Raw genomic sequence first — 63,526 nt, 5'->3', positions numbered from 1 at the left:
CCGATAAGACTGTCTCAATGGACTCGGAGCCGAGGAGGAAAATATAAAGCGTTGCAAAATGAAGTCCAGGTACTAAAAGACGAAATCAGCCGAATAAAGGCGTATCAGAATCAACAACTGCCATTAAACCTGGTGGAAGCCACCCCAGTGCCCGAAGTACGACCGCCACCGGTCAGCTCCTAGGCCAGATGATCCCAAGCACAGACCACACTCTCTCCCGACCCTGCACACGACACAATGCCCCAAGAGCGTTCCGCCCGAATCCCAGAACCCGCTCTAGACGTGGAACAATCTTATGTGTCTGCCACTTCAGCTCTAGTCCCTACCGACCTTCGCCATTGGCTAGAGAGGAGCAGACGTGGCAGGACAACTGAGATGATGGGTGCCTCCCAGGAGACAATAGCTGAGAATCAGATTCCTTTGGAAGCACAACTTAAGGAACTCTGAGACCAGTTTAAGGCATTTCAAAAGGACCAACGATCTGCATCTGTCCCTACTGCAATTCAGACGATGATGGAAGAGACCGAACCTCCTTTCACCTCAGTAATCATGGACGAGGTGATGCCGTTGAGGTTCAGGATGCCCTCTATCATCCAATTCTTCGGATCCGGAGACCTCTCAGAACACGTGGAATCATACCGTTAGGGGATGCAGATCCAGTCGGCCACGAATGTCATGATGTGCCGAACCTTTTCGATAACTCTCTTCGGGTCTGCTCGAAGTTGGTATCGACAACTTAAACCAAAATCGATCAGCTCCTTTGCGGAGCTCAGCAGATTGTTCCTTACCCAGTTCATCTCTGGTAAAAAGAGTCGGAAGTCGACTACTCATCTGTTCACCCTCAAACAGGGGAACAAAGAACCACTGAGGGACTATATTGCCCACTTAACAAGCAAGTGTTGTTAGTAGAAGATTACGACGACAAGATGGCGCTCTCAGCCATGTTCAGCGGCCTTAAAGAAGGAAAGTTCACCTTCTCAATTGGGAAAAATCCACTGACTACCCTGACCGATATCATCAGCAGGGCTCAGAAGTACACCAATGCCGAGGAATTCTCTAACTCCCTCAGGAACATCCAAGCTGCTGAAACGTCATTAAAGGAAAAAAGGCAAAGGAACAAAGAACCTTAGTCGTCCAACAAAAAGCCAGACAACCGGGCCCTTTGTGATCGTCGGCCAAGCTAGAGACCCGAGGGCAAATTCTGTTCTTACACCCCCCTCAACACCTCTGCGGAGCAGATCCTGTTAGATATTAGGGGTAAGAGACTCCCAAACTGGCTTGTCTGCATGAAGACCGATGCTAAGAATCGGGATAAGCGCAAGTACTGCTGATTCCATCGTGATCATGGCCACAACACGAGCGACGGTGTAGACCTCAAAGATGAAATTGAAACCCTTATCCACAAGGGTCACTTGCGTCGATACGCTAAGGAGGAGAAGTCAGCTCGGAAAGAAGAGCGACCGAGCAAAACTAATGAAGAACATATTGAAATCTGAACCATTTATGGCGGTTCATATGGTGGAGGCGACTCGAACAGAACTCGCAAAGCCCACTCTCGAAGTTTAGACCCCGAGCACTATGTCCATTTAACTGAAAGGCCAAGGAAAGAGCTCCGTCTCAGCCCCTATAGCTTAACTTTCACAAAAGATGATGCATGCAGAATCCAGCATCCGCACGATGATGCTCTTGTAGTAGCTATGACCATAGCTAACCGCAAGGTCTTTCGCACCCTGGTTGACATGGGAAGCTTAGTCAATGTTATTTACTCCTAAGCCTTCGAGAGAATGGGAATCGACAGGTCACAACTCCAACCTGTGAAAACCCCCCTACACGGCTTTGCCGGAGATAAGGTGATCTTCGAGGGAGCCATTACTCTTCCCGTAACAGCTGGCGAATGACAGCACCAAGCCACACTTCTTGTGGACTTTCTTGTCGTTAATGTGCCGTCGATGTACAACATCATTCTCGGCCGACCTTCCCTTAATGCAATGAGGGTGGTCATGTCCACATACCACCTGATGATGAAGTTCTCCGTCGAAGGAAGGGTCGAATACCTCCGAGGGGATCAGCGTGAAGCCCGGAGATTCTATGTGATAGCTGTGAGAAAAGGGTCGGTAAAGCAGGCCCTCACCATCAACACCCTTGACCTTACAGAGGATCCCCCCGAGGACTTGGAGACCGTCCCACTTGAGGAAGCCGACCCGAGCAAAACTATTCAGCTCGGATCTTCACTGAATTCTGAGCAGAGGTATCAAATGATAACTTTCTTACAGCAGCACAAGGACATCTTCACTTGGTCGTACGGGGATATGTGTAACGCCCCGTGTTTTCAGGACCCGAGTACACAACTCGTTTCCCAAAAACTCGAGTGTTAACCTTAAAGGATGGTCAAATTCACGTATTTTTTTTCTCCTTATCAGAGTGAGCAGATGAGCGTAGAATGGACAAGTAAGCTAAAAGAGAAGTTTCAATTTTCATTTAGAATATACAAGTGGTTGCCCATAATGACTTATACAAACCAATGTCCCCATTCTTACAAATACAAAATTGACATAATATTACATGGGAAACAAGGTAAACTGCAACAATCTTGAACTGTAAAATCATGTAGCAACCCTTAGCAAATAGAATCATGCACCCTTGTCAACCATAGCCTGCTCCTCACCAATATACGGGGCCACCTGCACTACCTGTACGGTTGTATATTTGATGGATGAGTGGCCAGCTCAGTGTGAATTCCCCTCAAGATTACACACCGCCGCATTAGGTAACCATAGTTATAAAACAATAAGGCAATCACAACAATACATGATGCAATCTTTTTAAATGCATGGATGCATGAATGCACATCGGCCTGGGGATGCACATCCAGCCGGACTTGGGCTCGTCACCCATGCAAATCATCGACTTGGGAAAATCATCCAGTCGGACAGGGGTCGATAGTCGGTGGTATGGGAGCTAGTGAAACAATACCCCGAAGATCTTAAGGGCACGTGCTACAACATCCAGATTAGCCACCCGTCATCGCCAACATGCTATGGATGCATGATTAGCCAAACCGTTATTAGTCCAGTTACAATCAGCCAATTTAGGTAAGCTCAAGGTCACTACGGGGAGCTCAGAGCCCAGCGTAGGTTGACAGCTCGGGCATAGTGTCCCATTACCACCATCCCCGGCTCATGAGGCTACCACCTTAGGATGTTTAATGGAAAACCGTCGACTAGTGGTCAATCATATTATAACAAATGGGGCTTGCCATCGCATGGTTGCACAGTATAAAAACATCGAGCCCATATAGGGAAAATACCAGGACAAGGACACATACGGCGATATCAAAACAAGACAAATATCAAAATAAACCACATAGGGCGAGTATCAAAATCATGCGATAAAAGACCATCCTTGAAAACCGTTGGACACAACAACCCTGGATGGTAGGCCCACATCACTGGTTAATTTAAACCACCATTTAATAACCACTGAGCCGAAGGTCCATTACTATCACAACCAGTCGGGTTACATCCCAAGTATGGGTGTACACATATAGGTAGGGGTTTCCCACTGGTATACCAATTCAAGTTCCATAAGCAATCCACAAATAATCCATGAACAATCATATAAGATGAACATTAAGCAGGCAATATAGCAATTCAATTTCCACCAGCTAACACATGTGATTGTAAGAGAGAGATATCAAATATAAATTTAAATAAAAACTATAACTTGAGCTAATGAGAAGATGGAAAGCTCAAGAGGAAGAATCATCACCTTACACTTTGAATCGCCTTCTAGTGTCACTAAGTAATTGCACCCTTAGAATCGTATCCTATCAAAAATCATGAACTTGTACAATTAGATCCAAGTTCTACGTACTACCTAGGTTAAGATCGTGGCCTAGGGTTTTGAATTTACTTATCTTAGGGTTTTGACGTAAAATTAGGATTTTCATTGTAGAGTTTTAGTTCTAAGCTCATATTTCTGGGATTTGAATGCTAATTAATGTAAAATTTATTTACCATGCTAACCTAGTAACTATAAGCTAATTATTAATATTAATAACAGTATTAATATTAGCTAACATGCTACTAAAAATCATTACGATGATAATTATCATTATAATCCACTATTTATAATAATATTTAAGAGTGACAAAACAAGACACTAGTATTTAGCAATGATATTATATTATTTTATTTTATTCTTGACTACCATAACTAATATTAGTATAGATCATTTTCTAATGGCTAATCTTTACTAATATTAACAATCCTAATAGTAATAATGGCAATAATACAAAAATAATAGCCTAGTGTGGGTCTGAAGGGCTCATTAATATGGGAAATTGGGCCACTAGTTTGGCCTTGCCTAAGGCCCGAACTGGACTTAATCTTGGGCCTGATTTTAGGCCTAGACTGGGGCTGATTTCAACCCAAATCTAGGACTGTTCTCAGCCCAAAATGTGGCTCATGATAGGGGCTGCCCATGGCCCACATTACAGCCCCAACTAAGGTTGATCTCAGTCCACAGATCTGGACCAGAGTTCGGCCCACTGTATATATGGTGGGGCCCATGTGCATTTTGATCTTAGGTGCGGCCCGCTGCATTGTATAGTGAGGCCCATTGGAATTTGAAGTCAGCTGCGGCCCAACTTGAGATGGAGCAAGGCTGAAGTCAGGCCCAGATTGCAGCCCAAACTTTACTGACCACAGCCCAGTCCCTTTTGACTGGAATTGGGTCTAATCTCAGCCCAGTTTTGAGGCTAGTCTAGGCCCAGAACGTGGCCTAGTTTCAGCCCACCTCACGCACCAGCTGAAGGTTGGTATCATGGCCCAGCTGAGGCCTGTTTTCAGCTCAGTTTTGGGCTGGCATTCAGCCCAGATAATAGCCCAACTGGAGAGCCATTTTCAGTCTGTTGTAGGGTCCAGAAAGGCCTGATTTTGGCTCCTCTCAAAGCCTGTTTTCAGCTTGATACAAGGGTCAATTTCAGCTTGATACAAGACCTGATGAAGTCCTTGTTTAGCTTAGTTTGGAGTCTCAAGAGGAGATGGAGAGAAGGTTTACCTGACTCAGTTTGGCCTGGAGTTGGAACGTGCACACTCACACTCCCTTCTTTCTCTTTCTATTTTTTTTTCCTCTCCCTTTCCTTCCTTCTTTCTTCCATTTCCTTTTTCTCTTCTCTTTTCTGCTGTTTCAGAGGCCTGACAGAGCCCATGGCTCGACCTGATTTCGCCCCAACTCGGGACGACTCGGTGCGGGTTCGACGAGGAAGAAGGGCTGGTGTTAATGGCGGATTGACGTCGGGTGGGTCTTTCTTCGAAACGAAGGCTCCATGTGGTGCGGACAAGCCTCCGAAAGTTTGCAGGAGCAAGGGAGTGGAGCTCCATTGCTGTTTTCATGGTGGGTTCATATGGTGAAGAAGACGGTCGGTTTTCGAGCTGCGGTAAGGGTGTGGGAGAGAGAGACCCATCTCAGCCCCATATTTTGAGCTTAAATCAAGCCCCGAACTTCCTCAGGACCGTCGGATCGCCAATGAACATCCCAGATTTGATCTGGTAGAAACTGCCTTCAAATACCATGGGTAGGAGCTGAAACCGGCCCCTGGTTTTCTCTGAAAACCACGGTCTGTGTGGCAACAATGGAGGGTCGAGATGTGCTGGAATAGACGGCTGGGATTGAGAGGTTTTCCTCCACGCGGATCGCCTGTCAGGCAAACAAAAGTGGAAACGGATCCTTTTCCATTTTTGGAGGTGCCGCAAGCAGCCCTGTTCGGGCCCTATTTGTGCGCATGCACGGATGCCTCATCGTACGGGATGAGTTGGGTTCTGGGTAGCTCTACTTTCTTAATCAAATGGACGGTTTGGATTATTGAGATACCCCTCATGGTGGGCCATATCTCGATCAGATAGGGAGGGGAAAACACAACGAGCCGTGTTTTAAATGATAGCGCAGCGGGAGAATTTCCATTTTCGGGAAATGGAGGGTCAGAGTCTGGTCTGACCACGCATGCCATTCGGTGTGCTGCTAGTACACACGTGCTGTGTGCACATTCTAAATCTAGAGGTAGGGTCCACCAACTCCTTGCCTAATCTACTTCATCCATTGAGTTCTAGAAGCTCCACTAAGGGACCTTGGCCGTTGATCAGACTGATCTAAGGTCTAGGTGGGCCATACAGGTCGATTCCTAGCTTTAACGGTGGATTCTCGTTGATCTAATGGTCAGATTGTTCTGAAATTGAACGTCAATGGCTAAAATAGTCCCTGGAATTTACCAGATGATTGGGTCCATATGTTGTAGGGACATGGTGGTGGAAACTACCGTCACTTCCAGTTTCTGAATGTTTCTTTTCAAAATAGGTGGGGTCCACCTGTGATGATCTTTCGGAAGATCTACTCCATTCACCGTCTTTGGCACGCCGTGATAACCCGTGGTCTGAAATTTGAAGTAGATCCAAACTTTAGGTGGGCCGCACGATCTGATAATGCATTAAATGGCATTTACCGTGAAATCCCATGCACGTAGAAATTTGAATGAATTGAGATATTTTTCGAGAAGTCCACTTTACTACTTGTAGTTGTACGATCCGCTCTGTTCATTATGTTTAACATGCCCTGCTAGGATTAAGGTCCAAAAATGGGGCAGATTTGTTGATTGGGTGGGCCGCACGGTATGCTTTAGCTTCAACGTAATGAAATTCATGAATATTTACGATCTTGCCATTCATTTCTCAACCAACGTCCGACGTCCATTACGTCGAAGTGTGCCGCCCAAATTTCTTGAATTTTGACGGGCATTCTTCATTTTTCGTACTCTTTTTCTTGGTCCAATTTGGGCCCCGATCTCCCTAGGATGTCCAAGATGCTTCTTTAGTAGCCTACACACTCCATAATTCAAAATAACATTTATATACCTCCGATTGACAAGTTACCAGGTGGTTGGGACCTAAACCCTGAGATCGTCATGATGATCAATTTATCCTCATATTTGGATGACCCCTTTGGCAGATCCAATTAGGATGGGTGGTCAAATGACTTGTTAAAAATATGGAAACTTGATAGTATGCACTCCAGGCATGTATGTGGGTTGATGTACGGTTAGTTTCGTAAACGGATAGACATAAAATAGGTTTCTAGAGTGATTAGGGGTAGGGCTTATATTACGTTAGATTCGAGTGACTTTCTTACACGTGAAAGTTTCTCAGATTCTGATTCTAATGGTGGGCTAAACATATTCATATGGTGTGAATAAGATGAACAAATCAGAATCTTGGTCTGATAAGTGCACGGACGGATGTAGGGATCAAGTAGCTAAATTAATGTGATCTAAGGGCTGAAATTTGATGTGTACGGTTAATTTATAATAATTAGGCCTAGTATAAAGTTTCACACGAAACGGATCATGAGAACCTTGTGAGTTGGAATTCAGGATATAGGTTGATGGCATTTTCGTAATTATTGCTGATCTAAGAGTTTTGTAAAGTCTAATGGCTCCACATAGTTCTAAGTACGTTACTAAAAAATTCTTACAAAAGAACGTATATCTAAATTGTTATGGATAGGGAGTTATTTGTCAATTCCTTTAAGGGAAGACACATACGTTAGATCTCATGACAGAGAGTCTTACCTTGAAGTTTACAGTCAGATGGCTTGATCTATGAAAGAAGATCATTCCCAATGGTTCAATTTTTGTTGGGGAATGGATGTAGGTATAGGATAGCTAAGTTGGTGTCGTACACATGCATGTATCAAGTTAAACTTCATGGTAACACTCGAGGACTTTCAATACTCGGGTATTGAAAAGATCGGGTTGTTACAATATGCCAGGCATTTCTCCCGATGTCATGGTCCATAGGTTGAACGTGGGCACGGATCATAAACTAGTGAAGAAGAAGAGAAGAGCGTTTGACGCCGAAAGATACACAACCATAGTCGATGAAGTTTCCAACCTCAGTGTCAGCTTCATCGAGGAAATACATTATCCGGACTGGATCGCCAATGTGGTCCTGGTGAAGAAAGTAAGCGGGTCTCTGTCGACTACTCAGATCTGAACAAAGCCTGCCCTAAAGATAGTTTCCCCTTACTTCAAATCGATCAACCGGTCGACAGTACGGCTGGTCACGAACGCCTTTCCTTCTTGGATGCCTATTCCGGGTATAATCAGATCTCGATGCATCTCCCAGACAGGCAGAAGACTACCTTTGTCATAAACAAATGTCTCTACTGTTACCGGGTCATGCCTTTTGGCCTGAAGAATGCTGGGGCAACATACAAGATATTGGTAAATCAGATGTTTGCCAAACAAATCGGATAAACAATGGAAGTTTATGTCGATGACATGCTCGTCAAGATTTTCAGAGCATCCGACCACCTTGCCGACCTTGTAGTGACATTTTCAATCCTCCGAAAGTATCGTATGAAGCTGAACCCAGCCAAATGTGTCATCGGCGTCGGTTCTGGAAGGTTCCTTGGATTTCAAGTCAGCCAGAGAGGTATCGAGGCGAATCCTGAGAAGATAAAAGCACTGCTCAACATGAGTTCCACGCGAACAACGAAGGAAATCCAATGCCTAACTGGCCGAGTGGTAGCGCTCAAACGGTTTATCTCCAGAGCTATCGATAGATGTCTCCCCTTCTTCCAGCAACTAAAAGGTCACAAGAAGGCTGGGTGGACCTCTGAATACAAGTAGGCATTCCAGGAGTTGAAGCAATACTTGGGTTCACCTCCTTTGCTGTCGAAACCGGAAGAGGGTGAGCCCCTACTATTATACCTGGCGATCTTGGCCTCGGCCGTCAGCTCTACACAAGTCGGGGAGGTAGGAAACAAATGGTATCCCGTTTACTACACAAGTAAAGCAATGGTACCCGTAGAGACCAGATACTCGAGTGTCGAAAATTTGGCGTTCAGCTTAGTTTTTTCAGCATGGAGGCTTCGTCCGTACTTCCAGGCACATACCATCATCGTCCTAACTGACTCCTCACTCAGGCAAATCCTTCAGAAACTAGATGTCTTTAGACGGCTTACAAAATGGGCAATAGAACTCGAAGAGTTTAACATCCAATACCATCCGAGGATTGTGATCAAGGGCCAAGTTGTGGCTGACTTCATAGCCGAATTCACTACTATTAAGAGTCAAATATTGCATATTAAACCCCAGTTATTGCCTAAATTTACGAATATGATACTGTTTAACGGCTCAATTTAATTGTGTTTGTGATGCAAGGTGTATTTACAAGCTTGGACTGAAAAGGGTGCTAAAAGTATAGAATTAACACTCAGAATTCACCAAGGCAAAGAATGGACTCCATGGGACAAAGATCGAGGAATTTACACGTTAGAGATCCGAGGAAATCAAGTTATTCACATTAAAGAGGGCCTAAAAGTCGTCCACAATGCAAGATCATGGGGTTTCTACCACCCGTTTGGTTTGAAACTTTATATCTAGCTTGAGGATCATAAATTAACCGTCCATGTCAAAATTCAACTTTTGGATCCCTATAGAAGTGGCCCAATGGACAGTTTAGCCCATGAATCTCCGATTCGCGTCCCACATGAGATCTGGATATGCTTCAAAATTGGTTTCAACCCCTTATATGAGGTGACACAACAATTGGATGGAGCGGATTTCTCCGAAACATCAAGGTGGGACCCACTTCATGTGAGTGGGAGTGCACACTAGCTGTGCACTCGCATTACACCAAACGAATTTAAATCGGTCAAACTGCCTTGACCGATGAAAATGGAAACAGCTCTGTTTCCATTTTCAGCGTCCACACAGCGCGCTGCTGGGAGGATGCATGGCCCACCTTCATCATCCGGAAGGCTGATCCAAGCCATCCAATGCACTCAAGAGGAGGAATAGACCGTACCCTAGGAGAGCTTGGCCCAAGACACGTCAGAATCAGATCTCTTGCTCGCTGAAGGGTCGAATCATCACCAAACGATAGATCAGGTGGGCCACATCAAAAGACGTCCAAACATCATCCGTACTACCGAAATTTCTCCATTAAGCTGATGGACGGAGTAGATGTCTCACGAAACTCTGATAATGGGTCCCATCGTCATCACAACGCAAGAAGCGGTGGCCCTGTTCGTGCGTCCGGAGAGCCCGGAACGATCTAGGTCGTTCTATGGACATGGAAAGGATTGGTCCGACGATCCTGACCGTCCAAATTCACTCCATAGGGTGGCCGACCAGAGACAAGATGACCGAATGGCTCAGATCTGGCATGCAAGATCTCCATGGGCTGAAAACGTTGGAAAATCGAAAACGGTTGCTGCTGTTGCCGCGTAAGGCTTTACGCACGAGGCTGATGCATTCCACCGACAATTTTCTGCGTAAGAGTGGAGTCGGTTCTCCAAACCGACTTCCCCACCAACCTGCTAGCCACACGTCTATAAAGATAATCCCTGGGACTGTGGAGAGGCGGCAGCCGTGGAGGTAAAGTGGCCAGCCAAGATCTTCTTCCTTCTTCCCTTTTAGTTTTTCTTCTTCTTTTAATGCTTTTATGAGACTTTAGTCTGATCATGATTATGATAGGATAAACCTCTTAGCTAGGGCTAAGAGGTGAAGCTTGTAGCGTGATTAGGATGGTTGCTTTGTTTTAATTCATGTTTTGTTCAACTCTTATGGATTCTAGTTATTTATGAAGATATATTCTTAGTTTTTAATGGTTTGTCGTGACTCAAATTACAATAGATCCGCGATAGCTTGATATGTCTTCTTTTTCTAAATTGAGATTGTGAAATTAGTAAGATCTGTTGTTCACCATCGTCCCATGGGCATGGTAGGGTGACGAAATCCTTTCTAACCTTCACAATTCTCTTAGGGTTGGCTGTGGGATTGGTAAATTGCTGTTGTTTGCCATTGTCTCATGGGCACGGTTAGGTGACGGGATCACTTCCAAATCTTCACCACTCTTATCTATTGATGATTGGATCCATGAGAAGTTTAGAGATCTAACAAATCACTTTTTACCAATTGGATAGGATAGGACTCTAATTCCAGTTGTGTTCTTGAATCATTGCAAGGTAGCTTCCCAATTGCTACAAGTGGATCCTTGACACCCTAGTTCCCACCTTTATTTTTATTAGTTTTTAATTAATTTATTCACAATTATTCCCTTCCTTTTACCTGATTTAGATTTCATCTTATCCTAGTTCTAGTTCTACTTAGTTTCAGATTACGTACAGGTTTCAGTCCTTTGGGATTCGACCTCGGTCTCACCGAGTTTATTACTACATCACAACCCTATACTTGGGGAGTGAACAAGTTTTTGGCGCCGTTGCCGGGGACTAAATAGAATAGAAATAGAAATCTAAAACAAAAACTTGTTCACTCCCCAAGTATAGGGTTGTGATGTAGTAATAAACTCGGTGAGACCGAGGTCGAATCCCAAAGGACTGAAACCTGTACGTAATCTAAAACTAAGTAGAACTAGAACTAGGACAAGATGAAATCTAACTTAGGTAAAAGGAAGAGAATAATTGTGAATAAATTAATTAAAAACTAATAAAAATAAAGATGGGAACTAGGGTGCCAAGGATCCACTTGTAGTAATTGGGAAGTTACGTTGCAATGATTGAAGAACACAACTGGAATCAGAGTCCTATCTTATCCAATTGGTAAGAAGAGATTTGTCAGATCTCTGAACTTCTCATGGATCCAATCATCAATAGATAAGAGTGGTGAAGATTTGGAAGTGATCCCGTCACCTAACCATGCTCAGGAGAAGATGGCAAACAACAGCAATTTACCAATCCCACAGCCAACCCTAAGTGAATTGTGAAGGTTAGAAAGGATTCCGTCACCCTGCCATGCCCATGGGACGACGGTGAACAACAGATCTTATTAATTTCACAATCTCAATTCAGAAAAAGAAGACATATCAAGCTATCGTAGATCTATTGTAATTTGAGTCACAACAAACCATTAAAAACTAAGAATATATCTTCATAAATAACTAGAATCCATAAGAGTTGAACAAAACATGAATTAAAACAAAGCAACCATCCTAATCACGCTACAAGCTTCACCTCTTAGCCCTAGCTAAGAGGTTTAGCCTATCATAATCATGATCAGACTAAAGTCTCATAAAAGCATTAAAAGAAGAAGAAAAACTAAAAGGGAAGAAGGAAGAAGATCTTGGCTGGCCACTTTGCCTCCACGGCTGCCCCCTCTCCACAGTCCCAGGGATTATCTTTATAAACGTGTGGCCAGCAGGTCGGTGGGGAAGTCGGTTTGGAGAACCGACTCCACTCTTACGCAGAAAACTGTCGGTGTAATGCATCAGCCTCGTGCGTAAAGCCTAACGTAGCAACAGCGGCAACCATTTCTGATTTTCCAATGTTTTCGGCCCATGGAGATCTTACATACGAGATCTGAGCCATTCGGTCATCTTGTCTCTGGTCGGCCACCCTATGGAGTGAATTTGGACGGTCAGGATCGTCGGACCGATCCTTTCCATGGCCATAGAATGACTTAGATCGTTCCGGGCTCTCCGGATGCGCGAACAGAGCCAGCGCTTCTTGCGCTGTGATGACGGTGGGACCCATTATCAGAGTTTCATGAGACATCTACTCCATCCATCAGCTTAATGGAGAAATTTCGGTAGTACGGATGATGTTTTGACGTCTTTTGATGTGGCCCACCTGATCTATCGTTTGATGATGATTCGACCCTTCAGCGAGCAAGAGATCTGATTCTGACGTGTCTTGAGCCAAGCTCTCCTAGGGTACGGTCTATTCCTCCTCTTGAGTGCATTGGATGGTTTGGATCAGCCTTCCGGATGATGAAGGTGGGCCATGCATCCTCCCAGCAGCGCGTTGTGCGGACGCTGAAAATGGAAACAGAGCTATTTCCATTTTCATCGGTCAAGGCAGTTTGACCGATTTAAATTCGTTTGGTGTAATGCGAGTGCATAGCTAGTGTGCACTCCCACTCACATGAAGTGGGTCCCACCTTGATGTTTCGGAGAAATCCGCTCCATCCAATTGTTGTGTCACCTCATATAAGGGGTTGAAACCAATTTTGAAGCATATCCAGATCTCATGTGGGACGCGAATCGGAGATTCATGGGCTGAACTGTCCATTGGGCCACTTCTACAGGGATCCAAAAGCTGAATTTTGACATGTACGGTTAATTTATGATCCTCAAGCTAGATATAAAGTTTCAAACCAAACGGGTGGTAGAAACCCCATGATCTTGCATTATGGACGACTTTCAGGCCCTCTTTAATGTGAATGACTTGATTTCCTCGGATCTCTAACGTGTAAATTCCTCGATCTTTGTCCCCTGGAGTCCATTCTTTGCCTTGGTGAATTCTGAGTGTTAATTCTATACTTTTAGCACCCTTTTCAGTCCAAGCTTGTAAATACACCTTGCATCACAAACACGATTAAATTGAGCCATTAAATAGTATCATATTCATAAATCCAGGCAATAACTGGGGTCTAATATGCAATATTTGACTCTCAACACAACCCCCAACTAGCATCTTGCTAGTCTCGAGCAAAGTATGCGAAAAACACGTTGAGAATTAAAGGTCAATTTCGATAAACTCGAGTGAATTTTTAGAAACAATCCAGATCCTAGAATTCTAAGATTCATGAATGTTGGTCATTTTTTCTCCTGGCCTCAAGCGCATGGTAAACTTCATAGTCAACTTCAAAGTATTAATCCATCAATCAGAAAAATTATAAACATTGAGTTCCATGGGTGTATAGTGTAATCTCAGTTTATCATCATTAAAATTCACTTCTCTATTTTAGGATATCATTGGTACTCAACAAAAGCATTCAGGACAACCAAAACCTAAACTAAACTTGCCCCATTCTTCCAGCTTTTGATGATTTTCACACTATATCAACTTTTTACCAGTAACGCCAAGGAGGGGAATTGAATCTGCACTTATAGGGAGCAAACCTATGGTGAAGACCGTGCACTCAACCTTTTCCAAATATCAACCCTGGGGAATCAAATGCGCACCTATAGGGAGCAAACCTATGGTGAAAACCATTTGCCCAATCCTTTCAATTTCTCAAGTTGGTTCCTTTCAAGCTTAGTAATCACCAAGTTAATCCTTTAATATTGAACTGAAACCTCAATGTGTAAGCGAGATGTGGCATGTGAAATCATGGCTCAATCAATGTTTAAAACTTCTAATCATGGATTAATATTTTGAACTTAACTGTGAAATCTACCATATGATTGGATCCAAGAGTCCTAAAGTACCAACATTACGTATCTTATAGTTCTAAATCAAAGATGGTCGCCAACATCACTTCGACTTCATAAGAATTTTCAGAAAAATTTAAAAATTTTCACAATTTTTACTCAAGACCAAGAAAACACTGATTAGGTAACCTAATCTCCCACCCTCAACTTAAAATCTACATTGTCCTCAATGTAAAAGATAGATGAGCATGCAATGCATATGAGATAACGAAATTAAGGGAGAAGTGATGGAAAGATAGTACCTGGACGAATGATTCAAGAAGCTTTTTCCAAAGAGAATGCAACATGAGAACGGCTAAACACAAGAGTAAAGACATGAAAGCAAACTAACCTAATGACATAAAACCGTCTATCCTAGAACAACATAAAGCAAACTACCCTAGTCCTATGAAAGCAAGGAAAAACTAATCGAGCATGCCGCAAGGTTCCTCTTCCGGCCAATATCTGGATAAATTTCTCAATAGGTTTCTCAACAAGATCATCCAAAAGCCCTTTTTGCAATAGGCTTGGATGCCCTGGAGCATGAATGTCTAGAAAAACTTATGTACCTCAGCAAAAATTTGTCGTTAATTCGCCTGAGGTATCTAAAGTATATATGATTCACCTGTGACAAAAAGTTTCAATGTTAGTATCACATGGTGAATCAGAGACTACAGGTAAATAAAACTCAGAAAACTTTTCAGAAAGTGATGTATTCGTGACACATTCCGAAATTTCAGACTTCAGTTCAATTTTCAGCTTCTCCTCCCTTAATGGTAAACAGTTAGGATCTGGGGAATAAGGGGCTTCAGAGTAAGGGTTCTCTCGGTCAGTGATGACTATCGAGATGTTGTCTTGCGAGGCATCCATTATTTCTTGTATCATGGGGTCGTTAGAATCTATAAAGTGTGCTAAGCAATTATCAAAAGAGACATGAATTTCAGCTGAGAGTGACTCGTTTTCCTCATTGAAGTCTGTAATGAGATGCTCAAGGACTCTGTCGCCCTTAAAAGGAGATGGAGGTATGCTCTCTTGCTCCAGCCCTGCACAGACAATTTGAGGGTCAGGAGACGAAGTATCGATGTGAGGACTCTGTTCATTGATACTACTCAAAAGAGGCATGGACTCGTCAAAAGTGTATAACTCAGATGGTGGCCTCAACTGGGTGGTTTCAACTTCCAGAGTCATATCAGGTGGCTCGTTCATCTCCCAAATCATATCATCATCCAATTCAGGGGAGTGATCTAAACATGTCTCACAAAGGTTGGAAGGTTTAGGTGAAAGTGGTTCATCCTCCACATTTAAATTATCCATGTCAGATAGGTGGAGTAGAACTTCCTGTGCTTTGTGATCACCTTCCTGGACCATAATTGAAGTTGATTCCAGTGAAATTTGGGCTGTGCTCTCATGAATCTCATCCCAATACTTATCAGCTTCCAATTCAGTGCTGTTCACACTTGGGATGGGATTGCTTTCCCCACATTCTATTCCTAGATTGGGTTGAGGTTCGAATAAACTAACCTCTACCTTATCATTGAAATCCTGTGTGTCATATGAGGGAGGTGTGTCATCATCACTGTATTTAAAAGATACCCACGTCTCTTGACCATTCCTTTGGACCATCATTGAGATCGACTCATCAGGGAATTGAATCATATGCTCATTAACACAATCCAACTCTTCATTTCAAATTCCAGAATTCTTCAAAGGCGAGTTAGGATCACTTTCCTCGCATTGTATTTCTGGAATGAATTGTGGCTGGAATGACCAAGCCTCCTCTATCTTTTCAAGGCGCGAAATAAGCGCTTCAAACGATTTTCTAATTTCCACAAGACATGCCATGTTATGCTGAAATAAATCATCTTGGATCGTTTCTGGTTGGATCTCAAAGGTAGGGGATCCAAGAGAATAATTATTATAACATGTTGTTGGTTCATTTCTCCAATTTTGATGTTTCCACTGATTACAGTCATACAAATCATAGGTGGGAGAATTTGATGGTTGGTAATACATATTATCACTCATAATATAATCACGCATTATTTTCTTTTTATTGGATGGGTGATAGTAATTCTCACTCCCATAGTTATGATAACCCCAACACTCATGTACTGTTTTGTTAATCCGTAGGGAGTAATTGTTCTCTTGCATATGATCACGTAAGGACTTCTTAACCGGTGGATTTTTACATTCTGATCGGTTCTCAATGATAGTTTCAGAAAAGTTTTGAGACATTGGTTGATTTTTATCATCATCATCCCAATATATGTTATTCTTCTCAGCATATTGACATTCCCACTCATGCATATACATGGTGAAACCCGAACTTTGAATCTAATCCTATGAAAAACAAAAGAAAAGATCCTACAACAATATGGAAATTAAGAGGAGGAGAAGTTAGAAAGAAGGTATCAAATGAGAAGTTCCTATGTTAAAATCCTACAAAAGAAAATAAAAGAGATTAGTTTCTAAAATAGAAAGTCTAAAGTTAGAAAGTTCCTACAATTGAAATAGAAAGTTAGTTTCTAGCAATCAGAAAAACCTAAACCTAAAGTTAGAAAAATTCTAATCTTAAACTAATCCTAAAACTAGTTAATTTCAGAAAACGTAACCGTCAATCCCCGGCAACGGCGCCAAAAACTTGTTCACTCCCTAAGTATAGGGTTGTGATGTAGTAATAAACTCGGTAAGACCGAGGTCGAATCCCAAGGGACTGAACCTTGTACATAATCTGAAAATAACTAGAACTAGAACTAGAAAAGGATGAAATCTAAATCAGGTGAATTTGAGGAATAATGATGAAATAGTAAACTAAAATATGTAGATTCAAAGGTAGGAAACTAGGGATTCAGAGGATCCACTTGTAGAGATTAGGGAGATCTTATGCTTGTTTCAAGAAGTCAACTAGACTTAGAGTCCCATCTTCATCCAGTTGAAGGGTGTAACCATGGAAATCAAGACTGAATTTCCTTTGATATAGTTTTCAAGAGATGAAAGGTATATGAATTAGAATGGATTCCATCACCAAACCATGCCCAGGAGACAAAGTAAACAACAGAATTAAACTAATTAAAAGCCAATCAACGTGATCTGAAGGTTAGGAAGGGTACCATCATCCGACCATGCCCAAGAGACGATGGCAAACAATAGGGCTTCCTCTCATCATAAACATAAAAAGGAAAGGAACACGCTCAAAGCCATTGCAGACCCATTGTAATTTCAGTCACAACAGACCATTAACGACTAAAAACATTCCCTTAATAATCAAATTCAGTTCATAAATTTAAGTTAAATTAAAAGCATAAAATAGAGTCTCCCATCTCGCTATAAGCTTCACCTCTTAGCCCTAGCTAAGAGGTTTAGCCCAGCAACATGATTAGGCTAAACATCTTGAAAGAAATGGTAGAAATAAAACAAATACAAATTAAATATTACTCTCTCTCTCTCTGTCTGCTCCACGGCTACCTCCAACTGCCCAGGTCTCGATCCAAATTGAATCCCCCCTTCTTTCTTCTCTCTTCTCTTTATATAAAAAATTGTAGTCGGTCCACTGGAGTCATGGAACCGACTCAATTTACGTAGCTCCATGCATAGAAGATCTGGACGCCTACCCTGTTTTTGCGTATCAAGAGAACGCTAAAAAATCCTGCATTTATCCTGAGTTTGGGAGGCTAACCGTGTAGATTCATCAAAACTGACTTCTTGGCTGTGCTTATGGATACCTGTTTCAGCCTGTGAACGGTCCAGATCATGGATTCGAACGTCCCCTTGATCACAGAACGGCCCCAAAGCGCCGGTTTTCACGGACGCGCGTAAGCTTACGCACGAGGGCTGCGCTGAGCTCTCGGTGGGCCCTAAGATGATGTTTTCGATGAAATCCACCCCGTCCATTGAATTTCTGGTGAAAAATAGGTCAGGAATGTATGGTTTTGGATTGTTGTTGACGCGGTCCACTGATGTTTTTCTTCTGCCGTCCATCGTGCTTTTGAACGGTGATCTGCCTTTATTTACGTGAATGAACCAAAAGGAAACCTAGACGTGGGTTAGACCCGCCCTATGAATGCAATGGACGGTCTGGATCGTTCGTTTGAATGATTAATGGGGCCCACTAAGCAAAACCGACGGACGTTGGTCGTCCGCTGTTTCCTTTCGCAGGAAGGAGACGGGTTAGCCCGTCTTTGACCGGGCTGACCGTCCGGTGCGCCTCCAGTGTACATATGCACTGTGCACACTCAAGTGCAGGTGCAGTCCATTGTGATGTTCACGAGAAATCCGTACCGTCCATCCTTTTTCCCATCCAATTTAAGATGTCGAGTCCAAAATTTAAGCGTATCCAAAGATCAGGTGGGCCCCAAATCACTAATTTATGGGATGATCTGTCCGTTAGGATGCTTCCACAAGGATCCAATAGATGAATTTCGACGTGTACGGTTAATATATGGTCTTCAGACCCTGTATGAAGTTTCGATCCGAACGGATGGTTAAAACCTCGTGATCTTGCATTCTGGACCAATTTCGGGCCACTTGAGCTTCAGTTTCTCGATTATCTTGGATCTCTAGCGTGTAAATCTGTCGATCTTGGTCCCCTGGGGTCCATCCCTTGCCTTAGTTATTCTAGAGCATCAAATTCATGCGTTTAGCACCCCTTTTCAGTCCAAGCTCCTAAATTCACCTTGCAGCACAAACACGATTAAAATAGAGCGTTAAACGGTATCATGTTCATAAAATCAGGTAATAAATGAGGTCTGATATGCAATATTTGACCCTCAACAACTACCCCAAATGGTGATACCAAAGCAGAAGCAGCCTCGGCGACCCCACTAGTTCCATCGCCTGCCAAAAATCTGGAATCGGAACGGAGGTGGATCCTTTATGTCGATGGGTCTTCGAACGCCAAGCGAGCTGGAGCAGGAATCATCTTGCTCACGCCTGACGCTACTACCATCCAGTATGCTATCAGGCTCGGCTTCAAAGCCTCCCATAACAAAGTAGAATACGAAGCTCTGTTGGAAGGACTCAGGCTGGCTGCGAGTCTGGGGGTTTAGTCCCTTGAAGTGCGATATGATTCCCAACTTGTGGTGAACCATATCTCCACCGAGTACGAAGCCAAAAGACCAAAATGATGGCTTATTTAGCCGAAGCCTGAAAATTGACCGAGAGGTTCCAGAGTTGTGCCATCAAACCAAATTCGGAGGGCAGAGAACTCTTAGGCCAATGCCTTAGTAAGGTTAGCCTCAACCACAGAGGAAAAGATTCATCGGATCATCCCCATAGAATTCATGGAGAGCCAGAGCATCGACCGAATGGAACGAGAAGTGGTTAACCCAGTCAAGATTGCACCAAGTTGGATGGATCCGATCTCCGACTACCTTGTATCTGGTAAGGTCCCCCAGGACAAGTTAGAGGCTCGACGCTTGAAGATCAGAGTAGCCCGATATACTATCCTGGATGGGGTCTTATACAAGAAGGGGTATTCACAGCCCTACCTCAGATGCCTTAGACCCGAAGAATCAGATTACATGATACGAGAAATCCACGAGGGCATCTGCGGTAATCACTCTGATGGCCGAGCCTTAGCTCTGAAAATACTTCGCCAGGGGTACTTCTCGCCAACCATCCGAGAGGACTCGAAAGATTATGTCCAAAGGTGCGACAAGTGTCAGAGGTTTGCAGCAATACTGAGGTAGCCTGTGGAAGAAATGACCCCAATGAGTGGGCCATGGCCGTTCGCTCAGTGGGGGATTGACATTATTGGACCTCTGCCCATAGGGAAATGACAGGTGAAGTTTGCTATTGTCGTAGTCGATTACTTCACTAAATGGGCCGAGGCCGAACCCGAACCCGTGGCTAAGATAACCGAACAGAAAATGGTCAACTTTGTCTGGAAGAATATTATTTGTCGATTTGGAATCCCATGCACTATCATCTCTGACAACGGCAAGCAGTTCGACAATAATAAGTTTAGGGGCATGTGCAGGGGGCTTGGCATCTCGAACGCTTATTCCTCGCCTCAGCACCCACAATCCAATTGGCAGGTGGAAGATGTAAACAAGGTTATCAAGCACCACCTGAAAACGAAGTTAGAAAAAGCGAAGGGCAACTGGGCTGAGGAGCTTCCATTCGTCCTGTGGGCATATTGGACCATGGCCCAGTCATCTACTGGGGAGACCCCTTTTTCGCTATCCTACAGCTCGGAGGCGATCATCCCAGTCGAGATCGGTATCCCGACAGCTTAGGTCAGAAACTACCAGGAAGATCAGAATGAGGAGTATATCATAGTAAGCCTCGACTTGCTCAAAGAAGTAAGAGATATCGCTCGACTCCGAGTCGTTAGTAGACATCATCAAGTGGCACGATTCTATAACTCAAGAGTCAAGACAAGACGTTTCCGGCCAGAGGACTTGGTCCTCCGTCGCGTCTTTCAAAATATGGCAGAACCGGAGGCTGGGACACTTGGGTCCAACTGGGAAGGGCCCTATTGCGTGATCAGATCAACCCAGCCAGGCTCCTATCACTTGGAAGATCTCGAGGGACACCCACTCCCCCATCCCTGGAACGCTGAGCACTTGAAGATATACTATTAGTGAGAATCTACCAGCCATTGAAGGCCCTCAATGAATGTACTATTCAGAACTACTAGCCTTTTGAGGCCTTTAATAAAAGTATCTCCTTTCCTACATGTGCAATCTACAAACAGAAGAAGTTACCTCTCACAAGCAGAGGTTAACTTAACGGGCCGATCCCTTCAAGAAGGGGTTAGGACATTAAACCCGTGAAAATCTACATGGGGATCCCCTCACACACAGCAAAAAAGCCCAAAGACGACCCTATTCCCTGAAAAAGGGGTGGGCTCGTCACACAACGACTAATCTACAAAAGCAACTGAGCGTGCCATTCGTGGGGGGGAACAATAACATCTAATAATTATCACGACAATCAACACACGCAAACAAGCCACCTACCAGTAATCATCATTGAAAAAAATCCATCTACATTGCAAAAAAAATACCATTCCCTTCGAGTAGAGGGACCAGTTACTGAGTTGGGGGGCTGAGCATCGGCGGTGGCTTTGGCGACAGGAGCATCTGGGGTGATTTCCATAGCAGGAGGAGCATTCTCGAGCTGGTCTACCACAATAGGCTCGGCGTCATCGGCAGTGTCTACCGGGAGGGCATCGAGGTTGAGAGTCGGATAAAGCCTTCTAACATCGACCAGGCAAGCATCAAAGCCATTGTCATAGCCAAAGTAATACAATTTATCCATCTCCTTGACCCTTTCAGCCGAATCCTTGTATTTAGCCACTGCCACGGCTGCATGTGAGACTGCTTGAGCCTCAAGCTCTGCCCGTAAAGAAGCCTTGTCTACAGACGCAGCAGACTCAAGGACCCTCCATTGCTGAACCAACTGGTTCGACGCCATCTGTTGCTCTGCCTCGAACTTCTCTCTCGCCACCTCGAGCCCCGTCTCGGCTTCTATGGCCTTAAACTCCAGGTCTTCGTTAGCCTGGCATAAATGCCTGACTTCGGGTTCAACCACATTTAAGCGAGCTTAGAGTTGGTTGACCTCGCCCTGAAGTGCGAATTCTTTCACTCGCCCCTCAGCAACTGCCTTCTTCAGCTCCTCTTGTTCCATAACTGAAGCTTCCAGCTGCTTCTCGAGCTCGACCCGCAGTGCGTCTTGCTTTGCCTTCTTGACGACATACTTGGCCCGCTCTACTTCAAGCCGCTCCATCTCCTTCAACCTTTCCTTCACCTCCACCATCATTGGCAGAGACTGGTAACATACAACCGCATAATTATTCACAAAGCTGACGTGGCGGCGGGAGAGGATATCGGCTATCTGCATCTCTGGTACATGCTTAGCCGCCCAAGAGTTCAGCTGAGCCATGTGAAAACCAGGAGGTAAGGCCCTTGGAGAGGGTGCGGAAGCTCCTCCAACCCCACTGGCCGTAGAAGCTTGGGCAACCACTTTGGGTGTGTTCGCATACCCAACAAGGACGTCACCTTGACCGACCAAGGGCTCGGCCATGGCAGCAGCAGGGGGGACTACAGAACATGCAGAGACAGCCATACCAGGAGTCTCCCCTACTACTTTCCTCACCCCAGAAGGACCCACGACTGCCAAAGGGAAAGCTTCGGGGACTTACTCCTCCTCGGAGGATGTCGAGATAGTGATAGGCTCGATTCTGACAGGAGCCTCAGTAGCTGGAACCTCGGGAGGGGGGTTGGAACAATGGCTGGAACAGCCTCAGAGGGGGCTGGGGTAGGGCCAGCTCTAACTAGTCTTGCAGCCGAGGTAGCCTCTGCCTCGGCTTCAGAAGCCTTCCTCTTCCTCGGAGTCACCTTCGTCTTTGGTTCGGAGGAGAGGACGACGTCCATCGGAGGACACGGAGGCCTTCTCCTCTTTGAACCGCCTGTTCACTCCCCAAGTATAGGGTTGTGATGTAGTAATAAACTCGGTAAGACCGAGGTCGAATCCCAAGGGACTGATACTTGTATGTTATCTGAAACCAAGTAGAACTAGGACTAAATTAAGATGTGATCTAAACCAAATAAAATTTAAGGAATGATTATGGAATAATTATCTAAAACTTAAGGAATTCAGAGGAGGAAAACTAGGGATTCAGAGGATCCACTTGTGGAGATTAGGGAGATCTTATGCCTGCATCAAGAATTATGGAAATTAAACTGAACTTACTTGATCTAGTTTTCATGAGATCAGACGGGTGTAAATTAGAGCGAATTCCATCACAAAACCATGCCCATGAGACAAAGCAAACAACAAAATCAAACCAACTCACAACCAATCTGAGTGATGTATGAATGTCAAGAAGAGTACCATCATCCTACCATGCCCAGGAGACGATGGTGAACAACAGGGCTTCCTGACGTCATAACATCAAAAGGGGAAAGAAATACTCAAAGCCATCACAGATCTATTGTAATTCAGTCACAACAAACCATTAACAACTGAAAGCAGTCCACGAAATCAAACTATTATCAAATTCAATTTAATAAAAAACACCAGCTAAAAGTCCCCCATCACGCTACAAGCTTCACCTCTTAGCCCTAGCTAAGAGATTTAGCCAAGCATGATTAGGCTAAATCCTTAGAAGACATAAGGGAAAGAAAGAAAAGAAAAACAATAGTCAAAGAAATAAGAAAAAAAAACTTTCCTTTTTTTTCCCTGTCTCCACGTTCCCACCTTTGCTTACGCTCAGCCTCACGTCCCAGCTTCCTTCTTTTTCTTGCCAAAAGTCCCCTCTCTTCTCTCTCTCTCTCTCTCTCTTGCTTATATCGTGGTGAAATCGGCTGCAAGTGCATAAGGGTTACTGGAGTCCTGGTGAAAATCGGACATCGTGCGAAGCCTTTACGCAAGCAGGCCGCGCACACAACACCTTTCGCAGCAAAACCGCGAGACCGGTTTGTGTTTAGATATGGTCACGCCCAGGCATTCTGTCAACGTCGGTAGGGTCTAAATTTCCCTCCCAACCGTTTGGACGGTGAAGATCGGCCATCCGAACACTGACAAGATCACGTAGTGGGCCGAAAAGAACCGAGCGGCGTCCGGAACTTACGGACGCTGGCTTTGCGCACGGTAGCTGCGCTAGTTCTTGGTGGGGTTCACTTCATTTATCCTTTACAAAATCCATGCCGTCCACCGGGTTCTTCTCGAAAAACCGTTTGGGAAGGGACAGATTTGGATTCAAAACGCAGTGGCCCATGAGATCTTTGCTTCCACCATTCATTTTGTGTTTGATCACATCCTTCTTGTGTGTGTATGCATGGTCATAGATGATCACCATGGATACAGTAAAACTTCTGCTCTGGATGCAATGGACGGTCAGGATCAAGCGTTTGGAGCACAATGGTGGCCCACCGAATTTCGTCCGCAGTCTCTGTTTCATACCAGAAACAGAGTTTCTGTTTTGAAGAGGAGACGGTCCAGAGGACAATCTCTGTGTTGCCATGCACGCCTTAGTGCAATTGTGTACTATGTACACTTTGCTCAGGTGGGGTCCACTATGATGATTATGAGAAATCCACACCATCCACCTTGTTCCCCATTTCATTTGAGCCGTGGGGGCTAAAGTTAAAGAGTATCCGGACAGCGGGTGGGCCCCAAATCAGGGTTTTATGGACTGATCTGTTAGTTCAGCCACTTTCACGAGGATCCAATGGCTGAAATTTGACGTGTACGGTTAGTTTTTGGTCCTTAGGCCATGTATGAAGTTTTGAGCCAATCGGATGGCGAGAACCCTGTGATCTTGCATTTTGGACGTCTTTTGGGCCACTTAAGCTCCAATTTCTTGATCTTCTCGGATCTCTGGCGTGTATATCCATCAAACTCGGTCCCCTGGAGTCCCTTCTTTGCTCTGGTGACTTCGGAGCGTTAAATCCATGCTTTTAATACATTTTCCCAGTCCAGGCTCGTAATTACGCCCTACAACACAAACATGATTTAAATCGGGCCGTTAAACAGTATCATGTTTGAAAATCCAGGCAACAACAGAGTCTGATATGCAATATTTGACCCTCAAAACAACCCCCAACCAGCATCTTGCTAGTCCCGAGCAAGGTATGCGAAAAAATAAATTGAGAATTACAGGACAATTTCTACAAACTCAAGAGATTTATGAGAAATAATTCAGATACTCGAATTCTAAGATTCATGAACATTGGCATTATTTTCTCCTGAAATCAAGCTCACGGTAAACTTCATAATCAAGCTCAAATATTAATCCATTAATTAGAACGATTCTAAATATTGAGTTTCATGGGTGTATCATGTAATCTCAGCTTATCATTAAGGTTCACTTCTTAATTTCATGATATTATCGGTAAACACTAAAATAATTCATAATAACTAAAACTTTTCCTCACGGATCATCTTTTCCTTAATCGACCTTTGATATATTTTTTCATTAAAATACCGCCAAGGGGAGGAATCAAATCTTCACCTATAGGGAGCAAACCTATGATGAAGACCATTGCCCACCCCTTTCCGCCGGCTACTTTGGGAAATTGAACCTTCACCTATAGGGAGCAAACCTATGGTGAAGATTACTCACCCAATCCTTTCAATTTTTTCAGGCCAGTTCCTTTCATGCTTAGTGAGTACCAAGTAAATCTTTCAATATCAAACTGAAACCTTAATGTGAAAGCGAGATGTGTCCTGTGAAATCATGACTCAATCAATGTTTGAAACTTCTAATTATGGAGTAACAATTCGAACTTAATTGTGAACTCTAATAGATAATTGAATCCCAGAGTCATAAATTACCAACATCACGCCTCATGAAATTCTAAGTCACAGCTGGATGACAAAATCACTTCGAATTCACAAAAAATTCTAGAAAAATTTAAAAATTTTCACAAATTTTTGTTCAAGACTAAAAAAATACTGATTAGGTCACCTGATCTCCCACCCCCAACGTAAAATCTACATTGTCCTCAATGTAAATGATATGAGCATGCAATGCATTTGGGACAACGAAAAGTAAATATGAAGTGATGGGAAGATAGTACCTGGATGATGAATCGAGAGACACTTTCCAAAAGATTGCAGCATGGGCGTCGGTCAGTACGAGAGAGAAGGCAATACAAAAATAACAAAAAAAATCCTACCTATACCACTTTCGTAAGTGTTCTCGATTGCATTTAGCGTATGCAACAGGCCTTTAAACCCCTAGGTTGCCCCTAGTGGACGAGTTATAGTCTCGTGAGGGTTTGCATTAATGTTACCCACAAACATTGAACTAATTAATGATAGAAATGAAATGAAGAGCTGGGTTGCCTCCCAAGAGCGCTAAGTTTACCGTCTTCAGCCAGATAAATAAAGCAACTACCCTAGTCCTATGAAAGCGATAAACCTATCTATACCTCTATCAGACTAGGAGATCAATCCTGGTAAATAGGAGCAGTCAGGGTCATGGACATGTCCTCTGAATCAAATTTCTCGACAAATGGCTTCAATCGATGTCCATTGACTTTAAACTCCTTGCCATTGTCGGGATCTCTTATCTCAATGGCCCCATGAGGAAAAACAGTAATAACAATGTAAGGGCCGGTCCAACGAGATCGAAGCTTACCCGGAAAGAGATGTAATCGAGAATTGTACAAAAGGACCTTCTGACCAGGCGTGAACGATTTTCACAAAATGTGTTGGTCATGAAATGCTTTCATCTTGTCCTTGTAAATTCTTGAATTGTCGTACGCATCATTCCGGATTTCCTCAAGTTCATTCAATTGAAGTTTGCGTAGCGAGCCAGCGTTGTCCAGATTGAAATTAAGATTTTTGATCACCCAGTACGCTTTATGTTCCAGCTCCACAGGCAAGTGACAAGCTTTCCCATAGACAAGTCTAAAGGGAGACATTCCAATAGGGGTTTTAAAGGCAGTACGGTATGCCCATAAGGCATCGGTCAATCGGATTGACCAATCCTTACGATCAGGGTTAACCGTTTTCTCCAAAATGTGTTTAATTTCCCTATTAGAAATCTCAGCTTGCCCACTTGTTTGTAGGTGATATGGGGTGCTTACCCTATGAGAGATACCGTATTTCTTCATTAAGCTCTCAAATGGTTTATTATAAAAGTGTGAGCCCCCATCACTAATGATGGCTCGAGGCGTTCCAAATCGAGAAAGAATGTTTTCTTTTAGAAATTTAATGACCGTGCGATGATCATTAGTTCGACACGGAATCGCTTCGACCCATTTAGTGACATAATCCACGGCGAGCAAAATATACAGATTTGCAAATGATTGGGGGAATGGTCCCATGAAATCGATGCCCTAACAATCAAATGCTTCAATGATAAGGATGTGATTTAAAGGCATCATATTTCGACGGGACAATGCTCCCAATTTCTGACAACGCTCACAAGCTTTGCAAAACTCATGAGTGTCCCTGAATATAGTGGGCCAATGAAAGCCACAGTGTAAAATCTTAGTTGTGGTCTTTTTAGCAGAAAAGTGACCACCACAAGCCTAAGAGTGACGAAGGAGATGACACTTTGATATTCATTGTTTGGCACACATCTCCTTAAGATTTGGTCTGGGCAATATTTAAACAAATATGGATAATCCCAGAAAAACTTAAGAACATCGACGAAGAATTTTTCTTATCTAGTGCAGTCCAATGTGTCGGCATAAAACCTGTGGTAAGATAATTGGCAATATCAGCAAACCAAGGTGAGTGGGAGACTTTGAACAATTACTGGTCAGGGAACATGTCATTTATATGTGTCGTCTCTAGGGAGTCAGAGAGATCAAGGCAGAAAGGTGATCGGCCACAACATTTTCTACTCCCTTTTTATCTTTAATTTTCAAATCGAATTCTTGGAGTAGAAGGATCCATCGTATCAAACGGGGCTTAGAATCATTCTTAGAAAGAAGATACTTAAGTGTCGCATGATCTGTGTAGATAATAATCTTGGATCCGATCAAGTAGGACCTAAATTTGTCCAAAGCGAACACTACAGCTAGGAGTTCCTTTTCCGTAGTCGAGTAGTTTACTTGGGCAGAATTTAAAGTTCTACTTGCATAATGAATGACGTAGGGCCTCTTATCTTTTCTCTAGCCTAGAACCGCTCCAAGATCATAATCAGAAGCGTCGCACATAAGCTCAAAAGGAAGGCTCCAGTCGGGTGGCTGCATGATAGGTGCAGTGGTTAACGTGCTTTAAGCTTGGTGAAAGCTTTCTGGCATTGCTCAGTCCACTCGTACGGAGCATCCTTTTGAAGAAGATTACATAAAGGACGAGAGAGGAAACTAAAGTCCTTTATGAATCACCTGTAAAATCCTGCGTGTCCTAAGAAGGATTGCACGTCTCTGATGTTCTTGAGTGGAGGTAGGTTAGAGATAAGATCGATTTTTGCCTTATCTACCTCGATTCCCTTGGACGAGATGATATGCCCAAGGACAATTCCCTTCTGAACCATGAAATGACACTTCTCCCAATTAAGTACCAAGTTCTTTTCTTCACATCTTTTCAGCACACATTTAAGACTTTCCAAGCACTTGCTGAAAGATGGACCGTAAACAGAGAAATCGTCCATGAAGACTTCTAGATATTGCCCCACCATATCAGAAAAGATACTAAGCATACATCGCTGAAAGGTGGCAGGGGCATTACATAATCCGAATGGCATCCTTCGGTAGGCAAAGGTGCCGTAGGGACATGTAAATGTGGTCTTTTCCTGGTCTTCATGGGCTATCTCTATCTGGTTGTAGCCCGAATACCCATTAAGGAAACTGTAATAGGAATGACCAGCTAACCTTTCCAGGATCTGATCAATGAATGGTAAAGGAAAGTGGTCTTTCCTCGTGACGGTATTCAACTTCCTGTAGTCAATGCACATTCTCCAACCAGTAGTGACTCTAGTTGGCACGAATTCATTATTAGCATTGGCTACGATGGTGATTCCGGACTTCTTAGGGACCACTTGAGTTGGACTCACCCATTGACTATCAGATATAGGGTATATGATACCCACGTCTAATAGTTTAAGAACCTCGGCCTTAACCACTTCCTTCATGATTGGATTTAGTCTACGTTGTGGTTGCCGAGCGGTTTTGCATTATCTCGAGATATATGCGGTGAGTACAAATCGAGGGATCGATTCCCTTGAGGTCCGCTATCGTCCATCCCAGGGCTCTTTTATACTCAATGAGAGTAGATATGAGCATACTCTCCTGTTCTTTCTCCAGGTGGGCAGAGATCACCACCGGGTATGTCTCATCTTGACCTAAATAGGCATATTTCAAATCAGAGGGCAAAGGTTTTAGGTCAAGCTTCGGCAGCTTGAGATTAGACGGTAGAGGCACTACATCGGTTTGTGGCAATTCTTCAAATTGTGGCCTCCACCGGTTAACTTCAAGTACCGGTGCAGTATCAAGCAAGGCGCACGTCTCCCTAATCATGTCATCATCAAAATCATGGGAGTGGGCCATGCACGTCTCTAGATGGTCGGAGGATAAGGTTAGAGGTGTCGTATCTTCCACGAAAGAGTCAATCATGTTAATGTCGTGGAAATCGCCATCCTCCTCTAAGTTTCTACCGTTATTGAAAAAGATGTTTGACTCCAATGTCATATTCCCAAAAGACATAGTCATGACATCATTCCTGCAATTGATAATTGCATTTGAAGTGGCAAGGAATGGGCGGCCAAGAATGACGGGGATCTGAGTGCTTATGTTATTGATGGATTCGGTGTCCAGGATGATAAAATCTACAGGGTAGTAAAATCTATCAACTTGGACCAACACATCCTCAATTATCCCTCTTGGTACACGAACGAGCAATCTGCAAGTTGTAGTGTGGTTAGGGTGGGTTTTAATTCACCCAAACCTAACTGTTTGTATACCGAGTAGGGAATCAGATTGACGCTTGCTCCTAAGTTAAGAAGTGTGTGATCAATTCGATGGTTCCCGATTACACATGATATGGTTAGGCTACCGGGATCTTTGAATTTCTGTGGCACGTCTTGCTTTAGGATGACACTCACTTTCTCAGTCAAGAAAATTTTCTTTTGAATACTTTGCAGTCTTTTGGTCATGCATAAGTCTTTCAGAAATTTGGCATATGAAGGAATCTGTTTCACGACATCAAGTAGAGGAATGTGACTTTCACTTGTTTCAACATCTCTAAGATATCCTGAGAGTTAAAGAGAGGTTTTGGTGAAACCAACCGTTGGGGGAACGGAGCAACTAACTTCTCTAGAAGTTCCGGTTCTAATTTTTGTGGGGCATCACTGGATCCATCATTGTTGTCCTCTTCTGGTTCTTGAGGCTTTTCGGGCCTAACCGAAAGAGTTTTATCAATGATCTTTCCACTCCTAAGAGTGGTGATGGATTTAGCGTGCCCCATCTGATTTGAAGAGCTGGGATCATTAATCTCGTACTGCGGTTTAGGATTGGGGAGAGGTTGTGCAGGAAGCATCCCCTTTTCTATAACCGTCATACGAGAATCTATCTTTTGCATAAAATCTGTAATTCCCCGCATTGCCTGAGCCAGCTCTTGTATGGAATTTTGAACCGGTTCCTCTTGAGGTTTCACTTGATTTGGATTTTGATTGAAGAAACCTTGAGGGGTAGCCGTTTGTCCATTCCTCCAACTAAAGTTTGGATGATTTTTCCAACCAGGATTGTACGTATTGGAGTTAGGTCCAGTAAAAGGTCTTTGATAGTTGTTTACGGCATTACCTTGTTCATTCAACACTCCTCGAAAGGCAGGTATTGTAGGACAATTTTCAGTTGTATGAATGTTGCAATCACAGATGTCGCAAACAATTTCATTAACCTTATCCTTCTTTCCTTCCATGGCCTCAACTTTTCTTATGAGCGTAGTCACTTTACACTTGAGATCATCCTCTTCTTTCAAGAGATATAATCCACCTTTCTCCTTTAATTGAGTCGGCCTAGACGTGGTATTCGACTTTGGGTAATAATCCCATGATTGTGTTTTTTCAGCAAGACTATCGAGGTAATCCCATACCTCGTCAACATCTTTATTAATGAACTTTCCATTACACATTGTCTCGACCATTTGGCGCATGGAAGATGTCAGTCCATCATAGAAAAAATTTGTAATGCGCCACGTTTCAAATCCGTGTTGTGGGCATGAACTGACCAAATCTTTGAACCTTTCCCAACATTGGAAGAATGTTTCATCTTCCTTTTAGGCAAAGTTGCTTTTCTGAGGGTAATCGTTTTATGATGTGGGAAGAATTTTTTTATGAATTCTCTCTGCATGTCGTTCCATGTGCCAATGGATCTAGGACGCAGTGAATGTAACCACGTCTTAGCTTTCTCTTTTAAGGAAAAAGGAAAGAGTTTCAGCCTGATTGTATCCTCAGATACATTAGGAAAACATAATGTAGTTATAATCTCATCGAACTCTTTCAAATGTAAATATGGACTTTCTGATTCAAGTCCATGGAATTTGGGAAGGAGTTGGATAACTCCTGGCTTGATGTCCATTTGTCCTGTGTTTTCAGGAAAAATCATGCATGAGGGCGTACTCACTCCCGCCGGTTGTAGATAATCTCGTAAAGTACGAGGCGGGGGTGCCTGATGCACCTCATTCTCGTCTTGGGTATCCTCCACCCTGGGTGGAAGTAGAGGAGGTTGGTCTTCAGCCATAACTTCAATTAACTCAGGGGATTTCGAGTGGTGTCTAGTCCTGCGATGGATAGTCAATCCCTCAACCAATCCTCCTTCAGTCAAGAGACGTCGAGTGTTGTCACGGGCCCACTTGGGCATGAAACACCTAATCCTAAGAAAGGGAAAGAAAATCTAGAAAGAAAGATAGAGTTGGAAAGAAGTTACCAAATTGGAGTCCCTAAGTTAAAAATCTGCAAAATAAAATAAAATAAGTTAGATTTTAAAAAGAGAAGAATAATCCTTTAAAAGAAAGATAGCAGTAAACTGATTTCTAAAGAAGGAATTCCTAAAAGAAAGTGGAAATTTCTAAAATAAATTAGGAAAGTCCTAAACTAGAAAGTAAATTACTAAAAGAGAACTGAAAAATAGAAAGTAGGGAAGGAGCTTACCGAATTAGAAATTTCTATCTTAAAGGTCTACAAAATAGGAAGGTTAGTTTCTAAACAAAAATTCTAAAAATAAATTAGGAAACAAAATTAGATTCTAAAAGAGTTAAAATTAGAAAGTTTACTAAAAATAAAAATAGAAAGTTAATTTCTAAAAAGGGAAATAACAAACCTAGTTTCTAAAAACAAAAGAGGAAAATTTCCAAAAATAAACTATTTCCTACAAATAGGAAAATACTAGCATTAGAAGATTTCTAAAATTTTTAAACCCTAATTTTAAAAGTGGAAAAAGTAGAGAAATTAGGAAGGAATTACCAATTTAGGAACTTATGTCAGGATCCTACAAAACACGGAAACTAGTTCTAGAATTCAATAAAAAACCTAAAACTAAAGTTAGTCAAATTCTAATATTAAACTAATTCTAAACCTAATTAATTTCAGAGAATCGCAACCGTCAGTCCCCGGCAACGGTGCCAAAAACTTGTTCACTCCCCAAGTATAGGGTTGTGATGTAGTAATAAACTCGGTAAGACCGAGGTCGAATCCCAAGGGACTGATACTTGTACGTTATTTGAAACCAAGTAGAACTAGGACTAAATTAAGATGTGATCTAAACCAAATAAAATTTAAGGAATAATTGTGGAATAATTATCTAAAACTTAAGGAATTCAGAGGAGGGAAACTAGGGATTCAAAGGATCCACTTGTGGAGATTAGGGAGATCTTATGCCTGCATCAAGAATTATGGAAATTAAACTGAACTTACTTGATCTAGTTTTCATGAGATCAGACGGGTGTAAATTAGAGCGGATTCCATCACAAAACCATGCCCATGAGACAAAGCAAACAACAAAATCAAACCAATTCACAACCAATCTGAGTGATGTATGAATGTCAGGAAGAGTACCATCATCCTACCATGCCCAGGAGACGATGGTGAACAACAAGGCTTCCTGACGTCATAACATCAAAAGGGGAAAGAAATACTCAAAGCCATCGCAGATCTATTGTAATTCGGTCACAACAAACCATTAACAACTGAAAGCAGTCCATGAAATCAAACTATTATCAAATTCAATTTAATAAAAAGCACCAGCTAAAAGTCCCCCATCACGCTACAAGCTTCACCTCTTAGCCCTAGCTAAGAAATTTAGCCAAGCATGATTAGGCTAAATCCTTAGAAGACATAAGGGAAAGAAAGAAAAGAAAAACAATAGTCAAAGAAATAAGAAAAAAAAACTTTCCTTTTTTTTTCCCTGTCTCCACATTCCCACCTCTGCTTACGCTCAGCCTCACGTCCCAGCTTCCTTCTTTTTCTTGCCAAAAGTCCCCTCTTCTCTCTCTCTCTCTTGCTTATATCGTGGTGAAATCAGCTGCAAGTGCATAAGGGTTACTGGAGTCCTGGTGAAAATCGAACGTCGTACGAAGCCTTTACGCAAGCAGGCCGCGCACACAACACCTTTCGCAGCAAAACCGCGAGACCGGTTTGTGTTTAGATATGGTCACGCCCGGGCATTCTGTCAACGTCGGTAGGGTCTAAATTTCCCTCCCAACCGTTTGGACGGTGAAGATCGGCTATCCGAACATTGACAAGATCACGCAGTGGGCCGAAAAGAACCGGGTGGCGTCCGGAACTTACGGACGCTGGCTTTGCGCACGGCAGCTGCGCTGGTTCTTGGTGGGGTCCACTTCATTTATCCTTTACAAAATCCATGCCGTCCACCGGGTTCTTCTCGAAAAACCGTTTGGAAAGGGACAGATTTGGATTCAAAACGCAGTGGCCCATGAGATCTTTACTTCCACCATTCATTCTGCGTTTGATCACATCCTTCTTGTGTGTGCATGCATGGTCACAGATGATCACCATGGATACGGTAAAACTTCTGCTCTGGACGCAATGGACGGTTAGGATCAAGCGTTTGGAGCACAATGGTGGCCCACCGAATTTCGTCCGCAGTCTCTGTTTCATACCAGAAACAGAGTTTCTGTTTTGAAGAGGAGACGGTCCAGAGGACAATCTCTGTGTTGCCATGCACGCCTTAGTGCAATTGTGTACTATGTACACTTTGCTCAGGTGGGGTCCACTATGATGATTATGAGAAATCCACACCATCCACCTTGTTCCCCATTTCATTTGAGCCGTGGGGGCCAAAGTTAAAGAGTATCCGGACAGCGGGTGGGCCCCAAATCAGGGTTTTATGGACTGATCTGTTAGTTCAGCCACTTTCACGAGGATCCAATGGCTGAAATTTAACGTGTACGGTTAGTTTTTGGTCCTCAGGCCATGTATGAAGTTTCGAGCCAATCGGATGGCGAGAACCCTGTGATCTTGCATTTTGGACGTCTTTTGGGCCACTTAAGCTCCAATTTCTTGATTTTCTCGGATCTCCGGCGTGTATATCCATCGAACTCGGTCCCCTGGAGTCCCTTCTTTGCTCTGGTGACTTCGGAGCGTTAAATCCATGCTTTTAATACATTTTCCCAGTCCAGGCTCGTAAATACGCCCTGCAACACAAACATGATTTAAATCGGGCCGTTAAACAGTATCATGTTTGAAAATCCAGGCAATAACAGGGTCTGATATGCAATATTTGACCCTCAACACCGCCTACCTCCATCCCTGTAAGAGAGAGAAGAATCAGCCTCGTAAGATCCAAAGAATGAGTGAAGGTCAGCGAATTAGTCTCTAAAGGCCCTAACCGCGCTTACCCAAGGCAAAGAGGGTGGGCTGAATTCTACAAAAGCCAGAAGATACCAAGTTCTCCTGACTGATGAGATCGAACTAGGCACGCTGGCTCGCAAGGAGCACTCGGACTCGGTCGACCTGTCACTTCTGGAGGACAGAGAGGTCAGGGGCCCCCTTCGGCTGGACTGTAAATGGAAGTGGAGAACAAGTTAGGTATAGAAAGATGAATCAGGTATGCAGGGTGATTAGAAGAAACATTTGACTTGGATTGGCGAATCGGGTAGGGACTCGGATCCGCAGTCGGTCCGATTCGAAGGCGGGGGCCTCCCATTCTCCCGAGGCCCAGAACCACTTCCCCTTCCAGTCTTTGTTGGAAGAAGGGAGTTGGGTTACTAGGCCCAGGAGACACGGGGGCCTAGCCGAGAAATACCACCAGGCCTTATCCGTGTTATCATATTTGGCCATGTACAAAAATAAGAACTCATCCGGCGTCAGTCTCTGGTTCCCCGCCTAATGCCAGAGGACGAAAGTGGAGGCTAGGATCCTCCAGGAATTGGGACCCAGTTGCCCCGACGCGATTTTCAACTACACTGTCAGCTCACGCAAGAAAGGATGGATGGGGAATTGAAGCTCGCATTGGAGGGCGCAAACGAAGATAGCAATCTCCCCCTCAGCTAGGGACCCCACTTGATCTGTGGGGACAGGGACTCAGATGTGAACCGAGTCGGAGATCTGATAATCTTCACGAAGTTGGGCCATCTGGGACTTAACCATGATCAATCCCCCAGGGACTGATGGTCTTGCTCTGCCTCCCTTGGGGCCCGCCTGCAACTGCCCCGCGGGATCTCTGAGGACCTTCTTCGGCCCTTTGCCTCAACTCTTGGTCCTCAGACTTGCAGCTCCTCGGGCCGGGGCCGGAGTGTAGAGGGGTACAGCCTCGAGAGGGCCTTCAGATTCCCCAGGTCCTAAGGCTGAAGTCTTTGGTTCAAACTCTGAACCAGCTCCTTGGACCACGGCCATCTCGTCAAAGTTGCTTGACATGAAGGAAAAATGTGTTAAAGTGTTGGAGGACTCACAGCGTTGCAGGCGATTTCCTCCGGCAAAAGTTTTTCCAACTCTGACGTCTTCCGCTGGGCTGAATCTCCCCTCTGATGGTCTAGAATCCTTTATCCGACGATGAAAACGCTTTTCCGGCAGAAGGCGATTTGGAAGAGAGATGTGAATGATGGGTGAGTGAATAATGGGAGTACTTGCGTAAGAGAGAGAGAGAGTTGACTTTAAGGGGGGTGGTTGTACTTAAGGATGGGTGTGAGTGATGGGAGTGATGTGTACTTGATTGATGTGATATTTTCTAGGGATTGCAATGCATGGCGTTTATCCTCAAACTGAACGTGGGCCTACATCTCCTAGCCTGGGTATCACCTCAGTGCGTAATACATGGCATCGGAACAACGACGATGGCGCGGTCGCTAGGGTACAAGTCTCGGGTTGAGTCGATTATAGAATACGAAACACGACTCAAGGTTGCGGGCAACTGCCGATAACAGATCGCGGGTCACCGGAATTCGACTAGAAGGACTGTGAAAGCCTACGGAACAGTACGGGCTAGGATACGGGACTCACAGCTCTCCCCTCCTAATAAAAATTTCATCCTCGAAATTTACTATCACGCAGGACAAAGAAAGGGAAGAAGAAGCATCGACGTATAATAAATTATAAACAAATAGTGCTCTCTAATCTGAACCTCATGCTCTTAGGATGCCTCATCAACGCTATGATGACCCCACTAATCTTGGATCTAGGATCAGAAATGATTGAAGCTCGAATACTAAGCAGCCTCACAATCTCAACAATAGAAAGCTATGTCAGAAAATCTTTAAGTTTTTTGAACTCGGGGATCTAACCATTCTAAGTTATTAACAATCATAGAGTGTATGGTAGCTATCAGCAGATATGTGATGTTATCTTCAGGTATTCTCAAGTTTTGCTCTGATACCAACTTTTGTCATACCCCAAACTCGAAAACCGGGCTCACAAAATTCCTAATCGCCGAATCCAGTGCTAACAGCCTCCGTAGTACTTCATTCTCGGCTCCCAGCGCCTATACGTCAGATTCTGATCATGGGATCCTACAAGGAGGATTTTTTTATTTTTCATTTTTTTCCAACATACATTTATCTCGTAATAAGCATAACCGCAAGTTTACCCAAATCACAAAGGCAAAATCATCATCACATATCCACTAATATAAACATTTGAATATAGTGCTGAAAGGGAAATACATATGTCAAACTTAAAGTTCCAGAAGTCAGCTACATGCTCCAAGCTCCATGCTGCTGAAACCTAACGCTACCTGCATGCATCTATCGTGCATAAGCTTATAAAAAGCTTACTGGGTGGTGAAAGTGTGTGCACAAGGTGAATGCTAAGTAAGCAATATCAGAATAATCAGAGTAAGCGAAAATACTGACAAGCTCATAAATCATATAATATCAGAATAATGCAAAAACATACTAATCCATAAATACCATCATCTTTATCCAGGTGATGCGATGCAGAAATATAATAAAAACAATATTATATACTGATGAAGCAATGTAGATCAGCTACGCAATGTGGAGACAGCAAGCCAAATATCAGATGCCGATGATGCAATACAATATGCAAATCCTGATGAGTCCACGAATACTGTCAGCCGTATCTAGGCCATATAAATGTAGAAACGTAACAACCCAAAATGCCATATGTCGAGGATGTAATGTAATATACAATATGTGGTGCAAATGAAATGACTAAGCTACGGTGTGAAGTCGGGATGATAGTACGTACAATCTCAGGCTATGAGGTCCATTACAAGGGACTTCTATCCAAACCAGTTCCATACCTAAATTTGGATAGTCAGACTCAATGTGGTAAACTCCTAATCTCAGGTTAGTCACACGCCCTAACCGCAATCCTAGCCATTGCGAAAGTACACGTAACAAATAGTTGCGCACTACCAGCCCAAGTGGATAGTGAATGAATGAATGAATGAGTATGCAACTCTTGCTCCACAAATCAGTATGGTTCCTCTTTGGGATCATTACCGGGGTCTAGTACACTCTACACTAGCTTGCCGCCCCATCAAGCGCATAACTGGGTAAGTAGAAGAGACCCACTATCCACCTGACTATTAGTCAGTCAATATCTACCCAGCACGTCGATAGCAGACCCATTTGCGAGTTGGTCAAACTCAGCCTAGCATTACCTACTCCCTCAGGCGGGTAAGGCCACACCCCCTCCCAACCGACCACGACACAGTGAGAAACGCGGCCTATAGGTATACGGCCATGTGCTCATATATATATCCACTCGGTCTCGACAATCGGAATCAACTTCGATAATCATAATTGGCCTCGACAATTGGCCTCGACCAAACGAAATCGGCCTCGATAATCGGAATCGGCCTCGACAAACAGAATTGGCCTCGACCAAACGGAATTGGACTCGACCAAATGGAATCGGCCTTGATAATCGGAATCGGAATCGGCCTCGACGATCGAAATCGGCCTCGATAATCAGACTCGGCCTCGACAAATCGACCTAACAAAGGGCCTAAGGGAAGGTCACAGTGTGGACATTTAACTATCATTGGCCATCAATGTGGACATTCAACCAACATCACTCCCAAGCAGTGGCCCACATAGAGTCAAACATAAAGTGGGCCCACGGCCTCATATAAAGGCCTAATATACATCGCAATGGGTCTCATACAAGGGCTGCATACACATCACTATGGGCCGCATCACATGGTCCTAATACACGTCACGATGTGCCACATTACATGGGCCTAATACGCATCATGATGGGCCGCATCGCATGGACCTTGAACACATCACAATGGGCCTCATCATACAAGTCGAAAATACATCACAATGATCCTCAACGCATGGCTCAGAAATTATGTCACAATGGGCCGCTCATACGGGCCTAGTATACATCATAATGGGCCACGACCAGCCCCAAATACATCACAATGGGCTACGACCCATGGGCCTCAGCATACATCAAGTGGGCCATGCGACATGGGCCTAATACATATCACAATGGGCTGCACTATACGAGCTGAATCAAATGGACCATATCAAATGGGCCGAATCAAATGGGCCAAGTCAAATGGGCCGTCAAATGGGCCGAGTCAAATGGGCCCTATCAAATAGGCCAAGTCAAATGGGCCGAATCATATGGGCAAAGTCAAATGGGCCGAATCATATGGGCCGCATCAAATGGGCCGAATCAAATGGGTCAAATCAAATGGGCCAAATCATATGGGCCGAATCAAATGGGCCGTATCAAATGGGCCAAGTCAAATAGGCCGTAACCAACCACACCATTCATCTATTCCTAGAGGTCGTTTTAGAGCATTATCACAAAATGAATCATATCCAAGGATCATCTGGACCATACCACAAATGGTAGTGGTGATAATGATTTCCACTGTTGAATTCTAGTGGACCCCACCTTAGTATTTATTTTCCATTCGGTTTGTTGTTCATAAGGTCACAAGGACCTGAATAGGGAGGGAAAAACAAATATTATATTGATTCAAAACTCTTGTAATCCCAAAAGGGGTTTCAACGGTAGACGTTCAACTTCACTGTTCGCTATAGTGTGGTCCATCTGATAATAGGATCTGTCTTATTTTGTCTCAAACCCGAGACGGGTCGTCAAAAGGATTAACGGTGTGGATGAAATACATCCATAAGGTGGGTCCCACCCGTCCAGCATGTTGGACGCGTGGCAAAACCCATACATCACGGTGGCCCCACATAAATAGATGGACGGTAGGAATACAACACATGCATCATGGGGGGATCCATGACCGTGTCCATTGGATGGACGGTCAGGATAACATATTTGGTGCACCGTCCAGCAATTGGACGGTGCAGATATATGCATACATCATGGTGCGGTCCATGTAGTGGCCCACCAATGAATGTTATTAATATATTATATATTATATAATACTACAATGTCGCAGTAGACTGCCAATACTCACCGTCCAGATGGATCTGGACGGTATATGCATCATGATAAAGGTGGGTCGCACGAAGCAGCGGCCCACCACAGTAATATATTATATTATATAGTATATATATATTTATATGTATTACATATACATATCTATATACATGTGTGTGTGAAGCCGTGTAAGCAGCAACGTCCAGCATCCAGGGACACTGGACGGCCTGGATGAAAGGGGCCCACCTAATATATTACGCCCCAGATGAATGGACGGTTTGGATGTACAGGGAGGTGGATCCCATGGAACCTGCTGACGTGATGCAGCAGTGGAACTCACGGAGCTTGCTGACTTGCTGCAACAGCAGCTGCAGCTGCTGGTCCCAGCAAATGAACGGCTTGGATGCAACACATACATTATGGGGTCCATGTCCCAGCTGGATCAGTAGATGGACGGTGTGGATGGGATCCACACAACGGCTGGGCCCCACATGCTGCTGACATCAAATGCTGGGCCCCACATGCTGCTGACGTCAAATGCAGAGGCCGAAGGCTGGTGCGTGCTAAGCCAAGGACCATCAAAACGGTGGGTCCCACCCGTCCAGCATATTGGACGGCGTGGATGAGACCCTACATTATGGTGGGGGCCACAAAGCTTGCTGGTGTCTGGTACGCCAGCCAGTCCATTTCCAAAACATGTGGGTCCCCACGAGGGGCCCACCATATACTATATATATATATATATATATATATATATATGGAAAAGGTACTATGCACTCCACCTCGCGAGTCTGTCCAATGAGGTTGAGCTGTGTGGGCCCCACCGTGATGCGTTTCGAACATCTACCCCATCAGTCAGATGCACCATTCCATCGTGCGCCTAGGTCTCAAAAATTAAGTCAATCCGTGACTTGTGTGGGCCACACCACATACAAGTGGGGAGGAGCCGTGCACCATTAAAAATTCATAACCATTTTTTGGGCCCGCCGAGATGTGGTTTGCAAATCCAGCCCATCCATTATGTGTGTCCGACTTGGATGAGGATTTAGACCAAGTTTCAGCAGCATTCAAAACTCAGGTGGGCCCCACCAAGTGCTTTTATATGTTTTAACGGTGTCTTCACATGATTTTAGATGGTGTGGCCCACCTGAGTTCCGTATACGACTGATTTTTGGGATATCTCATAATTTAAAGGGGACCCATCAAATGCACGGTGTTGATGGTCGAAACGCATCACGGTGGGGCCCACACAACTCGACCTCACGGGAGCTTATCGCGCATATATATATATATATATATATATATATATATATATATATATATCTATATATATATTGTATTATGTGTATATATTACATATAATTATATATTTATTGTATTATGTATGGGTGCAGCATGTGGGATCTTCACCATCCCAACAGTGGATGGTGTGGACCTCCACCTGCAATAGGATGGGCCACACCGTCTGATGGACTGATATATAAATAGCACATATTTATGGGGCCCACTCCATCATGATAGATAGAGAGAGAGAGAGAGAAGAAGAAGCGGTGAGGAGGGGAGGGACCCCGCCACTATGGGCCCTCCCTATATAATACATAAATCAAGATGGGTCCCACATATGTGGTCCCTCAAATCATAAAATCAATAGATAAAAGCACCCACCTCGAGATCTCTTCTTCCTTCTTCCGCCAATGCATGATAGAGTCCCAAAGGGATAATTTCAACGGTTAAGATGGGCTTAGGATGGTGGGATCAGGTGGTAGAAAGGTGGGCCACACTAGCTCTCTCCCATGGAGCTTGGACGTGGGTTGCTCTCATGGAACTTGGGAGGAAATGAGAGAGAGGCGATAGGTGAGAGATGTGAGTGATGGGGTGAGTGAGTAATGGGAGTACTTGTGTAAGAGAGAGAGTTGACTTCAAGGGGGGTGGTTGTACTTGGGGATGTGTGTGAGTGATGGGAGTGATGTATACTTGATTGATGTGATTGATGTGATGTTTTTTAGGAATTGCAATGCGTGGCGTTTATCCTTGAACTGAACGCGGGTCTACATCTCCTGGCCTAAGTATCGTCTTGGCGCGTAATATGCAGCATTGGAACCGTGGCGACGGCACGGTCGCTAGGGTACAAGTCTCGGGTTGAGCCGACTCTGGAATACGGGACACGACTCAAGGTTGCGCGCAACTACCGATAACAGATCGCGGGTTGTCGGAATTCAACCGGGAGGACTGCGGAAGCTTACGGAACAGTACAGGCTGGGATACGGGGCTCACACTTGGCCTCGGGTCTAGAAGGTTGAGGCTAAGCCCGGGTGAGGACACTCAGTGTGCCGAGCCTGGAGACTAACCTAAATGCGGACATGAACGAAGATCTCGTCCAAAGATACATGCTCTTAAGACATGATACGCCATACAACCCAAAGATTGCGGATAATATCTTCACGATTACAGTATCCTCGTGATTGAGTAAATCGTGCTGAGGTTGACAGACGCGATTCTCTCTACCCACAGATATAAATACTAGGGGACCCCATTGCTACAGGTATAGAAGATCTAGCACCCTCTCTCTACATACGACTTTGACCCAAATTCCTTATCCTGACTTAGGCATCGGAGGGTCCCCTGGCTTAGCCAGGGTCTCCTTTGCTTGCCCTTTTGTGCAGAACCAGGGTTCGTTGGAAGTCAATTGCATTGAGTGGAGGGTGATCCGGATTTTGACCTCAACAAGTAGCATTAACCACATGGTGGCTTGAAGCATCAATGATGCAGATCTTATGTGCATGGTCATTTAGTGTATGGAGAATCCTACCAGAGCCCACACCAAATACATCCAAGTTCGAGCTGCTTGTTGCAATAACAGATTTTTATCATGGGTTATTGCAATTTGCAAGATCATCAATAGAACCACAGCAAGAGAAAAGAATGTTTCTTAATGTCATGGTTTTTGTGTCCCACATTTTGATTGTCCCACCCTTCCATCTAGTAATTAACTTATTGGAATCATAGTCAAGCAGTATAGAACCACATCTGCCTTCATGGGCATTTGACCTTGTGCTTGTATTCAGAAGGAACCGACTAACAGATGAATCCACCACAAACACTGTCATCTTCATTGCTTTTGTTGAGTCAATCAACCATGTCTTTGTACACTGCATTGGGCTGAAAGTCAATCAGAAGTACAATTATTTGCAATACAGCGGTTACCGTCTTCCAGGCACACAGGTTAGCAAACCTACTGAAATATAGAAAACCCACATTAGATGATGAAATTCCTAAGGGAATGCAAGGAAAAAAAAAATAATTCGATGATATGAGAAGACCCATCAAGAGATGCAAAGCAAAAGAGTGACTCAAGCCCCACAAAGACATATACAACAAACAAAACAGAACATGGTTTTCTTGATCTCACCTGAGAATATAAGGAAGCTCATCAACATTCAATAACATGTGCCAATGTGTCACATTGGATCAATATTGATGCTGTCGAAAAGGCTTCCGCTTTTTTATATTGTTGTCCAGGCCATTCCTTTCATCACAAGGATCATAGATTGATAAGCAGTGGATTTCAACATTGAGGTCACATGTTCGAGCAAAGCTTACCTATCCCAATTTATAATAATAATAATAATAATAATAATAATAAAAAGGAAACATGATGGATAGCTTGGATTCTTCATTTTTGTGCTACATGGAAACATGGCGGTGTGTTGATGTGCCACATTTCTTCAAATAAATTTCAAGTAGATTTCAGAAGATTGAAAAGAATACAATCCAAAAGCAATTTGCAATCAAATAAAACTATAACATGAGTAATGATCGAAAAGTAGTTTGGTTTCCAAGTAGGTGTTCAGAATGCTTCATCCATCATATGAGTAGATTCATCTCAAAAACATGAAAAAGAATTATTTGTTTAACATGATGGGGTTTTCCTCCTCAGGTCAAAGGAGATGAGGTGCGGTTCGGATGCCACAAACAGTGGAATCCCCGCGCTGCTCGACCAGTCCTGCAGCCTACTCGACCGGTCGAGTGAACAGTGCTCGACCAGTCCTAGGTCACTCGACTCAAAGTCCAGCGAGCTCTGTGAACAGTTCTCGACCAGTTGAGTGAACAATGCTCGATCAGTCTTGCAGCCTGCACAACCAGTCTTGATTACGCAGATTTGAGTCCGATTTTGTGTGGGATTCGGAATTTTGAGGCGGCTTTCGCAAGGGTGCGAAAGAGAGTTTCCTAAACTATAAATAGGAGGTCCCTAGGGTTTTCTAGGGTATTCAAGAGGTAAGGCAAGATGGTTTCCTAAAGCTTTGCAAGGGTTTGCTAAAGGGTTTAGGGTTGTCAAAGGTGTGTGAGAGAGAATGAGAGAGAGAAAGAGAGAGAGAGAGAGAGGAAGCTTGTGGAAGAGAGGCTATGCTCGTAGAGGTGATCTACCATATCTCAGTGCTTCCACGTCCTCGTAATCGGTGAGATATCTTCGTTTTCTTTGTTTCTCTTATTGTTTATCTACTCATGCGTGAGTGAAGAAAGTTGTAACATTCTACTTAATAGTGGATTGTTGATCTGGACGAGGTCCCGTGGTTTTTACCTCTTTGAGGGTTTTCTACGTAAAAATCTATTGTGTGGTGTGGTTTATCCTTTGATTTATTTCATTGCTTTATTATTCCATAATTCTGATTTGTTTCGGGAGGCTAGATCCTAAGATTTTGTGCAAGGCCCCAGGCCCCCAACATAACATGAATCCGAATGGTTGATATAAATAGAAATGCAGATTCATGTGATTAGGGATTAGTAAGATTCATGACAAAGTATGAATCTTAATAGTTAGTACAAATTGAAAATCCACACACCTTAATCAAACCATTCTGAATCCAACATCTCCCAAGGCATCCTATAATCAGTCAACATCTTTCTTCTTCTTCTTCTTTTTTGCATCTACATTTCTAGCTTTCAGTGTACCCTCCTCTACTTCTGATTTGAGTATCTGCTTCTTAGTTGTCAATCGGTCCAAAATTTGATTTCATCTTCTAAAGTCTCCTTTAGTTGGGAGCTTTCTCCCCTAAAAAAATCTTGGAATAGGTTTCAATCAATCATGCGGTTCCTTGAAAAGTCAGAAATATATCACTTGCAATGGGGCAAGTTCAAACATTTGAAATTCTCTCTCTCTCTCTCTCTCTCTCTCTCTCTCTCTCTCTCTAATTCATGAGCTTGTAATAAAATTTCACATGAATAATGCAAACAACTTGTGATCCAATGCTTCTGAAGTACCGGGCTCAACTTCCACCGCAAGCTGTTCAAATAATGTACTTAAGCTTAGATACGTTGTTCTAGTTGAAGGCTCTTCTCCGTTCTCCTTCAACTCTAAACCCTACATGGACATTTCAATCAATGCAATCGTAGCAGTATGAAATAATAAGACCGGCGGTCCATCTGTTCACCTCCTCCTTCCATCTGTTTTTGGCCATTTTTTACCCAAAAACCTCAATTTCTCCCTTTTTCTTTCCAAATTCCTTTCCTTCTTCTTCAATTTTATTTATTTATTTATTTATTTATAAATTCCCTCTCTTTTCCATCATTTTCGAGGTCATGGATGGAACTAAATTAATTCCAACTTACTACTGCAATTCACTAGAGGGAAGTGGAGAGCCTAACTAGGCTACACTAATCAATTCGGACTTGTTGCAGTGGAGAGGCTAAATAAGTTATTCTAAGATCAATGTCCATGTTGGACAAAAAGATTTGATAGATAGCATTGAGCTAAATAAGAGATTTGTTGTATCTAAATTGGCAATGGCCTAGAGTTCATTGTTCTCTGATGCTTTTATAAATTTACGTTATGTGGTGGCCTTGCATATGGTCCCTTGGCTTTCGGGATCAACGGTTTGATCAGTTAGCAGCCTTGGCTTGATATGCCTGTATTTTAAGAAGAGGCAGGTCAACCATTACATTATCGTGTGTATACTTATATTTCCAATTTTAGATAACCTTCTCTTCTTGGCACACCCCTTCGTGATCCACGGGTGTGTGTGACCAATTAAATCTTACCATGTATCTTTGGATATCATCGCCATTAGGGTTATTCTGGATTATGCATGCTTTTCAAGGTGCTTTGTGTCTATGCAACTTGTCTCTATTGGCCATGCGTCATTAGTGGAATGATCGCCTCTAGCTAGGGTTTCAGTCGTGCTTATGTCTCTGACATTATAATCCCAGCACGGCATACATGTCATTGAAAGAATGACCGCTTCTAGAGTTTCAGTTGTGTGTATGTCATTAGTGTTATAATCCTAGTGTAACACATGCCTTCAACAGAGGCATCATTCAATTCCTCGTGATCTCTCTGCACTCTATAAATATTATTTCCTAGCTTTTGTACTAGTGTTCCAACACGTAGCAACATCTTATTCACTGGAGTTGGCCATGACAGGTGGGATGCAAACATATGTCACAACGTGTGTGCCCTGACCCACCCAAATTGTGGAATATATGTTGTACGTGAAAGAATGCTGAACAAATGGTCTTGACTATTTCCATCTTAAGGTGGCACTTACAACAAGGAAAGGAAAATTTCAATGGCTAGTAATTTAAAATTTAAAAGTTAAGATCACCACATGAGCATAATTATAGGACTATTGGGTTGTTTGTTTACCACTTAATATGTCATTGAAATTTTAAAATTAGATTTCAACCACTTAATATGTTATTTTGAATTTTTGTTTTACATATTTAAAAAAGTTTTTAATGAAAATTAATCACATAATTAATTCAGGGGTGGTGTATGCCGCGAAGGCCGCGAGTAACTTTGACTGAATGCAGTAAGTGATTTTAAGTCAAAGCATTTTTTTCTAAATTATTACTATGCCTTTTCGAAGTAACTTCCAATGAAAGCTTTTATGGCAAATTGCATAGTTGTTGTGTGGACGTGACAAAGGTTTTTGGTCCCATTATAATGTATGTGTTATATATCCACCACGTCCCTTTATTTTGCCACATCATTTTAGGGTATCAGCCAAAAAATGAGAACACTCAAGTGGACCACGCCACAGAAAGTTGTGGGAACAATGGCGCCCATCGTTGAACCCCTCTCATGGCCCACCGATAAAACACAAATATCAGATTGATCCAAAACTTCTATGACCCTCTAGAAGTTTCCAATTGCAGGCGATCAATTTCTACTGGTATATGTGGCGTAGTCCACTTTAGCTTTGGGTCAACCAAATTTTTTGGCACATGACCTAAAATAATATGGCAAAAACTATGAACAGTGTGGATTTAACACATATATCATGGTGGGGCCAACAATACTTTATTACATCAATATTGTACCGATGGAGGTATCTGTGTTAGGAAATTGGCTTTTCACATGGATTTCTTTCCAAAGCCTTTGTAGGAAATTCCTGTGATGGGAAGCTAGGTGGGGCCAACATGATGTTTATAAGAAATCCATCTCATCCATCCGTTTTGCCAGATCATTTTAAGACATGAGATTTTAAAAAATGAGGCATATCCAAATCTCAAGTGGGCTGCACAACAGGAAATAGTGGGTAGGGAAATGCCCACTGTTGAAGCCTCCTTGTATCCATTTATGTGCCATTCATACCTCTAATTATAAGGTCATTCCTATTGGGATGAACTGAAAACATAAAACTATTAGCCTATCCAAAACTCTCGTCCCCTTCGATTCAATCCTAACTATTTCTTATCATGTGGCCTACTTGAGTTTTGGATTTCAATCGTCTTTTTTTGTCCCATGTCTTAAAATGATATGAAAAAGCATATGTACATGTGGATTTCTCATAAACATCAAGTTGGCCCCACCTTCTCGTGTTTGAAGGAACTTATGAGAGGCTTTTTCAGGAAATCCACATCCTTTGGAGCGGGAGCAGGAGCGGATTATGCATGTATTACCCGGCTTACACATAATGGGTGTTGCCGTGGCCATGGGACCCACTTTGATGAATATATTTTATATGCATGCCATACACCAGTTTTTCTTGCTCATTTTAGGCCATGGGCCAAAAAAGAAGCAGATCCAAATCTCAAGTGGACCACACCACGGTAAACAATGGTCATTGAATGACCAACATGAAAAACATCTTAGGGCCCACCATAATATTTATTTGCTATCCAACCAGTTTATAAGATCACATAGACGTAGATGAAGGGAATAGATATATATTAGCTTGATTCAAAACTTTCCTTGCCACAAAAAGTTTTTCAGTGCAGGAATTCAATCCCATGGTGTAGTCTCTTGAGATCAGGATCTTCTTCATTTTTGTCACCATATCCTAAAATGATCTAGAAAAATTGAATAAACTGAGTGGATATACGACACACATATAAGGGAGGGCCCCACCAACTTTACCCCAGTGATACCTAATCTACTCCAACTATAGAAAGACACTAACGCTCACCGTGATATTTGTGAGAAATCCACCTTGTCTGTCCACTTTTTCAAATCATAATAGGATATAGATCCAAATTAGCCGTAATTTGGTAACATTGTCAAATTTCAGGCATTTTTAACAAACATAAAATTTTAAATTCAGTACTAAAATTAATTCCAGTGGTTGGTAATTTTTTCAAACAGCTTCCCAAACAGGCATTTCAGTACTAATCAATTTTAGCAAACATGCATTGAGTCGAATATGGACTATTCAACTAATCAGATCATCTCACCACGTGGGTCCAGTGGATGGCGACACACTGGATTGGGAGACGTGACAAAGGCAAAACAAACTCAAGAAGAGGGGAAAAAAATGGAGAGAGACAGAGAGAATCATATATGGACTAACACAACAGAAAGTAGTGGGCCTCACCATTGAAAACTTCCTAAGGGCTACAAAAGTAGTGAATCAAGCTGATATTTATGTTTTCCCTTCATCCAGATCTCCACGTGCATAACATAGTGATGAAATATAATTGTGGGCCCTAAGAAGGTTTCAAAAGAGGGCATGCGCATGTGTTGTCCCACTGCTTCCTATAGTATCACTACAAGAAAAGGGGGATTTAGCCTCGTTTCAAAATTGAGGCTAAAAAGGTTAAAAACTGAGGCTAAAGCCTTTAGCCTCAATTTTGCCTCAGTTATCTAAACCGAGGTTGAAACCCCCGTGGCTAAAGGCTTTAGCCTCAGTTTTAGCAACCGAGGCTAAAATGACTTTTATAGCCTCGGTTCTTTAAGTGAGGCTAAAAGACTTTTTTAGCTTCAGTTTTCTCGAAATGAGGTTAAATCAAAATTTTAGCCTCCATTGTTTCCAACTGAGACTAAATTCAAATTTTAGCCTCGGTTGCCTCCAATTGAAGCTAAATCTATTTTTAACCTCGATTCTCAACAACCGAGGCTAAAGCCTTTAGCCACAGGAATTTCAGCCTTGGTTCTCAACAACCGAGGCTAAATCCAAGCCTCGGTTACAAATTGAGGCTAAAAATGTTTAATTTTTTAAAATATTTATTTAAACTACTAATCCATTCATTCAATCCACTCATGAAACAATCAATCATGAAAGCCATAATACCAACAAAATAGTTAACAACTCAATCAAACAATCAATCTCACTTGTTTACTATTTAAAGTTTTCAAAACAAACTCAATCAAACTATTACACAACATTAGGTTCCACAAATAATACAAAGTCACAACACAAGATTTGGGTATGACTTTTGCTGGGCTGATGAACAACTACAGCTTGTACGGTTGTCTGAAAGCATCTACAAAGAAGAAGAACTCACCATTAGTAATAATTTCGTGTGCGACTGTCCATGTGTCAAATGAACACAACTCCCCGTGCTATCTTCCCTATTACAACCCGAGAAAGTGACTGAACCCAAAAACAAAAACAGAAATAACTCTGCTTTTAACCTATTGGAACATCAGGTCAATGGAATCTTGGCAATGGTGCGTCTTCTTTGACTGGAGAAATCGTCACCCCAAAAACATTTTCTGTTCCAAATCTCACAATCCGGATTATGGGTCATTTATGATGTGAATCATTTTTTTACAACACAAAATTATGGTTTACAATCTTATAGTGGATTAAGTAGTAATTTACATTAAAATTAAAATGTATGATCTATTCTCTGTTTTATGTAAAATCAACCATGGAAATGCTACATTCAGAGGGATCTCCTCAATCAGGAGATTTACAGAACATGTTAGGTTGATGGAAATGCTGCACGATCACAAACATCTCACCTCATATAGGGATAGATGGATATGGAAATCTAGTAAGACTGGAGCTTATACAGTGAGATTCTTCTACCTGATGCTTCATGATCCCCAGTTGCAATCTCACAAGGATCTGATCCAGTACATTTGGAAGTTCCCAAATTCACCCTGAGTTGGTGGCTTTTGGTTGGTTTTCTGGCAAAAGCAAGATACTAATGCTTGAAAACTTGAGGAAGAGACATGATAATACCTAACAGATGCATCCTTTGCCAAAAAATGAGGAAAATGTGGTTCATCTCTTCTTACACTTCACATATTCCAGGAAAGTGTGGACAGGTTCTTTGAGCTACTGGAGGTTTGCTGGGCCATGCCTAGGAAATTTGCAGAGTTATTGGCAATGTGGCACTTCACTAGGAAGGGTAGGAAGAAAAGAAAGATATGGTGCTTGGTGCCTTTGTGCATCACTTGGTTGATTTGGTTGGATCATAATGGCAAGATTTTCAATGACAAATCCTTATGTCTAAATCAAGCATTTCATAAGGCTAAATGGTTGGTTATGGAACAGGCTAGGCCGGATGCTGCATTTAGTAGGAACCAGATAGAAGCCTTTTAGGGCAGCTGGAGGATTCCTCTTCTTTGTATTAGCCAGATAACTTCCCATGATCCCATCATCCATTTTGTTTCCCCTCTTAGTTTTCTTTTAATAAATATTCAGTTAATCGAACATGCAAGATTATAATAATAGCACCCATCATTTCATATGTAAATTACAATATCAATTTGGATATATAACCTATATGTATACTTAGTAGTAAACTAGATTATGTATGCTCGGTAGTAATCTATATCATGTATAATTAGTAGTATGTACTGGAGCAACAGAGAAACTAGATTATGTATGCTCAATAGTAATCTCCAGTCATTGCTGTATCTGCTCGAACTCTTCTTTGACAAAACAGAGAAACTAAAGATGTTACCAAAGTGACTCCTGCTGAGGGTCCATCCTTAGGTACAGCTCCTGCTGGAAAATGTATATGAATATGCTGATTCTCAAGCAAATTGATATCCCCAGCAGCTGAAAACTTAAGATCTGCTACTCTTGCCCTTACCTACCAAATTAATGAACATTTAAATAAATAAATTACATAAAATACCAAACGTATATTTTTATTGAAAGATAAATCCCAAATGTATATAACAATCATTTGAAAAAGAAGCCTGCATGACACAACTACAGGCTTTAGCTAAAGAATCTTTGAAATTTTCCATAGCTAAAGAATCTTTGATATTTTCCATACCTAAAGAATCTCCAAAAAATGATTCATTATATGCCTGATTCAATTCTTACTTCAATTTTGAACTCTTTAGACTAGTTTTTTTTCTTTTTCTTTTTATTTTTTCTTTTTTGGGTCATGAATGAATGTCAGTTGAGGAATTTCATTTTTGATGAAGTCTGTCCTAAAACAAATAAGAAACGTTAGCAATGAGGATTTCTGAAATAGCCAATAGGACGAGGTCAAAACTGAACATGAAATTGAGACCACAAGCTAAAGGTTGCTTATCATGGAAACAAGGGATGCATGCATGAGGAATGGGGTTGCCATTTAAAACCATGCTGGCATCTGTGACTCATAAGAACCGAACAATCCATGTCGGATAAGAAGAAATGAACAAAAATTACCCATGTTAGAGCTATTTGAGTAGATTCTTTGATAACATCACCAAGTTGGCTAGTGAGATGCAAATCACCCTTTCCCACCATTGATGTGGCCTCAACGAACTGGACGTCTCCACCAAAGGAGGTCCAGACGAGCCCAATTGATACTCCAGGAGTTGCCATACGTTTTGCAGTTTCTCCGTCATCAAACCTAGGAGGCTGCATACCAGTGTCAATACAGAATATATACCATCAGATTTGTTCACCATATGAATGAAAAAACATAAACTTGACACATTAGCATAAAGATAAAATTTCATAAAAGAGGTTCTTGACTAACAAGAAAAAAGATATATTACCCCCAGTATCTTTTCCAGCATAGCCTCATCTACAACCAATGCTGGGGTACTCCTAAGAGCATTTGCTATTTCATGTCCGTTAACACCCATTGGAATGACTTCCATTTCAACTTCAGCACCATCTGCAAGTCTTGTATCAAGAAGTCATTCTGCCATCGGGTATACATCCACGAGCCAGGGCAACTAAGTTTCTCTCTAGATTTCGCACACCAGCTTCTCTAGTATATCTCTGAATCACAAGCTTCACCATATCCTACAAAAATCACAGCAAACATACATAGATCAGCGAGATTATATTAGCATCATTTTTTTCCTAATTTAGTAACACGGTCATCTGCAGACCAACGAAAACTGTTCCATGAAAGAAAATTGGCAAGCAATCCCTGAAAGAGTCGCAAACTACCAGTAACATTCTACTCCTAATGCCCTTTGACCCCATAACCAAGTATCCTATGCTAGCATGTACAGAGAGAACCTCAAACAGAGTATGCATGCACGCACACACATTCTATTTAAAATGTTAGCAAGTGCAAAAGAATGGGAAGCAGGAGAGGGTGCAATGAGGCTAAATACTCTACAGATATGCATGCGCGTGCACACATTCATGGATACTGGAGACAGCTAACAGTTATCTTTCCTAAGATGTTGATGCATCTCCAACATGCCAACATGTAACATGTCAAGTCTTTGTCCGTCCTCCTAAAAACCAAGCTAGGAAAGCAAGATGTTGTGGCTGTTTCTTGCCATGTAAAAGTCCTGGCAGTCAACCAGAGTAGGTACCAGTTTTATTACAAAAAGCAGTATTAAAATTGTTCACTACTTTTCGATGTTAAAAAATATCAATGAGGCAATGGTATTAAAATAGTTAACACCCAAAATCACATAAACAGTAACATGAATAGCTTTTGAACTTCCTAAGCATTGTTAAAGAAAATGTGAAGGATGTAAACATACTCCCACAGTTCCACCATATTCATTTAGAACAATAGCCATATGAACCTTCCTATGCGGAACTCTCTCAGCAGATTCCACACGGACATTGAATCTGCGATATCATCCAAATTTCATCATTCATTTTAAAAAAAGAAAAAAGAAAAAAAGAAGAGCTTTATGGAAATTTATAATGCAAAAGTGCAGTATAGCAGTCTTTCAGCATAATACGAGGCAGGGTAACTGTCTGTTAGTTCATTCAGCGCTTCTAAGGATAAACAATTATCACTTAGCATTAGATGTTATAGATGCTCCATTCCGAATCTGTGATATAAAATAAAATTGCAAAAACAACTTTACAGATAGCATGTAGCGAGTTTCTCAACTACATAATTAAATGCAAATAAAAATTACCAGGTACAAAGTAGGTAGGCTTATGCGCAATTGCTCCCACAATAGAACTTTCTAGTTTATCAACCTTCGAAAGCAGATTGATCAAATTGTCCCATGCCATAGAAAGAGTGGTAAACACTTACACTCCTAAACATATTACAAGTAAGTCTCATGAGCACAAGTGAAATAAAAAAAATCAAAACCATAGTAGAACTGACCTTTTCAACATAATCCAGCATATCCATTGCATATGCAATACCCACTATATTGTCAACACGCTTTTCTTTAGAATGGCTCTCACAAGTGACAAACCCACCAGACTTTTCTTCGGAAATCTTTCTCATGAACTTCTTGCCATGGGAGCTAGGTAGGGCCACTATAATGTTGATGAGAAATTCACCCCGTCCATTTTCTTTGCCAAATAATTTTAGGACACGAGCTAAAAAAATGAGATAGAATCAAAACTCAAGTGAACCATACATATTATATCCAGTAAGTAGTGCAGAATGATCACCTGCCATTTAAAACTTCTTAGGAGCTATAGAAGTTTTATATCCAGCATCTAATAAAAAAGAAAACGTATTATATCTAGCATTGCAACATCTAATTTAAATGGAATTAGATACACAGCTGAACATCAGTCTAATGAAGGAAAAACCTATAAAATGCAAAATAAAGAAATCGAACAACAGAAATAGTTCAAAGATGATTTTAGCTTCATGAGTTTTAACATATCAAAGAAATTCATGAAAAGCTTTAAAGGAAGAGTTGAACAGAGATTGGAAAGGAAAGATAGATCATATTCCTTTGGAGGAAAAGAGAAAGAAACACAAGAGGTCAGATTTCTTACAAAAATTCAGTGAAAATGAGCAAGCCAAAGGTTTGGAAACTCCAGAGATCCGACCTTCCGCGCTGATTGAGCTCCGATCCGAGCAAAAAAACGGTAGATGTCTCCAAAAAGGAGATGGGAAAACTCAAATTCCGAGGATTCAGTATCACTGAAGCCAGTAACCCGAAAACCTCTCGATTCCTCTCCAGAAAACTCTGAAGTGACAAACACAAAGCACCTTGAAGATCTCCGATGGTTAGATCCACCTTTACAAACAGGAAAACGGAACAGATTTCTAGAAATTTCAGGAAAAAACTGGGATTTCAGAGACTTCTATTCTTTCTCAGCTATAAACCCTAGAAACCCCCCGTTTTCTCTCCAGAAAATCCCGGTAATGCAGATCAAGGAGCGCGTGGAAGAAACCTAGGATGGAAATTCCAGGGATTTTCAGAATGTAGGGCGTTGGAGAGAGAAAAAAGGGATAGAAAAACCGGTTAGAGTTTCTGCAACCCTAGATGCGAGAGGATTTCGTCGGTTTCCTTCTCTCCTTCTCTGTCGTTTCCCTACCTCTCTCTCTCTCTCGCTGCTTTTTTTTTCTTGCTTCCAGACGAACAACAGAGGGTATTATAGGAGAAGGGTAGAAGGATGGAAGGAGTTGAGGATGGCGCCGAATGTATGTATGTCATACATGCATACATGCAAAGGAATGGAGCATCCATGTGCGTGAGAAAATCCCAGGGAAAACCTTAGAAAGAGAATGAAGATCTCTCTCGCACGCTTTTTCCATTAGACTTTTAACCCGGTTCCTATACAACCGAAGCTAAAAAGTAGACATTTGGCTTTTGTGTGAAATCTTTCCTCCGATCATCCGATTTCATTTGAAATTTCTTAATTTTTTTCAAAATTTATCATTTGAAATTTCTCATCTTTTTTCAAGATTTTTAAATTCAAAATTCTTTTATTTCCAAAAATTTCAAATTTTTTCAAAATTCTTAATTTTTTTTTTTAAATTCTCAATTTTTTAAAAAATTCATACTTTTTCATAATTATCATTTTTTATTCTTAATTTTTCAAAAAAAAAATCTTAATTTTTTAAAAGTTCTCAAAAATTTTAAAAATTCTTAGTTCTTAAAGAATTCAAAATTCAAATCTTTTTCAAAACTCTCAACATTCTTTTTTTCAAAATTCTCAATTTTTTCCCAATTATCTCCATTTTTAAAAAAAATTCTCAATTTTTTCACAATTGTCAAAATTTTTAAAAATTATTAATTATTTCAATATTCTCAATTTTTTTCAATATTCCTAAATATAGACTTTTGGCCTCGGGAGGCTAAAAAGTAGACTTTTGGCCTTGGTTCCTATGCAACTGAGGCTAAAAAGTAAATATTTCACCTTAATTCCTATGCAAATGAGGCTAAAAAGTAGGCCTTTCACCTCGGTTCCTATAAAAATGAGGCTAAAAGGTAGACCTTTCGCCTCGGTTCCTATGCAACTGAGGCTAAAAGGTAGACCTTTCGCCTCGGTTCCTATGCAACTAAGGCTAAAAGGTAGACTTTTCGCCTCAGTTCCTATACAACTGAGGCTAAAAAGTGACTTTTCGCCTCGGTTCCTATGCAACTGAGGCTAAAAGGTAGACTTTTTGCCTCGGTTCGTATGCAAATGAGGCTAAAAACTAAACTTTCTGCCTCGGTTCATATGCAATTGAGGCTAAAAGGTAGACTTTTCGCCTCGGTTGCTATGCAATTGAGGCTAAAAGGTGACTTTTCGCCTCGGTTCCTGCAACAGAGGCAAAAAGGTAGACTTTTCACCTTAGTTCCTTCGCAACTGAGGCTAAAAGGTAGACTTTTCGCCCTGGTTCCTATACAACTGAGACGAAAGATGAACTTTTAGCCTCAGTTCCTTAACAACCGAGGCTAAAAGACACATTTAGCCTCCATTTTTTCAATTGAGGCTAAAAAATTGTGGCTAAAGGCCTATTTTCTTGTAGTGTATGGTCATCTTGAGCTTTGGATCATTTTAAATTTAATTTAGACTATGCCTTTAAATGATTTTGTCATGTAAATGGATGGTATGAATATAATACATACATCATGGTGGGGTCAAGATGTAGGGAAGGACGTGATGAGGTTGATTCAAGGATAACTACTTTGAATTTACTAGCTTCTTTAGACTACTCACATAGATTTAATTACATCCCGCTAGTTTGCTAACTCTGATAAAAAGATATTTGAAAATAGATTAATTGTTAATAAAAATAAAATTACAACCCTTTAAATAGTAATTAAAGAAGTTCAAAATCAAGCTTTAGCATAAACTCCTTAAAAACATAACTTACTATAAATAGTAAACTTTCTATTTACAGACAATTATGATTTTTACTAAACTTTATAATTTTTGGCTAAAAATAGTGAGTTTTTAATTTGGCTTAACCACGTTATTCTCCTAATATTTCTAAGCCCTTTTCATGTTGGGCACCTCCTAAAGCTAAAAGAATTAAGAGTTATGATTGAATTAAAACTTACCATAGATGGTAAAAACAAAATAAAAAATGACTTTCCACCACCAATTTGATGGAATTTCACAAATCCAGCATATCCAGGTTGTGGGGTAAAGTAGCTTCTCCGGTACAAAATCATATATGGTATGTGGAATAACTCATTTTGACATTTGAGATCCGTCTATTTTAGAGTTCTGACAATCGTGATCACTTCCACCTGCAATCGGTTCGTCTCAGTCCTTGGAGATGAAAGTTTCCCCTCTAGATAGGCATTAGAGAACTTTGCCAGGCAATACACCACATAGGTCACACATCTAATTAACATCCTGACTGCCGAATTGTCTTACACTGATGCGTAAAGCAGGAACTGGATTGGCTCGTGTACCAAACGCCAACCTACCTGCTGTGTTGACAACAAGTTATGTAAATCCCATCATGAGATATGTGTTATATCCAAATCCCTTCCATTTTTTTAGATGGTGGTACGGCTTGAGCTGAAAAACTAAGACACATCCGAAGATCAAGTAGACCACACTACAAAAAGCAATGGGGGATTTGAACGTCTACCATTGAAATCTTTTTGGGGGTTACAGAAGTTTTGAATGGTATGATATTTGTTTTTAGTATTCATCAAGGTCTGTGTGAAGTTATGAAAAAAGAAAATAAATGTTATTAACAGTGAAAATCAATGTCCTTGTGCTATTTGTGGTGTGGTCCACTTGAGCTTTTGATACCACTCTTTTTTGTGATTACGCTCTTAAACGATGTTGCCGAATGGATGAACGGTGTGGATATAATAAATACATCATTGTGGGGCCATGTAACTTTGATCTTCTCTGAACCGTTCGTACAACTCAGAGCTCTCGCGTCAGCGCCCGTCTTCCCAGGACACGTACCCGCACTAGCCATGTCGGTGTTGTGTGGTACACTCGCCAATCCGCTTCCTGTAAAGCATCTGAAACAGGGACGCGGATTGCGTCCTACCCCGCCCGGATGGTAATCCGTCCGGGCAGGGCTCTGTGGGGTCCACCGTGATGTAAGTGTTTTATCCACAACGTTAATCGTTTTCCTCGTATCATTTTAAGGTTGAACCTAAAAATGAGGCAGCTCTATAGCTCCATTGGAACACACCAAAGTAAGCTGCAGTGATAATGATACCCACCGTTGAAACATTTCTAAGAGTCACCGTGATTTTTTTTTACCATCCAACCTATTCATAAGGTCATGTGGACGTGGATGAAGTGAAAAAAAAAAATATATATCAGCTTGATTCGAAACTTCTCCAGCTCTCAAGAAGTTTTTAATGGTGTATTTTAAATCCCCACTTTGTGGTTCACTTAAGCCTTATGCTTACCTAATGTTTTTTATTATTTCTTAAAATGATCCGAGAAAAATGATTAACTGCATGAATAAAACACTTACATCACGTTGGGCCCCACATAGCCTACCTGGATGGATTACCGTCCCGGCGGGGGTAAGACGCAATCCGTGTCCTTGAAATAGTGAAGGATTGTGTCCTACCCCCGCTCGGGCAGGGCTCTATGGGGCCTATTGTGATGTAAGTATTTTATCCAAGCTGTTAATCGCTTTTCTTAAATCATTTTAAGGTACGAGACAGATACTGAGCAAGGTACAGGGCTTAAGTGGACCACAAAGTGAGGATTTAATGTCCACCATTAAAAACTCCTTAGGAGATGGAGAAGTTTCGGATCACGCTAATATTTGTTTTTTCACTTCATCCATGCCTGCATGACCTTATTAATAGGTTTAGATGATTAAAAAACATCACATGACCTTATTAATAGGTTTAGATGATTAAAAAACATCACAGTGGCCCTTAAAAAGGTTTCAACTATGGTGTCATTATCACTGCAGCTTCCTTCGGTGTGGTCCACTGGAGCTATATACCTGCTTCAATTTTATATATTTACCTTAAAGTGATACGATAAAAACAGATGAACTGCGTGGATAAAACACTTACATCACAATGGGACGGTAGTCGTCCAAGCAGGGCTCCCTGGGGCCCAAAATGATGCAAGTATTTTATCCAGTTCGTTAGTCATCGCTTTTCTCATATCATTTTAAGGTATGATGAAAAATATTAGGTAGGTACAAGTCTTAAGTGGACCACAAAGTGGGAATTGAACGTCCACCATTAAAAAGTTCTTGGGAGCTGGGGAAGTTCCGGATCAAGCTTATAATTATGTTTTCACTTCATCCACGTCTACATGACCTTATTAATAGGTTGGATGGGAAAAGAGACATCACAGTGGCCCTCATAAAGGTTTCACCGGTGGGTGTCATTATTAATGCAGCTTCCTTTGGTGTGGTCTATTGGAGCCGTGGACCTGCCTCGTTTTTTAGGTCATGACTTAAAATGGTCTAATAAAAGCGATTAACGGCTTGGATAAAATACTTACATCACTTAGGAAATCCGTCAGGTGGGGGTAGGACGCAATCCCCGTCTGAAATTGACTGCTAAAATTCAATCAGTAGAGGAACAAACGTCTGCTAGCTGCCATCATTAGGATAATACAGGTATTTACCTATGCATTTGATAAAACAAACATGACGAATGGGGACGCAGATTAGCTAACTTACAGGTTGAGTACCGAGACTCAGTATGAAGTGACATCAACAAGTTCTATGGGTCCTATCAAGATGTATGTGTTGGTTGTATCCATACTGTTCATCCCTTTGAAGAGTTCATTTTTGGGTATGATCTAAAGAATGACGCAGATACAAAGCAATAATGGACCCCACCAAAAAAGAAGAAGAAGAAGAAGATAGGAGTGGAGAGAGTGACGCCCACTGTTGAAATAAGGTTAACACAGACAATTAAAAAGGTAAAACACAAATATCACCTTCATCGATAGCTTCTGTGGCCGTTGGACGTTTTTAATGGTGGATGTCACTCCGCTCGAGCTTTAGATTTGAATCATTCTCTGGATCATGTCCTAAAATGGTCTCTCAAAAATGGATGGGCTGTGTGGATACATAGCATACATCATGGTGGGATCGGTGATGTCACTTCAGTAGCGAGTGTGGCGACTCAACCAGTCAGTAGCGAATCCGCGCCCTAAGAACGGGCCGTGTTTGTTACTTAATGAGGAGGTAAGTTTGAAAATTGGAGTCTAAGTTGGAAAAACGGAGTCAGTTAACCATAAACGTTGGGTGTTTGGATTGAGAATGAAATTTCTTCTATTGACTTGAGTTGCCAATGTTGGTGGATTAAATGGCATCAAGACTGAGAAATGGAGACGGACAGCTTTTCGTGCTCCTCCTGCATACAGCATCACAAATTCACGGTCGAGATCTTCTGTAGTTATATGCATTGCATCAATGCAGGAATCAAACCCATTTCTTCAAGCGGATAAGGGGATGCATGGATCCAAAATGATCGGCACTCGTAGCACTCCTTTTGATATGCGTGTCTACAGATTTAACATTTCCTATGGACTACCATAATTCGAAGGCAGCGTTTGTCTCTCTCCGAAATGTCGTTGGAAAAACCCATACAGTGTAAAACACGGTATTTGACTGTCGTTTTCATCCCTGGAGCCAAGAGGCAAAAGAGGTTGTCATCCACAATCATTTTTAAATCAAAATCACCAAAATTAATTTTCTCCGCTCGGGAAATATCATCCATAAATCCAATTAAGACTTCCTCTTCTTCTTGCTCATATATCTTCCTTGTCTGTTCTTTTCTCCTCTTCATGAAAAGATGGAAACCACAAGCAGGCCATGGTTCTTTCTTGCTGTTTTTCTCTTCTTCACTTTCAAGATCCATTTCTCCATGGCAGCTGATAGCATCTCTCTAACCCAACCTCTCTCTGGAAATTTCACCATAACCTCCGAAGGTGGAAAATTTGAATTGGGTTTCTTCACGCCAGGTCACTCCCAAAAATACTACATAGGCATCTGGTTCAAGAAAGTCTCCCAACAAACCGTCGTTTGGGTGGCCAACAGAGAAACACCCCTTCCCGATGCTTCGTCGCATCTAAAAATATCAGAACAAGATGGAAATCTAGTCCTCATCAACCGCACCAAAATCCCAACTTGGTCGTCGAATTCGACCTCTAAAATCTCAAATCCCACTGTTGCTGTCCTTCTCGACACTGGAAATCTTGTTCTGAGAGAAGTGTCCAATTCGTCTTCTGTGATTTGGCATAGCTTTGATCACCCAACTGATACATGGCTACCTGGTCAACGATTTGGATTGAACAAAATCACTGGACTACGCCAGCGCCTTATTTCTTGGAGTAATTCAGAAGATCCCGCTCCAGGTGCCTTCTCTCTTCAGATAGAACAAGATGGAACCAATCAGTATTTTATGCTGCAGAATGATTCTTATAGGTACTGGAGTAGTGGTATATGGAACGGTAATAACTTCCCTTCAGTTCGATTACAAGGCTACCGTCAAATTAACGACTGGATCAGCCTCAGTTACATCACAAACAGAAACGAGAACTACTTCACCTTTCTCTATAGTAATGCTTCCATCGTTGCAAGAACAGTGATGAGCACGTCAGGGCAGTTGAAGCAATCAATATGGTCTAAGGACAACGGGAAGTGGACTTTTTTTTGGTTCATTCCGCAAGATCAATGTGAGGTTTATGGTGCCTGCGGGTCTTTCAGTGTGTGTAATGCAAACAGCTTGCCCTCCTGTCAATGTTTGCAGGGTTTTCGCCCGCGCTCTTCGAAAGATTGGGGAATGGGGGACTGGAGTGGTGGGTGTGTAAGGGAGACCCATTTGCAGTGCAGTGATAACAGCTCCATTGGTGGAGAAAACGATGTCTTTCTTCCAATACCTAACATGCGATTGCCTGTAAATCCTCAATCCTTGACAGCAGGGAGAGCTAAAGAATGTGAACTAGCTTGCTTCAATGACTGTTCTTGTACTGCTTATGCCTACAACAGTAGGAGGTGTTTTATATGGAATGGAGATCTGTCGAATCTTCGACAACTATCCAACAATGATGTTGAAGGAAGTGATCTTTATCTCCGTCTTGCAGCATCTCGTAGAACTGGTAAGGGAGTGGCTGCTGGTGTTATTGTAGGCAGTAGCATTGGGATGGTAGCATTTTTTGTCATTGTTTTGGTGATAATTTGGAGATGCCAAAGGAAATTATTGAGTCGTGCATCAACAGCAGTTACTGGTTCTTTGGTTGCATTCAGGTATACAGATTTACGAAGCGCAACCAATGATTTCGCAGAGAAGTTAGGAGGAGGAAGCTTCGGTTCTGTTTTCAAAGGGACCTTGCTGGATTCTTCTGTTGTAGCTGTGAAGAAACTGGAAGGCCTTAGACAAGGGGAGAAGCAGTTCCAGTCAGAAGTGAGCACGATTGGGATGATCCAACACATTAATCTGGTTCGCCTTCGTGGGTTCTGCTCTGAAGGCAGTAAAAGGTTGCTGGTTTATGATTTCATGCCAAACGGGTCTTTAGATTCTCATCTGTTTAGGAAGGATTCTGATGTCTTAGACTGGAAAACGCGGTATCAAATTGCACTCGGAACTGCTAAAGGATTAGCTTATCTCCATGAGGAATGCAGAGAATGCATAATACATTGCGACATAAAGCCCGAGAACATACTTTTGGATGCTGCGTTTTGTCCCAAAGTGGCAGATTTCGGCATGGCAAAGCTTGTCAGCAGGGATTTCAGCCGAGTACTGACGACCATGAGAGGAACCATAGGGTATCTTGCACCGGAATGGATTCATGGGGTAGCTATAACGGCAAAAGCTGATGTTTACAGTTACGGAATGATGATTTTCGAACTTGTATGGGGAAATAGAAACTTCAAGCATTCTGGAATTTCTGGGGTTTCTTATTTCCCTGTTTGGGCAGCAGGCAAGATCAAAGAAGGTAATGTCCTCTGCTTATTAGATCATAGATTAGAGGGTAATGCTGATATGGAAGAACTCAACAGAGCTTGCAGAGTTGCTTGTTGGTGTGTTCAAGAGAATGAGGCATCTCGACCGTCAATGGGTCAGGTTGTTCAAATTCTGGAGGGAGTTTTAGAGGTAAGTGTGCCGCCGATTCCGAGATTTCTTCAAAATCTTGTAGACAATGAGACAGTAACTTAACTCACACTGATAGAAGGGTTATATAGATTACCAAGAGTGCTATCCACCATTCCTTGGTGGTGACTCATCCGCTTTAGAGAGCATACATTGCCAGAGATCACACTGATCTAAAGATCTGTCTAAATTGGTGGCCGTCAATTGGATGGTTAAAAGTAAAATGGTCAGCTTCAGCATGCAATGGATAATATCGGAAGGTCTGATAATCCAATCAGTGTGGTTTATTTTGGCTATGCTCCATCCTAAAAGGGCCCATGATTTAGACAATCTAGATTGATTTCCGTAGTCCATGTATGTCATGTGTATGGTGGATGAATCACCATTAATCAAGATATATAAGGGTAGCAAATGCATACAGTTGTCTAGTCTATTTGCTGTTTTTTAATTTTTCTTTTTTCACTTTCCATTTAAATCAATGAGGAATTATAAGGCCCTGATCATCAACAAATGTACTGTTTACTGACATGCAGGATTCCGTACATGTGGTGACATTTTTCAATGAGCCAAACTGTTTATATGATTGTGTTCACTCCCCAAGTATAGGGTTGTGATGTAGTAATAAATTCGGTGAGATCGAGGTCGAATCTTAAGGGACTGATACCTGTATGTTATCTGAAACTAAGTAGAACTAGAACTAGAAAAAGATGAAATCTAAATTACGTAAATTTGAGGAATAATGATGAAATAGTAAACTAAAATATATAGATTGAAAGGTAGGAAACTAGGGATTCAGAGAATTCACTTGTAGAGATCAGGGAGATCTTTATGCCTGTTTCAAAAATCATGGAACTTAAACTGAACTTCCTCTGATATAATTTTAAAGAGATGAAAGGTATATGAATTACAATGGATTCCATCACCAAACCGTGCCCAGGAGACAAAGTCAATAACAGAATTAAACTAATTACCAACCAATTAGATGATTATGAAGGTTAGGAAGGGTACCGCCATCCAACCATGCCCAGGAGACGATGGCGAACAACAGGGCTTCCTAACTACATAATCACAATAATGAGAAGGAAATACTCAAAGCCATCGCAGATCTATTGTAATGTAAGTCACAACACACCATTAAAAACCCAAGGTATTCCTCAAAATCAAACTAACATCAAAAGCAATTCAACTAGCATGAATCCAAGCCGTAGGAACAACCCTGCTATCTTTCACTCTCTC

The 63,526-nt window shown here is 42.1% G+C and overlaps 3 protein-coding genes, 1 long non-coding RNA gene and 1 pseudogene across 11 annotated transcripts; 2 read left to right on the top strand and 3 right to left on the bottom strand.

Annotated features, from left to right (window-relative positions):
• The first annotated feature begins 30,816 nt into the window (after window positions 1-30,816).
• LOC131223376 (small nucleolar RNA R71) lies at window positions 30,817-30,916 on the top strand (annotated as a pseudogene).
• An 11,263-nt stretch (window positions 30,917-42,179) lies between these two features.
• Window positions 42,180-44,368, bottom strand: LOC131241614 (uncharacterized). The gene is made up of 3 exons (XR_009169180.1): window positions 44,289-44,368; window positions 42,857-43,047; window positions 42,180-42,606 (listed from the first exon to the last, which is right to left on the bottom strand). It is a non-coding gene; the product is annotated as an uncharacterized LOC131241614 (long non-coding RNA).
• Window positions 44,369-48,937: 4,569 nt separating this feature from the next.
• Window positions 48,938-51,781, bottom strand: LOC131241531 (lon protease homolog 2, peroxisomal-like). Its single transcript, XM_058240298.1, has 4 exons — window positions 51,620-51,781; window positions 51,285-51,479; window positions 49,298-50,712; window positions 48,938-49,146 (listed from the first exon to the last, which is right to left on the bottom strand). The coding sequence occupies exons 1-3, from the start codon at window positions 51,722-51,724 to the stop codon at window positions 50,506-50,508; spliced, it is 507 nt and encodes a 168-aa protein (XP_058096281.1). The 5' UTR covers window positions 51,725-51,781; the 3' UTR covers window positions 48,938-49,146; window positions 49,298-50,505.
• Window positions 51,782-51,788: 7 nt separating this feature from the next.
• LOC131241557 (putative DUF21 domain-containing protein At3g13070, chloroplastic) lies at window positions 51,789-54,534 on the bottom strand. 8 transcript variants are annotated; one of them, XR_009169148.1, is made up of 5 exons: window positions 53,793-54,534; window positions 53,161-53,381; window positions 52,964-53,089; window positions 52,574-52,664; window positions 51,789-51,872 (listed from the first exon to the last, which is right to left on the bottom strand). XR_009169148.1 is itself a non-coding variant. In XM_058240304.1 (5 exons), exons 2-5 carry the CDS (start codon window positions 53,284-53,286, stop codon window positions 51,863-51,865), a joined length of 246 nt encoding a protein of 81 aa, XP_058096287.1. In that variant the 5' UTR covers window positions 53,287-53,381; window positions 53,793-54,534; the 3' UTR covers window positions 51,801-51,862. The 8 variants fall into 8 exon arrangements, 2 of the variants coding, with proteins under 2 accessions (XP_058096288.1, XP_058096287.1); XR_009169142.1 differs by having other exon boundaries at window positions 52,964-53,027; XR_009169159.1 differs by having other exon boundaries at window positions 52,964-53,027; window positions 53,161-53,354.
• A 5,213-nt stretch (window positions 54,535-59,747) lies between these two features.
• LOC131241469 (G-type lectin S-receptor-like serine/threonine-protein kinase At2g19130) lies at window positions 59,748-62,721 on the top strand. The gene has a single exon (XM_058240261.1). The coding sequence runs from the start codon at window positions 59,993-59,995 to the stop codon at window positions 62,354-62,356; it is 2,364 nt and encodes a 787-aa protein (XP_058096244.1). The 5' UTR covers window positions 59,748-59,992; the 3' UTR covers window positions 62,357-62,721.
• The last annotated feature ends 805 nt before the right edge of the window (window positions 62,722-63,526 follow it).

The sequence above is a fragment of the Magnolia sinica genome, chromosome 1 (genome assembly GCF_029962835.1).
Source record: "Magnolia sinica isolate HGM2019 chromosome 1, MsV1, whole genome shotgun sequence".
NCBI lineage: Eukaryota > Viridiplantae > Streptophyta > Magnoliopsida > Magnoliales > Magnoliaceae > Magnolia > Magnolia sinica.
This window is presented reverse-complemented; position numbering and strand designations above follow the sequence as displayed.

Bases quoted from the DNA above. Each gene is read 5' to 3' on its own strand.
- LOC131241531 (XM_058240298.1), bottom strand. From the start codon at position 51,724: ATGGAAGTCATTCCAATGGGTGTTAACGGACATGAAATAGCAAATGCT. The intron at 51,480-51,619 runs GTAATATATCTT...ACTGGTATGCAG, and splicing joins TGCTGGAAAAGATACTGGGG to CCTCCTAGGTTTGATGACGG. The intron at 50,713-51,284 runs GTAATTTTTGTT...TTAATTTGGTAG, and splicing joins CTCAAATAGCTCTAACATGG to GTAAGGGCAAGAGTAGCAGA.
- LOC131241557 (XM_058240304.1), bottom strand. From the start codon at position 53,286: ATGAGAAAGATTTCCGAAGAAAAGTCTGGTGGGTTTGTCACTTGTGAG. The intron at 53,028-53,160 runs GTCAGTTCTACT...CTGCTTTCGAAG, and splicing joins TGCTGGATTATGTTGAAAAG to GTTGATAAACTAGAAAGTTC. The intron at 52,665-52,963 runs GTAATTTTTATT...ATGATATCGCAG, and splicing joins GCCTACCTACTTTGTACCTG to ATTCAATGTCCGTGTGGAAT.
- LOC131241469 (XM_058240261.1), top strand. From the start codon at position 59,993: ATGGAAACCACAAGCAGGCCATGGTTCTTTCTTGCTGTTTTTCTCTTC.